The sequence below is a fragment of the Sturnira hondurensis genome, unplaced genomic scaffold, assembly GCF_014824575.4.
Source record: "Sturnira hondurensis isolate 20B ecotype Veracruz unplaced genomic scaffold, ASM1482457v3 Scaffold0012467, whole genome shotgun sequence".
Taxonomy (NCBI): Eukaryota; Metazoa; Chordata; class Mammalia; order Chiroptera; family Phyllostomidae; genus Sturnira; species Sturnira hondurensis.
The window spans coordinates 2,869,128-2,941,216 of NW_028085098.1; the positions used below are offsets into that span (position 1 = coordinate 2,869,128).

Genomic DNA, 72,089 nt, shown 5'->3' on the forward strand with positions numbered 1-72,089 from the left:
TGTCTTGAAGTCCAGTGGCACAGCCTTGTGGATCACCCAACAGGGGCACTCCAGGTGCACCCCCTGTGTGGACTGTTTACCCTCCTGTTGTAGATGAACTTTGATTTTTGTGAGCACATCAATGGGGCAAATTTACCTCCAGGCTCACTGACTTCAAGGACCAGCTGTGACCACCATGAAGGATCACTTGTGCATGAGCTTACCCCACAGAGCAGGACTTACTTCAGTAGGGCTCCGGTACCCACTGAGTTTGCCCCTTCACTACATCCCTTCTGGAAGAGGTCATGTGCTGTTTTGCATAATCTGAAGCTATCCACAGGTGTGCTGGCTCTGGAGCCCTCTAATAGGTTTAGGCCAAGGTCAGCCACCCAGCATGAGCTACAAAGCAATATTCAGATGGCTGCTATTTGTGCTGTGCTTGGAGATGCCCCAGAGAGGCCAAGCTGTGAATCAAGGCTGGCCGCCACTAGTGCCAGGCCTGGCACAACTTAGCAAGAAGTACACAGCACCACAATGCCAGATACTGCTTGAGAGATTTTAGGACATCTGAAGTATGAAACAAGACAGGCTGTTTGTATGGAAAAGCCCCTGGTAACAGCTTATGTTGAGCCTGAAACTTGGCTGGGGCGGGGTCTCAGGGTATCACCAAGGCAGGGCAAAGAGTGTTCACCAGGTTAATGGAAACTCAGATATGGTGCCAACTGGCTGGCTCTGTAGAGGGAGAGCCCAGAAAAAGAACTATAGCCTCTGTCAGTATGTGTGTCTGAGAGAAAGCTGTTCTTCCAGCTCTCACTCCATGCCAGACTACTCAGTCCCTCCCCCATTCATCCCTAGTGCCCCAAAGCTGGAACTCAGAGCAAGTGAGTCTAAGTAAGTTTGTACACAGACCATTTAAAAGGGACACTTGGGACTCAAGTAGGGCCCTGTATCAGTCACAGTCCCAGCTCATTTTTAGTCAGAAGTTATGGGGATTTCTTTTCCTGGAACTGGAACCCTGAGCTTAGGTGACTAGTGCAGGGCTGGGACCCCTTGCTTCTCTGAGGGACCTCTGCATCTGAGATATCCCTCCTGATTTTTATCTGACACATGTGTGTTTAGTGCCAGGCTCTATGGAGTCTCTGCCCTTTCTACCAGTCTCAGTGTGGCTTCCTCTTTATATCCTTAGTTGTAGGACTTCTGCTAGATTTAAGGAGGTTGTGAATGATGGTTGTTCTGTGATTTCATTGTAAGTGGCAGGATTTGAGTACTGCATTTACCTATGCTGCTATCTTGACCAAAACCCCAGAATATTTGGGTTTTCACATCAAAATCTTTTTCATTAATTTATATGAAAATTTTCTCATCTTTTTAGTGAATCACTACTTTTGGTACCATGTTAAAGTCGTTTTCTTACTATTAATTTTTGGATGCCAGGATAAATTCTATTAATTTTATCATCTCAATGAATTTTTTTCTTTTTATTTGGTAAATTAATTGAAAAATTACAATCAGATACATCAAAATCAGGAGCATGCATTTTTACTATTTTATTGAAACTTTCCCAAAAGTCTTTTACATTTTAATTTAAGTGGTTTATTTGACCTTTAACAACTTTTTGAATAAATCTGGCATGTCTTTCATATTCAAGTTTCTCTTGTGAGTCTTTGATATTTATTGTAAAGATCTTGAAATATCAGTTTGCTGATGATACAGCCTTGAACGACCTGACAATCTCATTATACTTGAAGTAATTTTTTAAAATCCATGTTAACATGTATACTTAAACAATTCCACCTGGAAACAAACTTGAAAAGAAAATGGGGAACTACTGGGAAATGCTGAATCAGTCAGCCACTTATAGAGTTACCTTTAATCTTCAATGATAAAGTGTCTTTGAGTGATTAAACATAAGCCTAAGAACCCTGAAACACCAATCCAAAAGAACTTATGCATCCCAATGTTCAGAACAGCACAATTTACAATACCCAAGAGTTGGGAGCAACCTAGGTTCTCATCAGTAAATGAATGGATCCAAAAACTATGGTACATTTACACAATGGAATTTTATGCAGCAGAAAGAAAGAAGGAGCTACTACCCTTTGCAACAGCATGGATGGAACTGGAAAGCATTATGCTGAGCAAAATAAGCCAGGCGGTGAAAGACAAATATTGTATGATCTCACCTTTAACAGGAAGCTAAACAACAAAACAAACAAGCAAGCAAAATATAAACAAACACACTGAAATACAGAACAGGCTGACAGGGACCAGAGGGGAGAGGGGAGAGAATCACAGGGGAAAAGAGAAGGATTCACAGGAACAAGTATAAAGGTCACATGCACAAAAACTAAGGGGTGTGGAAATGGGAGAGAGGTGGGGAGCACTGGGGAGGTGGGCTGAAATGGGAGTAAAAGACAGAAAACTGTACTTGAACAATAATTAAATAAAAAATAAAAATAAATAAAGATAAGCCAAGTACGGCACACACTTTGTATACTTTTAAATGTGTAGGGTGCTTCCTGCCAGAACTGGCTATACAATCTGGGCTTATTATTCAAAAGGTAAAGTTTCAAGAAAGTGACAGTAGATGATTAAAGCAATGTAGGACTCTTCTAAGTGCTGGGAAATGTGTAATCTCACTGGTCATAAGCCCATGAAGCTGGCAGCCCTTTGCTCTTACCTTCCATAACAGCAGTATTGTTATACACCTATCTGTCATTCAACATCACACAGAAGGAACTCTGAGACACATAAATACACCCCAAGTCAACATGCTGGGGCTGGTTTCCCCATCCCATCATTTCCAAGTTCTCTCTGGAAATCCTGATTTGCAGCTAAGCTTAATGGGAGTATCCTGAAGTCTAATGTCATGATAGATAATGAAGTATATCTCTATGATGCGGTAGAGTTGTTTAAGCATCTTGCAGCCTGGAATATTATCAGTGGCCCTCAGAATGAGTTAGTATAAAGTTTTATCACTTGATATTAAACCTCACTGGACAGTGGACATTGACCTGCAAAACTGATGGTTTGCCTCACAAAACATCAATCATTAATTTTATTCCCATCAAGCCTCCATCAAGTCTGATATCACAGAGACCCAGTAGGGGAGACTACTTGAAGGAGTTCTGAGAAATCCTAGCTCTCCAAACTTTACTCGCCATACCTGAATACTCCTTTATGACTTCATGACTAAAGATTGATTCATAGGTGAAAATTGTACAATTTGTTCTTTCCTGCAAATGCTCAATGGTGAAGAATCATATTCAGGGTGTATTTATCAAATCAGATAGATCTATAATACACATCTAGTATCAGCATCAAAAAGAACACTCTGTTTACAGAGCTACACTGCTAATAAGCAATTGATTTGTTTTTCAGTCTGGTGAAAATGAAACCTATTCCTGGAAGTGCTCCAATTACTCAGCTCAATCTTTTAAATGCCCTTGGCAAATGGCTTCCTCTGTAATTCTCATTTGAATAAGATCCTGATTTTTCATCCAAACGAAATACTCAATAAAGAATCCTTCTTTTAATTCACAGGAAAAAACAATAAAATCCTTAGCTACCACTTTTACAACATATAATTAACTATCTAATATGTTTCATCAAGTTATTGTGCAGTGCTAACTACAATGACTTTATTGGTTCGTAAATTGCAGGTTTCTCGTTCTTTCTGCCATTCATCATTACCCTTTGTCACCCTATTTGTTCTAGTCAATTTAACTCATTGATTTTCATTGTAAAGGCTACAATACTGCCAGCAAATTGGGACTTTTACAAGTTAGGCTAATACATGTTAACTGGTGTCACTGTCAGCTTTACAGTTGAGAATGTAAGTTACAACCTTTTTATTCTGGGTGTCTGTTAAGGAAGGGGCTACATTAAGAAACTGAAATAAGGATGAGAAAAGAAATGTTTGAGATCCACACTTTCTAAGTAAGTTGGCACTCTGGAAATGTGCTATTGTAATTAAAGAACTTGAAGACACGGATTTAATTTCAATTTTTAAACCAGCATTATAATAAAAATGTTTTAGAATCTGTAAAGAGCTAGGTCTCTTTCTCAGAAACACTTCACCATTTAGTGGTGCTTATTACTAAATATAATTTTTTAAATAAGTGTTTAGGTAGATGTATATATACAACCCATACTGCCAGTTAAATCACAAGCCACACTGAGAAACATTATATTCTTGGACACTTGTCATTAGTGCCCACACAGTGTAAAAAATCAAGATCAACCTGCTATGACATCATCTAAAACCCACCATAATGATAATGGAGTTCAAATATCTCATCCCTGTACCAGAACTTGCAATAAATAAAATTTATAGACAAACAAAAAGAAAGAAAAAAAGTACTACTGCTTTTCTTAAAATTAGTCCTTTTGTGAAAATCACTGTTTTCTTAGCAATTCTTAATAACATCTTTCTCACTATTTTTTTATTTAACATCAAACATTTCATTCTATTTTCCTGACTTATGAAAAGAGTGCTTAAAATAAAATACCTTGAAACTAACAATGGCACCTTGCTCATTCTTTTTGGAAATTATAGTAGAGGACTGTTATAAACAGTGACAAAAATATTGATTTTGTGGATTATTTATATAGAGAATTTCTCTTAGATATAAACATGATAATGGTTGTTTTCCCAGAAATGCAAATGCAAGTTTTCACATTAACAGAGAAATCCCTTGAAGTTTTTTCAAAACTCCAGGTTTTCAGAACTTTTAATAAATTCACAAAAGAAGGGGCCATATATTGTCACATTGTAATTGCCACCACTTCCTTTGTGTTGACTGATTACCACTCTGCCACATAGAAAACTCCTGAGAAGGACCACACATTAGCCAGTAAAATTTAGGAGGAATGTGTGAAATTAAAATTTAGCATGATACTATAAAACTGTTTTATTCATCAGTGTATCTCATAAAAAAATAACTACTGACACTAGGAGGAATCATCTACTACAATCTAAGCTCCTTAAGTCTCATTCATCTTTTTAAACTGATAAGAACAGATACTACACCTGATCTTAGCTAAAAGCCTGAGAAGCTGAAATTATTCATCTTTTTATTCCCAGTATTTATCACAGTATTAGGTCACATATTTCACACTCAAAAATTATAACGAACAAATTGATTTAAAAGAATTAAATGAACTTTGGAGAAAATATTTTTCTCTTATACAAGGTGATAAGAATTATTGATATGGTGAAGTTAATTAGTGAAAAATCATTGAGTGAATTTTATGAGTCTGACACAGTTGTAAGCACAAGGAACACCACAATAAACAAATTGTATGAAAACCCTTGTCATGAAGCTTACATTCTAGTGGGAAGGAGACAAAAGGTAAATGCTTCCTCTTGTCAACCTCAACAGAATTAGTAGAATCTTGTTGAATGACTGTGATTGCTTTTCTTTATTCAGTGTTTATTCATCAGCTATGTGTTTTCTGGCCAATTGTTTATTGTGCCTGCTTTGTTTGAGACACAGTACAATGTTGAAGACATTCTCATATGCAAATAGACAGACTCTACACTTACCGATATCACAAGCTGTTGAAAAAGCATGAAACACAAAAATTATTACAATAAAGCATTTTATCTGCCATAATGAAGCTATACACAAAAAGAAGAAAACTTGGGAAATCAAGGAAGATTGAAAGAGGTAGCTTGTTTTAAAGGAAGGTTTATAGAGAAGTAGAAGGAAAGTGGAACTGAGGAGTGAGTGGGGGAACCTGAACACACAGAGAATGGGGCACACGAACAGCCAGAGTCCAAAGTTGATGGGCTCTGTGAATGCAAATGAAACATAAAAGAGAATCAGAGAGGAAACGGTGAAACTTAGGCTCAAATCCTGGATGCCTACTTGTAAACTGGGCAAGTTACTACCACTCTAAAACTCAGTTTCTTCCCCTGCAAAACTGAAGTTATGATGCCCATTCACAGGACTGTTGTGAAGATTAAATAAAATACAATATTTCTAATTTTAAGCATACTACCTAAAATATGGTAAGTACTCAGCATATGTTGATTCATTTTTCTTTCCCTCATAAAACTAAAGAAATTATTGGTGCATTTTATCATAATGGCATGACATCTTATTATCCCATAGCATTTTTGAGGATGGTCTTTTAAAAAGCAGTATTTAGGAGAAGACATTTTTCATGAAAGAAAATGAATGTCTGACCTCAAAGTGAAGATGGAGAGGAAGGGATGGAGATTGCAGATGATTGAGAGGTGAAATAGCTGGACATAGTGATTAACTACATTCGGAAAATGAAAGAGTAGTGTGGTCTAAAAAGACCTCCAAGCTAGCTGATGAAAAATGTGGATTGATGAGAGAAAATGTAAGCAGTTGGTTTAGAAGGTTGACATTATGGAATCAATCATGAAAAAGCTAATTTTGAAGTGCCTGTGGGACATATATGTGGATTCAACCCAAATGTAACAAACAGATATTTGTAATACAAAAAAAGATACTTGTATTTTGTAATCGTTAGATTAAAATAAAAGTCTAAGCATAGATAGTATCATCTAGGGAAATAGATTCTGAACTTTATTTCCAACTGCCACAAGTGAAAAGATATTCTCCTTATGCCGATTATATTGAATTCCATGATCCTAGTTGGATGCACTGTAAATTGCAAGCACTTATTTAACAATATGGTTTGAATTCGTTGGTTAAAGAGAAGCTCACAGCTTACTTCAACACTTTTTTTCCTATGCATATGTCACCTCATATGAGGTGAAATGCTACTATGTAAGAACATTTTAGGAGCCTGTGTTTTGAAGGTAGAGGTCAGCAAGCATGTGGCTGGCCCTCCTACCCTTCAGATCACTGACAGTGCTGGGCAAAAAAAAAACCCCAGCTTTTGTTTTCTATGACTCCTTTCTCTTTGAGGAGAAAGATGATGCCCTTTTCTCCAATCCAGCTGATTGAGCTGAAGGTAACACCTGGAGAAAGATGTACCAAATAAGAAAGATCTGGGCTGGTGGCCAAAGCTACTCCCTTACTCAATTCTGAGCTCTCTTCTGTTCTCCATCAATGAGTACACATTTGATTAGTAGTCCTTTGCACAAACTGTTTAAGAACAAAAGTTTCAGTCTGAGCTCAGACTGAAATTAGGTAAAATATGTATTTAACTGATTTTATTCTGTTACTATGACCTATATAGCCTAAGAAAGGGAATACTTTATAGATGCCACCAGATTCTCTCAGGGTTGGATAATGCCTGGTAAATAACAACATATTTTGAATTGATTTTTCCTCTGTGGGAACTATTTGAAAGAATTCAGATAGTCCTGAGGCTATGGTCCAAGTTCATCCTATTATAACCCAAAGGCTTCCTTTCTCCGATTGAATTGTGGATTATCTGAACACAAAAGCAATCCAAATTGTCCAATCAAAACTTCTGGTATATAAAGGACACACGGACAAAAACTAAGGAGAGGTGGAAATAGAAGGGAGGTGGGGAGCACTGCGGGGGTGGGCTGGGATGGAAGTAAAAGACAGAAAACTATACTTGAACAATAATTACATTTAAATTTTTTTCTCATGTAAAATTTCAGTGGCTACTACTTTTAATTTGTATATGAGGAAGATGTATATAGTGAGACCATGACATCATTCCCCAAGTTCAAGATAAAATTAGTTTAAATGAAAGCTCAATACAGCCTACTATAATCAGATTGCTACTTTGGACTATGTCAATTATAGCAGCTTCTTCATGTTCATGTCACAAATCATTATCCTCAGCAAACTGGACCTTACCATACCAAAAGTCACTTGTCTGTACTGGACTTTTTGATACAAATCTTAGGTCTATAAGTTGGAGGAAAAGAAAGTGTTTGTAATTTGGAAGCACATTTTGGCCTTAAAATAGCAACCCCAAATAATTGAACATGGCACATATAATAAGGACTTCAGCTTCTATTATTCTTTTTAGAGTTAGAATAAACAGTCCAACTAGTGAGTAACCTACAGTTATAGGTCATGTTATTATGTCCATATTCTATTACATTTAGACTGTCAAATATTTATCTTTACTGTCCCTTCTCTTTTAAATACTGATTCTAGTCTATGGTCTGCCACCCCAAACTAATTCAACTAAAGAATTGGAAAATAATTCCAAGGCCCAAGTTTCATTGTAACCACTTAATAAATGAAAAATATTCCCCAAATTTGTATGTAGGTAAAGTATACAACTATATTAAACTTCCTCTGAGGTTTTCATTGTTATTCCCAAAATAATTAACCTCAGAAAAAATATTGACACTAATTCTAAATTTAAACTTTCATTCAATATTAGACAAATGGGTAGAAATAATGGTTGTGGCTAATTGTAAATATTTACTGAGTGCACCCATGTGCTAAGCAGTGCTCTAAGTGCCTTACATATGTTCTATCGTGGTGATTATTCTTAACAACACCATAAGTTATGTTTAAAATTAGCTAAGTGAGTAGATCTTAAAAGTGCTTATCATAAGAAAATAAATGTAACTCTGCATGATTAATTTTAACCACAGTTACTGTTATCATCTTGTAATATATACATATATCAAATTATATCATACACCTAAAATTAATATGTCAAGTATATCTCAATTAAAAATAATTTTAATTATTTTAATAATTTTTAATTATTTTAATAATTTTATGCTATCTCACATATCATTAACAACCATATCATGGTATGTGCTATCTCACATATCATTGACATAGCTGACGTTTTCATCTGCATTTCACAGGTGAGGAAGTTGAAGCATGGACAGTTTAACGTAAGGTACTGGCAGTGTGCGGGTCTTGTCATCGCTGTGGAGTCTGACATCTGAAACTACCTTCTAGTTATTTTGTTACATGTATGTTAAAATACCATAGAATTCATATAATTTTAAATCTTATTGTTTCCTTGAAAGAAAACATTCTAAACAAGTCATTTTCCTTTGTTTAAATAGTAATGAAAACCTTAGAGAGAAAACACAGAAATAATTTATCTTTTAGATCCTAAATTCAAGTAGCAGGGCATGAATTTCACTGACACAAATCAGAAATTTTCACATTTTTTGGTCTCAGATTCTTCTATATTCTTAAAAATAAATGAAGATCACAAAGTATCCACAGGTTATATCCAGAGCTATTTACATATCAGAAACTAAAACTGGGACAAGTTTCAAAACCAAGTCTACACAAGGACATGTTCTATTAGCTGTACAACAATAGTATCATCACTTCATGCATCCTCTGGAAACTGCTGTATATTCATGAATGAGAATGAAGAAGAAAAGTAACATTCTAGGGTCACTATGAAAATAGTGCTGATCTCGTGGCTCCCCTGAAAGGAAAACACTTTGAGAACTGCTTATAGAAAAGTCTTGGTCCTTATCCAGGCTATTCTCCTCAATATATACTTTAAACATTGTTTAAAAACGGAACTGATTTTAGAAGGTTCTTACAAAGATAATAAGGTTGAAGCTGATCTTCCAATTCATCTTTTGGTCATTCTTTTAAGATACAAGTGATGACCATAGTGTTAGGTCAGGGTGAAATTTTTTAGTTCACTGCCAAACTTCAGTGACTGCTCTGGCACTGGGAGCTACACTTGGTGACTATTCACAAAAGGGTTTAAGTGGTTATATGGAAGTGAGGTGAGGTGAAATAAAATAAATAATGACCTGTCTGAGCATGCTCTGTGAAGTCACCAGGACTATATTTGAGTCAGAATTGGAATCAGAGGCCCCAAAACAGGGTGTTCTTATACCCAGTTCTACCCAATAAAGTCAGGGAAGGCAAGAGCCAGGGAATGAAGCTACTGTCAATCAAATAGTGTTGAGAAGCAAATACCGTGGAAACATAAATCTAAAACTTACACATGAGAATATGTCAATTATACCTCAATTAAAAAATTTTTAAATCTAGCCCTGGCTGGTGTAGCTCAGTGGATTGGGCACAGGCTGCAAACCAGAGGGCTGCCGGTAGATTCCTAGTCAGGGCACATGCCTGGGTTGCAGTCCAGGTCCCCAGTGGGGGCGCACAAGAGGCAACCACACACTGATGTTTCTCTCCCTCTCTTTCTCCTTCCCTTCCCCTCTCTCTAAAAACAAATAAGTAAAAGTTTAAAAAATGTAAAAAAACCTTTAAATCTGAGGGCTTGGATTATTCATAAATATGGTCAGAGTAGGAAGTTTTAGACAAAGTAAGATCTAGGCTGATGGCTACAAATAAGTATGGTACTTCCTCAGATAAATTTTTGTAACCAATGGGTCCATGAACGGATGTAACAAAGACTGGCTCTCAGTAAGTGCTAGTTCTGTGATGTTGACAGTGAATATTTGGCTTGGTAGAATACTAAGGTCTCACCCTTCTATTAAACAACAAAGAGCAAACAAATAAAAAACTCTGATTCAATGAGTACTTCATAGTTTGATTAAATCACTTTACCACTGACAACAATTGAAAATAACATCAAAATAGTATTTTCACTTCTAAACCATGTACATGAATAGCTATCAAAGAACAAAAAGAGCTTTCATTTTAAAACTCTTTCCTTTTGCTTTAATCATTTCACACATCACACACATAACATGCACAGAATGAATAATGGCTAACATTCCAAAAGCTTGAAATATTTGCATCAAGGTAAATTTAATAATCAGCTTTAAAAGTTCATCATTTCTAAATCAGTTCACTTAACTATGTTCATTTGCTTTATAGTCCTATCAATTCACCTCATGAAAAGGTCGAGTACAAAATAAAAATTAAAGGAATAGAATTGATGCTTTCTGAATTTCGTTCCCAACTCCTTATCAAAGGCATGTGTTTAAATGCATCTCGCTGAAACTGTAATATTACCCTGTTCTTCCTCAAGTCCTCACCTTTTAGTGAATGAGCCTCTGCAGACAAGATTTATGTGACAACGTGACCTTTATGAAACAGCAGAGGCACTTCTGTATTAACAATCAGCAAATCCTAAAACAGCAGCAAACATGTTGATTAGATGTCTTTCATTCCCCAATAACCCATACATAGCTCCCTGGAGTTCAGAGATGAATAATCAAGCCTACACCACAATTCTACATGAAAAATTTTACTGCAGCCACCTAGAGGAAGCAATTCAGTATGTAGCAAGTTGTGCCTTCTTCTCTTGGACTTCCCTATTGACAAAATTAGACAACATATTTTGAAGAGGTCAAATGGGAAGAGATAGGCCCTTCCCACCTCAGGTCAAGTGGCAGTAATCTTTGCATCACTGCCACCTGGGACTATCTCTGACTGAGGAGACAGTGCTTCAGTGCATCAACAGAGGAAGCTGCCGCTTGTCTTTTGGATATGTAGCTGAACTTGTTCCTAAACCTGATCTCCCTGGTCGAGATAAGGAACTACATCCTCATCTATCAAAATGTGTTGAATTATGTGTCATCCAAAAACATCCAGCCAAACAACCTAAGGGATAGATAACACTCGGGCCATAAGAGGACTCTGCATTTGACAGTTCTTTGAATTCCTCATTCTAATGTGCAACTTTTTGCCTTGCTTTAACTACTAGTCCAAGTAGAAGCTTTCGAAACACCAACAAATAAAGAGAAAAAAAGCAAATTAATCTGAAAAGTTCTGAGTTCAGGGACAGTTTCACAAGACAAGATTTTTTAAAAAATATATACTACTCCAAAACCCTGTGTTGGCATGCCAATTCATAAAAGCAATAAAATATGCTTTTATGGAAGAGAATCCATAAAAAGAGAATATAAGAACAGGAGATTCTCTGGGTGTCTTTTCCTCTTCGGGCGCACCCAACAGTGCTGCTACCATTTTTGCTCTAAGGCTACCACAGAAAGAATATATGCTGGTGGTAACTTTGGCCAAGACTACCGAGAAAGGATGCCTCAGTACCATGGGCAGCTCAGGCTACCTTTGAATATACATCTTTCTTGTCACCCTTGCCATGATGTTGAGGCATTTGAAAACTGCAGAACTCCACTTGTTACCAAGGTAAAAGAATACTTTCTATTCAAGTTTGTTCCTTCCTTAATAAGGCAGTTCTGGAATGACTTGAAAAGCAGAGGCAACAACAATGTTAGGGTTCCATAAGCATCACTATAAACACCAGCAAGAGAGACAAACAAGTTAGAATTTATGCATCAAAAATATTCTATTTATGTTGCAGCTAAAATCACCAAATGACATTACAGTCTTTTTTAAAAGGTTGCTGTTTACCAAGGTCGTCTTACAACAAAGTCTGTGTTACCATTTCCCATGATTGCTCCAGATGCTCATAGCTGTGTAAAATAAAGGAGCTGTTTCAAAGTAGTTGTTCAGTGGATCATTATTGTCAGTAACCTACATTTATAATCAGCTATTGTACTGATAAAGAGATAGGAGGTAATCTATATCAATAAAAACATTTGAATACCACTCAACAGGAGTTAAATCCTATTCCTTAGATTTCTCTGTTCTTATGATATATCTCACAGTGCCTAAGTTACCTCATATTTTTAATATACCTGAATACTTTACATTAACCCCACATTCCACATCAGTTTCCATTTCATTTTGCTACATTCCTGTGCAAAAAAAATCAAAACAATCATCTACATACTCTGCCCCTTTTCTTCATTTTGCATTTACTTTTCAGTGCATAATTCCCTGGGTTGCACCCCACAACTCCATTGAAATGGTTTTTGTCAAGGTTATCAATGGTCCCAGGTTGCTAAATTGGAAACAGCATTTGGTAAAGATGGTCATTTAATCCTCCTTGGAATATTTTCCCCTCTAGTATTCTGTACCACTATGCTTCCTAGCTTTCTCCTTGCCTCTCAGGCCACTCCTTATGTTCCTTGACTGATACCTCCTTCTTACCAAAATCCCAGTGACCTTTCTCAATCTACACTCTCAGATCTCCAATCTAGACTTGTCCTTTTTAAGCCCTAGACTCATACAGGTAGACGGGCTGTTAGGTGATTGATTAACTGGTGATAAGGAGTTACATTTCCACGTAGATATCTAATAGTAATCTTAAAATAGAAAGTCTAAAGAACTAAGTCCAAATGGAACTTACACTATCCAAATCCACAAATGTGTTTTTCTCTAAATCACCGCTAATCACATGATCATTCAATATAGAAAACCTTTATCTTCTATACCTCACCAACCACATACTATATCATCTCCAAAAATTTCTTTCTATTTCTCTTGTTTTCCATAGCTACCACCCTAATCAAGTGTCTTGTACTGGTCTCAGCCTATCAATAATTAATGTTGTGGCTGGACCACTCTTGTGGTTCTTACTATGATTGCAAAACACCCTTCAGCAATTACTATCAGGAAACTCTGAGAAGTTTCAAGTTTACTACTTACAAGACCTAAAAACTACATAGTGCACCTGCTGCCACACAGTGAGGTCAAGGTCATAGGTAGAGAGAGAAAGAGAAATCATACATGCTTTATGTGCTACTTTACTGGGGTCAAGGGCAGAGACCTAGGATGGGCTTTGTAGTAGACTCACTCTTTATTGGTGAATTTAAAACATAAAAGCAGGAATTTAAAGCATGAGAAGAGAAAAAATGTAGCCCACAGAGTCAGTTATTGAGATCAACCAAGATCTCCAAAACAAAGGAGCCTTAGTGGGGGAAGCCAGCCTGGCTCTTTATCTAGTTATGTGGCTGGCAAGGTGCTAATTGGAGATAGCTGTCTTTGAAGTGGACATATCTTTGAAATGGATACCTAGGCAACAAAAGTTGAAGTTAGGCACTTGCATTATAAATAATAGTACAAAAATTAAAAATCAACATACTTAGACTGAATATGCTCAAGAGTTACCTCTGCTTCTATTTTGTACTCCCACCAAATTCTTTTTTCTATACAGAAATATAAAACCCTAAAATTGTATCACTCCTGCATCTGAAAACTTTTTATTGCTCTTTATTAAACCTAGACAAAAATCTCAACTCCTCATCACGGACCAAGACTCTGCATAGCTGAACCTCTACTTCATCTCATGCCAATTTTCCCTTGTTTCTTACCTTCCAGTCACATTAGCTTTTTTAGCCATTTTTCTTGGTTTCTATAGTATCTCCCAAGATTTCCTCTAGCTCACAGCGTTTGCATTTGATGCCATGTTTGCCTGGAATGCTCTCTATCCACCACCATTTTATAGGAAGCATTGAATGTAGTTATTTTGCCATATATTCATTTATGCATTGTAAATAGACAGAAAGCCTCAAAAATGAGTGATCATATCTCTATTGCTCTCATAGTATATACATAGTAAGTCATTAGTGCCTGGCACCGCATAGGCAGCCAGTAAATATTCACTTCATTTCTTTAATAATTTCATTCATGTATCATAATCATGAAGCATTAAGAATTTATACTCAGTTTAATGTACTTCTATTATCTTTTGCCTTCTCATATCATTGTTTTACTACCCTATATGCTGAAAGGTATATCAATACAGCTTTGTTAAGTTATATGGCCAAATCATATGATAAACACATAAAACACTGTCACAGACCCATCCATTTAAACTCCATGTGGCTTTAGAAAAATAGAACTGAGGATAAAATGGCTTAATATGATATGGATAACCAATACTGAGTCAACAATCATTAGGATGCTTACCATATATATAGGTACTTATCATGGCACTGAGTCACCTGATATACCTGATATGTCAACCTTTTCAAAATTCGGGCTAAATAAGTAAAGTCTATTCTTTGAAAAGTTCAAAATAAAAGTATACATAGTTGTATATACATACATATATGTATATATATTTATATGTAAATATATTTTTAAAATGCAAAAGCAGAATACAGCATGGGGCAAAAGTAGGTTTATAGTTGGGAGTATGTAAAACACAAAGTTTATTCTTATATTATTATTTATTCATTATTGCATTATTTTCTATATGAGCAACTATGAACCAACCTACTTTTGCCCTACCCTGTATAAAACAAATAATTGAATTAAAGGTATTTAAAATGTTTAATGAAATGGTGAATGAAGAGACTATGAAAAGAGAGTGTTAATTCTCTTCTTACTTTTTTAAAAGATACACAATTTCAGATTCTGATGATAATGAAAGAGAAAAGTTTTATTGAAATGAATAAAACATTGTAAAAATAAAATGCAGCCATTCAGAGGCTTGAGCAGAATGACTGACACTATACTTGAATAACTACTAGGAAAAAAAAACAAGAAAGGCAATACTGAAAAACAAATAATTCAGTGAGGACAAATAAAGGATGTGGGTCCAAAGGGTCAAAATTTTTCTCTGATGTATATGGCACAATAATCTATTGTGGCACAGTATAATCTATATGGCACAATAGATTATAGATTATAGATATAATCTATAATCTATATAATCTATATTCTATATAATCTATATGCCACAATAATCTAACAATTTGAAAGAGATATTTCCATCTGCCCGAGGCTCTTTCTCTCTCTGTCTCTCTCTCTTTCCCCCTCTCTCTCATATTAACATGCAATGATATTTCCTAGGTCAGGACTGTGACTCCACTCCACCAGGTTAATGCCAAATATACATATACACAAGACCTACAAATCTAATGAGAGCGTTTTCAGACCATAATTCCACACAGCTTCAATATCACTGCCCGATACTCTACTTGGAGCATGTCTTCCTGCTTCTTTTAATGTGACTTTATTCACCTGAAGTTAAAACAAAAAATAAAATAGGCAAAAAGCTTTAAGGTATCAAAAAAACAAAGAGTAAATTGGATTAGACCTGGATTACTATAAGCACTAAGTTATTATTTACCTCAGATTTTCATTTCATTGGCTATTATCATGCCATGCTCCAGTTTTGGCCAGACCTCGTATTCAATACCACAACAATAATTACATGATATTTCCAGTAGCTTTAAAACATAAACAATAACAAAAAACTCCACTGGAAAATTTTACACACTTTTTTCACTGAAGTGATAGAAATTCTAATAAATCTATGACTTGCATTGAAAATAGCAAGAAAAAATATATACATGTTTAATTAATATTGTCTCAAAGAAAGTAGTCATGATTAATACTCCTAACAGTAGAGTTGCTGGGTCAAAAGCATATTCATTTTCAGTTTTATTAGAAAATTCCATACTGTTTTCCATAATGGTTGTACCAGTCTGCAATCCCACCAACAGTGAACTAGGACCCTGAAACACCAATAAAAAAAACCTATGTACCCCAGTGTTCATAGCAGCACAATTTACAATACCCAAGAGTTGGAAGCAACCTGAGTGCCCATCAGTAAATGAATGGATCCAAAAACTATGGTAAAATTCCATTTACACAGTGGAGTTCTATGCAGCAAAAAAAAAGAAGGAGCTACCACCCTTTGTGACAACATGGATGGAACTGGAAAGCGTTATGCTGAGTGAAATAAACCAGGTGGTGAAAGACAAATACCATATGATCTCACCATTAACAGGAACCTAAACAACAAAACAAACAAGCAACCAAAGTATAACCAAAGACACCAAAATAGAAAACAGGTTGACAGGAACCAGAGGGGACAGGGGAGAGAATTTCAGGGGAAAGGGGGAAGGATTCACTGGAACAAGTATAAAGGACACATGGACAAAAACTAAGGGAGGTGGAAATGGGAGGGAGGTGGGGAGCACTGGGGGGTTGGGCTGGGATGGGAGTAAAAGACAGAAAATTGTACTTGGACAATAATTAAGTTTAAAAATGAAAAAAAGAAATAAAATAGTCATGGTTAAAAAATAAAGCTAGTTAGTGTTTTTTTAATAGCTATCATAACTATTTCATAGCTTAGGCAAATATAAATAGAATGTATCCACTCTCTTTTTTTGAATTTTATAGCCATTTTAATATCGAAGATGACAGAAGATAGGTATCATTTTTGGCATATTATTCTTTATTATTTCAAGAAAGATAAAAACACAACTGAAACACACACAAAAAAGATTTGTGCAGTATATGGAGAATGGGCTGTGACTGATCAAACATGTCAAAAATGGTTTGTGAAGTTTTATGCTGGAGATGTTCATTGGAGGATGCTTGATGGCTGGGTAGACCAGGTGAAGTTGATAGTGGTTAAATTGAGACAATAATTGGGAAATATTGATGTTATATGATGTGAGAGGCAGCCGACATACTAGAAATATCCAAAAATAAAGTTATTGGTGAAAATGAAAAATGTGTCTTATATTTTATGGAAAAAAACCTATGGACTTTTGGGCCAAAAGTCCAAGTATGCACAAGTATCAGTTCTGACAAGGGGTTATGATCCAAAATAAAAGTCTGGCAGAAATAAGGCCTACTTGACTATGGTTGGTAGGCTAGTGATATGGATGTAATAATTTATAGTTTTTAATTTGAACATTGCACCTAAAATGTCATATGGTGTGCTTGAGTGTGATATTGTTATGTTAAAGAATGGGACGCTCATAATTTTCTAATAAAAGAGTTTGCAATTAAGAAGGGGTGTTATTTGTGCCAGACCCTGCATGTAAAGAACTCACACAATTCAAAACCAAACAATCCAATTTAAACAATGGGCAGAGCACCTGAACAGCCATTTCTCCCAAGAAGACGTACAAATGGCCAACACATAGCAACCCAATTAAAAAATGGGCAAAGGACTTGAACAGACACTTCTGCAAGGAGGACATACAGAGGATCCAGAGACACATGAAAAGATGCTCCATATCGCTAGTTATCAGAGAGATGCAAATTAAAACCACAATGAGATACCACTTTACACCAGTCAGAATGGCTATCATAAACAAAGAAACAAACAACAGGTGCTGGAGAGGTTGTGGGGAAAAGGGGACCATAGTTCACTGTTGGTGGGATTACAGACTGGTACAACCACTATGGAAAACAGTATGAAATTTTCTAAGAAAACTGAAAATGAACGTGCCTTTTGACCCAGCAAGTCCACTATTAGGAGTATATCTTAAGAACCCTGAAACACCAATCCAAAAGCACCTATGCACCCCAATGTTTGTATCCATTCTCAATGAGACTACTGGTGACTAAAATTACTTCATAAAAGAAAACATAGGCTATTTTAGGAAAATGTACCATTTTGGATGGACTGGGATAGATTTTAACTATATTTCTAACATTCAAGTGAGCTTTTTTTGTCTAAGGTGGTCTAAAATCTTCAGATATCTTTTTCTTTTCTGTTATTAACTCAGCAAAGATTAAACTTTGACAAATGGTACTGTGCTAGGTGACAGGAATACAAAAATAAATAGTACTTAATCTTAAAACACTCACAGTTAAGTTTCTTTCATTATTTTTGAAAGCAGTACTTACTTATTCAAATAAATTATGTCACCTCACGTACAAAATATAATTTTTGCTTCACCAAAATGTCCATACGTTGAATGTTAGTAATGATTTTTAGAAATGATTCTATATTACCCACTGGAAGAAAATTTTAGTTCTGAGATTCCTAATAAATGTCCTTTGGGGTACTAATGCTTCAGCATGTCACTAGGTATGGTATGGCAAAGAGAAAAAAATGCTGTATTTTAAAAAGTTAAACATAGTCAAAAATTTATTGTTTATGTAATATCTCTGAAAATCTACCATGTAAATAAACATGCATTATAAATTTCTCAGCAGGAAAATATATTATCTGGCATATTTGGAGTTTTCTTCACAGTTAAATCTTATTTTATGGAAGAAACTCACAGAAATCAAGTCTAATAGAACATATTTTTGGAATTCTAAATGAGGTACAATTTAATTGATTCAGAGATGGGTCAACAAGTATTCATATCTAATTTATTCTATTAATCCACAGCTATCAATTTCTCTTAAAATTTTTTCTAGAAATCTCTAGCTTGATTTACATTTTAAAAATGATTCTTTATGCATAACTTGAGTCTGCAAGAGTATCAACATCTATTCACATAGATGTCTTTCTGCTCTCTTCTTGAAGAATCCATATGCCAGGCTCTAACCAGTCAAATAAAATAATGTGATACAGAGAAAAGGAAGGTCAGTGAATGAAATAAGAGAAATATTTTTAGCAAATGTTGACAAACACAGATGATTTTAATTTTTCAAGAAGGGAATGTAAAATACACAAGAAAGAATTAAAATATTTTCCTAAATGAATAACTTTTTCGTAAGAATAAATATCACAAGAATATCATGTGTGAAATTAAATAATGTACAGATTCTAGTGCTTATAGAATACCAAGATTGAGACCTCAGAATTTCAATGAAAATTCTGCCTCTAGAATCTCTGCTAAGTCATTTCATTTTTCTGTGTTTGTATCTCTGCATTAACATAGAAGTTAGATGGACAAGACAAAATAAAAACATTTGAAGCTTTGGGTTTTATTTTATTTCCATAGAAAATATTTGCTAAAAACCAATTGAAAAGTAAAAGCCTGCTCTTGATAAGTGGAAAATTTTACCTCTTAAGAAATCTCAATAGATATAAGCCAAATGTATTGTTCTAAAAAGTCAACTTTTATAATTACATGCTAATGCAAAATTAGTTTAGGATTTTACTGTGAACCTAGGGATAGCTCACTTACCCATATTCTGGAAAAGCTTTCCGAATAAATTTTATCCCTAACCAATATAGTAAATTCTCAGAGTGTTTAACTGGGCAAAGTATTACAATGACGCCACTCAACTACATTTTGCTTTCATTCAAACTTGACAATACCCCTTCCACATTGAGTTTTAAAAGTAGGCTGAGGATAAAAGATGGCTGTTGCTTAGATATAACCAGACAAAAAGCAGATAGAAAAGAGATATAATGCAGAACATGACAGCACATTCTTTTTAACAGTACAATTATTGAGGCATCTGTTCTTAAAGCACAGGATTCTACTGCATCTTTGTTTTACCTGATGGATAAAAAAAACAAAAAACAGGAGCAGTTTAAATCATGAGAATGACAAAGCTACAATATGTTACTTAAATGCAAGAGCTTTTAATTTAATAATGTCATGGACAGGGTTAATTAACAGTATCCTATCCTGAAGGTTATATCTATAGCCAGAAAAGTCATTCTGCCACTAAATGACTTACTTTCCCAGTTCCCAGCAGAAGGGCAGATCTGCAGAGCATCGTGATATCCCAGTCAGGAAGGGGTGAGTATTGGAGGGATGGGGGCACTGCGCAAAATTTTTCTTGAGCCCATTTCTGTTAGCCCATTTCTGTTAGTGATACAGTGATGTTTACTGGCATGACTCAGAAAGCATGTGAGTCATCTGTATAATAAATGAGACAACTTTATAACATTCAGCTTCTGCTCACTTCCTTATAGCAAGAGAAAGTAAGGACAATTTCTGTTTTCTGTCAGGTTTTCCCAAAATGATCACTCACTGATGGCTCATCTGTCCCCATCAGAACTGTATGAAACTATGAAGTCGCAGCTTGTATTGCCAGCAACCCAGGCAGGAATGTGGTTGCCAAGCACACAAGCGCCTGCAGTGCCTTACCACTTTCAAATGTTACTTTTGACAACAAATCTAAGGAGTTCGGTCTTCTCAGCAAGAAGCTTCCTGAGTTCTACCTTGTGTTGCTGCTACTTGGTCTCCACATGAAGGACCGGTCAGTTTTAGGCTTCCATTTGCCAAAGCTGACTCCTGTATTGTTGACTCTGCACTCCAGTTCCTCTTCACTTTTCCTGTTCACCTAAAAGACCCAGTCAACTTCAAAATCTGACTGAATTAACAGGGTGAGTTAACAGTTCAATTTAACCAGGAAGTGGTGGGGGAGAACAAGCTAAATGAGATATTTGTTGAATACAAATGGGAGTAAGGTGATCACCACTTCTTTGGGTATGGGGCAAGCACACAAGCACGATAGCACAGAAATTCTGTAACTTAATATGTACTATATAGGAGGGGGTGTGAAAGAATGTCACATAGCCCAGTTAGAACCAAACCATAACTTTCACATTGAGAAGATAAAATCCTATAATAATGTATTTGAGGGTTGAGTTGCTCAACAAATGAGTTGAGCAACTGTCTAATCCCCTTATCCTTGTGATGCAGAAATAGTCTTCACAATAGCTTCACAGTCTCTTTTTTCACCTGTCAGTCACTGGAAACTCACCAATTTACAAAGAAGCCCACATTTTCACAGATCAATTCTGATTACTAAAAGGTATTCCTTGCAGTGAGTAGAAATCTACCTCTCTGAAGTTTCCACACACTAATTCTCATTCTGGCCATTTAAAAGACCTGGCTGAGAGCTTAATCTAAGAAACATACTACACAGTTTATATCCCAGCCCACTTTTATTCTTGCACCTTGCATAATTCTAATCTGTTTAGGACTGTGGTCAGCATCCATCCAGCTCCGATAGTCCTGTTCTTCACTGTGCTTCTGACTCTGATCTGCTCAATCTAAGAACTGCCTAGTGAGTTCAGTCAGCTAGCCCATCAACTTGACCATAGTTGCTGTTCAGATAATAACCTTGTACAGAGATGTTGCACTCGGCTCTGTTGCCCATCTACTTTTTCTAGGCATCACTCTGCTCAGCTCTCAGTTTTCCCTTAAGGATCCTCCATTCCATGATGGCAATTGTGCATTCCAATTTAGTTCTACCTAACTGCTCTGTTTTGAAAACTCTCTCCCACATCCTTCTGACTTCCAATGTGTATAATGGATTGAAGGAAGACTATGCTCAATTCTGAGAGAGCGGTTAATAAGCAAAGATTAAAAACCCAGGCAAGAATTGATAACTACCTGAATTCAGGCAGTGGATAATAAATGATGAGTACAAAAAATACTAAAAAGTTAGCAATTACAAAATTTGGTAGCTGAATTGATGAAATTCACTGAAAGTGTGTATATGAGAAGGAAGAATGTGAAATTACAATGCAAAGAATAGTACTATTCACCAAATTAGATTATACAGAAATAAGTTGGTAAAAACTAATGATTCTTTTATCAATCTGATAGACTCGAGGTACCTTGGGGCCTTCCAAACTGAAATGTTTATTAGGTTGTAGAAATATGGATCTGGAATGCAATAAAGAGATCTTCTTGATCAGATTTTAAAATCCTCAAAATATAAAGGATATGTTGGAACAAAGACTTTCTTTAAGATTCCTGTAGGAATTAAATTTAGAGTAAAATGCTCAGATAATGATGGAGAATTTTGGAATTATGACTTTGACTTTTAAAGACTGAGCAGGAAAAGAACAGTCCTCAGAAGGAACCTAGAATAAATAGCTAATAATAGTAGAAGGAAGAAAATAAAAATTTAAATTGTGAAATTCAAAGGAAGAGATAATTCCATGAAGAAGATAGTAATTAGTAACAAATGTACTCCAGAGTTCAATGCTGTGATAAAAATTTAACTTCTTTGGAAATATAGAGGTCAATGACCCCAATAGCAGAAACTGACTAGCTGCTTAGCAAACTTCCTTTTTCTCCTGGGTACACAAACAAACCAGTTTTCAGCATCACTTGCAATTAGATGTCATCTGAGTGAGCTCTGGCCAACAGAGTGTGAGCAGATATGATAGGTGCCACGTCCTGTTTTACCCTAAAAAAAGCATTACATGTGACTGTTACTCCCCTTGTCTTCCAGTCACATTCAGAAGATACAACAGAGGGCTCTAAGATCCTGGAGAAAGAGGGGAGAGTAGGGTGTTAGGAGTCCACGGCTCTAAATCACCTTTGGAGCAGTTTACTGTCCCTTCAATCTTCTACTGTCCCCCATAGCCTCCAATTGACCTTTATGAAAACAAAAATACATTTCTGTTAAACCACTAAGATTTGGACATTATAAATTATAACTGCTAGATTACCTTTACTAATGCAAAGACCTCAAGAAAGGATTTCCAGTGCATTGGTAGGGAGTCAGGAAAAATAAAGCAGAGATGAGTATGTGCATTATAGATTTTTTGACAACTATTTTATTATTTTGATCAGTATGCAAAAGAAAAAAGAGCCACAATGATGTTCAGAATTCAGGATTTTAAATATTCAGTGGATCAGAATGAACTTGACTGGCCATAAAAATAAGACTGCCAAATCTCGTCTCCCAGCAATAGTAAGAAGTTGAACTAATGAAGAAAGGCTGCTCCCAGTGCAGCTCTGATTTCATAATCTTGGGGGAAGGAACGGTTAGAGAGTTAGAACTGCTTCATGGAAGGGAATGAAGTATGAACACTATGCATTTATTTACTCAACAGTTTTTATTGAGTGTTTATTATGTGCAGTTCTAGGCAGTGGGCACATGGTAGTAAAGGGATGAAAGTTTCTGTCTTCATATATCTTATACTGGGGTGTATTCTACATTCATTCATCATTATAAGAAAACTAAGCAAACTCAAACACAGGAGGCTCTGCTGTGGTATACATCCTGATTTCTAAATGTATTTTAATACTCAACCAATCCTATTCAAATACCCAGTGAGAACAAAGGAAGCAAACAAAAACTGAAGCTCAGTGGGGACTAAGTCATGATTCAAGAAAAATTTGTTGCTAATGATCACATCTGTACCTGCCATGTCTGTTTGAACAAAAATCCCTAGAATTAAGAGAACACTCGGCTTGAGAGCAGGGGTGAGTGGTTAGGGAGAGGGGAACTTTTCTCTAATGGCTGTTAGAGCCTCCAAAATAGCTATCACTTAGATCACTTCTCTTACTTAGTGTGTGCATATGTGTGTTGGGGGGAGGTGTTTGTTGAAAGGTTCTATCCACCAAAATGACGATAGGCTAAAAGAAATTTAAACAGTTTTTATAAATTAACTAGCTATTCTTCAACAACATCTTTCATATTTTGAAAGAGAGTATCTTTGGGATATTGTAACAGTACATTCAATTGTCTTAAAAGTATTTTAATTGTTATGCTTCTACCTTTGTATTTATAGAAATAGCAGTACATGTCACAACATTCAAAATCTCACAATACTAAGAGCAGTAATTCTCTAATACAGCTAGGTGACTCTTTTTCCTAGACAGATGAAAGATAGGTACATACATAGATAAATTTATACATAAGTATATTTACATATAAATACATGTGTATCTATTCATATATGCTTTTTTATAGAGTTGCATGTTCAGTACCCTCAGCCAAATCTCCCTAAAATCTGCCACACCCAAAAGCCTTTTATTCCTTAATGACAAATTCACAAGGGAAACAAAACAATAAATATGTCATTGTTTGATGTAACTAACTAGTCTCCAAATTACAGGGGCATGATTTTATCAAAGGAGCCACAGAATGTCACTTCTACAGCTCCCACTTCAGCTCCTGTAAATGTATTGCTTATTTGGTGATCTGGGAAAGACTGCACCCTTGGGCCAGGCAGGTGCTCAGTGGTTTCTTGTTTTAAGGCCTTAAGCCTTTGTATTACAGCACAAGGATGGCTTTTCATACAAATCCATCTGCCTATTTTCCTAATGAGAAAAACATTCAAAACTTTACCATTAAATTGTGGAATGAAGTGATTAATAAAAAATGTATTTCCCCCAATAGGGAATTAGGCCTTAATGTTGTCTAATGAGGTGGATTTTCAAATAATTACACAAAATGGAGATGCCAAGCCCAACGAACACACAATTTGGATAATAAACTAGGATTACATATAAGTTAAGTATATGGTTTTATTTAATGACTAGAGAATAGATGAGCAAATAACATAAGAGCATACACTTATAAAGTTTTATCAGTTTATGAAACCATATCTAAAATAAGAATGGTATCATATATTTCAAATTCTATACTATTTGATCACCTATTCTAAAATATTCTTAGATAAAATTAAATATTGCTGGCTTTTTCCTTTCTCTTTTCCCCCAGAACTCTACCTAATTTCAGTGAACAGAGCATTACCATCACCACAGAAGCCTTCTCATGTCACAGTCTTCCCAAAGAGAAGCAGTTTTTATTTTGACTGTTATAATTCCAGTTTGCCTTTTACTGAACTTTATGTAAATGGAATCCCAGTATGTGCTCTTTTGTTTCTGCCTTCCTTGATTTAGCATTTTATGTTAGTGTTCCATTCATTGCGTTGGATATAATTTCAGCTTGTACATTCTTATTTCTGCAAAGTATTCCCATATGTGAATAAACAGCATGTTATTCATTCTATTATTTTTGGATATTTGTGTTGTTATCATTAGGGACAATTATGAATAAAGCTGCTATCTACAGTTATATACACATAATTATTTCTGATGAGTAATTACCTGGAAGTGGAATTCTTTAGCAAGTATCATCAAATATTTCCCAATGTGATTATACTATTTGCTCACCAATTTTGCACTGTAAAAGAGTTTGGGGGGTTCCAAATCCTCTCCAACACTTGGCATTCTATGTCTTCTTTGTCTTAGTCATTCTGGTGTTTGTGTAGTCCATTGTAGTTTTAGGTTTTAATTTAAATTTTTCTGATAACTAATATTATTTTATGTACATTTTATATGTATATGAAGCATTTAGATATCTGCTTTTGTGCATTTTTCAAGTCTCTTGTACCTTCTTTTTCAGTTGTCTACTACTATTGAGTTGCAGCAGTTGTTTGCCTTTTTTGTGATTTATTGTTTTACATTCTTAATGTTATATTTGATGAACATAAGTTCTGAATCTTAAAATAGTTTAAGCTTTCATTTTTTTCCATTACGGTTAGCACATTTAGTGTTCTGTTGAAGAATTATTTGTCTACTCCTAAAGCATAAAAGTGTTTTCCAATGTCTTTTTAAAGAAATTCATTGTTTATATTTATCATTTATACCTGCAGTCTGCTTCATCAGTGTGTGCGTATGTGCTTGTGTGTGTGGTGTTACACAGGGTCGACCTTCATTCTTTTCATATAAATATTCAATTGACTCAGCACAATGTATAGAAAAGACTTATTTCCATGTTTCCTTGTGAATCAACTTTGTTGGAAACAAGATGATGTATATATCCTTGTGTCAATAACATACTTTCTCAATTACCTCAACTTTGTTGTAGGTCCTTCCATTTATAGGTGTAGGTCTCCAACTTGGTGCTTTTTATTAAGATCACCTTGGCTGTTGTTGGTCAATTACATTTCTAAGTGGCTCTTATAATCCACTCATTAATTTCAAAAACCCCCACAGGATTTGTATTGTGATGCACTGAAGCAATAAACAAGTTTGGAAAGAACAAACTTCTGTTGTAGGAAGAAGAAATGTCCACAGTATTCATTCCTACCTATAGTCATCCTTTTGCAATGAATCCTTGCAGCTCATTCTATCAAGTTCTAACACCCCCGAGTCTGAGCAAGACATATGACTTGTTTTGGATAATGAAAAGCAGTAGAAATGACATGTGTGGTATCATCATATAGCATTAAGAAGCTTTGTGCTTATTCTCTCTCCTTTGGAACCTGACAAGCCACCATATGAACAAGCTCAGGATAGCCTGCTTAATAATGAGAGACAAATGGCCCTATAACACCTGTTGCCCATGTGAAAGACACACAGCTTCCAGTATGTTGGTGAAGTTATTCCGGACCAACTAAACTCCAGTGGATCCACTCAGTGACCATAGGTACATGTGTGAGAGCAGTCAAAATCAGCTAAGCATGACCTAGGCCAGTAGACCTTTCCATATGACTGTGAGATTAATGAATAGTGATAAGTAGTTGTTATTTTAAGCCACAGAATATGGAGACATTTTGTTAAATAACTATTTTTAACTAACAAAACGTATTCATATATTGTGTCTCTCGATCTATTACTGTGGTATATGAACTTATTTTATCTTTCAAAATTTCTTTAGTTTTATAATTTGCAGTGTAGAAATGCTTTGACTTGTTTGTTTCATCATTTTAATACAATTGAAAATTATATACTTTTAAGCTCAATTGAGAATTATGTAACTTTAAATTAATTTTCTAGTTACTTATTTCTAGTTTAAATTATAAAATTGGTTTTTACATATTGAAGTTGTATTCTATGATTATGCTACCTCCAGTTTATTAATTTTAATAAGTTGTCTATAGAATCTTAGTAGTTTATTTCACAGTCCTATTTTGTTAGAATAATGAAGGTTTAGTTCCTATCTTTCCCATCTTTATTATCTTTTCTTCTTTTACTTGCTTTCTTGTACTGTGTAGAGTCTATAGTAAAATGTGGAAAAGAACTAGTAAAATGGGCATTATTATCACATTTCCAGTTTCATTTTTTATAACTCTAATACTTTATTTTTATAAATTAAGTATATTTTGTAATATTAAAAATGATCAAAATTTGTTCTAAAGTTCACAATTATCCTTTTATGCAACAAATGACTTATTTTTGCACACAGGAACATTTATTTCCATGTCATCCAGGAGCACCAAATTTATTTTTAAGCTTTTTAAAAGAATATTTTATTTTTTATGCTAGTACAGTACCAATTTTCTCCCTTTGTCTCCTTCCACCCAGCCCACCCCCTACTTCCATAGTAAATCCCCACATCATTGTCCAAAACTTAAATATAAGTCATGATACCATAAAAATCCTAGAGCAAAATATAGGCTGTAAAATTTCAGATATCAAACATAGCAATATTTTTGCCAATATATCCCCTACAGCAAGGGAAATAAAGAAAAAATAAACAAATGGGACTTCATTAAATTAAAAAACTTCTGCACAGCTAAAGAAACTGCCAGCAAAATGAAAAGAGAACTGACTGCATGGGAGAACATATTTTCCAGTGATACATTGGACAAGGGTTTTATCTTCAAAATATATAAAGAACTTACTGGTCTCAACACCAGGAAGACAAAAAATCCAATTTAAAATGGAAAAAGGACCTGAGTAGACACTTTTCTATGGAGGACATACAGAGGGCCCAGAGACATATGAAAGGATGCTCAACATCACTAGCCACCAGAGAGATGCGGATTAAAACCACAATGAGATACCACTTCACACTTGTCAGAATGGTCATCATAAACAAATCAACAAACAGGTGTTGTGAAGGATGTGGAGAAAAGGGAACTTTAGTGCACTGCTGATGGGAATGCAGACTGGTGAAAACAGTATGGAATTTCTTCAAAAAAAACTAAAAATGGAACTGCCTTTTGACCCAGCAATTCCACTACTGGGAATATACCCAAAGAATCCCAAAATACAAAATCAAAAGAATTTATGCACCCCAATGTTCACAGCAGCACTATTTACAACAGCCAAGTGTTGGAAACAGCCTAGTGCCCATCAGTAAATAAATGAATTAAAAAATAATATTGTATTGTGGTTCATCTACACAATGGAATATTATGCAGCAGAAAAAAGAAGAAATTCCTACCTCTTGTGACAGCATGGATGGAACTGGAGACTATTATGCTAAGTGAAATAAGCCAGTCAGTGAAGACAAATACCATATGATCTTACCTATAAAAGGTAAGAATATAATAAACAAAATAAACTAATGAGTAAAATAGAACTAGAGGTATAGAAGCATGGAACAGATTCAGAGCTGTAAGAATGGTCAGGGAAAGTGAGAACTGATTGAAAGAAGGTGAAGAATTTGTCAAAGAAAACATATGAAAGACCCATGGACATGTATATTTCCAATTTCAGAGAGAAATATTTCAGCATTTCACTGTGGGGGTGACTTTCCTTGCAAGTCCCCCCAGCTGCCATGGATGAGAGTAAACGTGACAGAGATATGATGTGATCTGCTTGGAGAGGAGATGTGGCCACTTTTCCAGAGGAAAAAGGCCGTGAGCAGTGACCAGTTTCTCAGGGGGGAAAGGCATTGAGCCCCCTCCTCTAGGGGCTTTTATTGAGTTGTAATACACAGGAATATAGGGCGGCAAGGATCAAACAGTAGATAACATTTCAAAGATATCTGAGGGCTTCAGAGTCTGAGTCAGTGTCTGTCAGGAAGAGAGTTGCAGAAACTTTGGGAGACATACTCATTTCCTCTCAGACCCTTATCAAATGAATGAAAGCACTCTTAGCAGAGCAGATTTCACAGGTTTATCAGCAAGTCTTGGCGATGCCAGATTTTTCCCCAGGACATGCTCTAGCAAGGCAAGGAGCTGCACCCCTCCCCAACAGGTATTCAGGCTTAAGGGGAGTAGAGCCAGGAAGCGCTTCTCCAAGAGAACATGAGGACTAGGGCTTTGACAAAGCTAGGGGGTGAGAGTCCATTGCTCTTTGTTGCAGCCCCTCCCCCCAGTCCTTCCATGAAGGCCTCCCAAGTGATCGAGTGTGGCTTAGGTTGCCCCCCGCTGTGAGGGGTCTTACCTGTCATTGACTTTCGACCAAGCTTTGGGGGCAGGAAGAGGAAACTGAGGCAGCATTTTCTACCAGAGACAAGCTTTGTCTCCTGCGGCTCCCATTCCAAAGGTCAGCCCTCACCCTTAGCCACAAGGGGTCAAGATACAATTCCTAGAACCAGGCATGGTGGTCCACACATTTCACTATTAAATACCATGTTCCTGATAACTTTTTATTAGAATAGGAAAAATTCTCTTCCATTCCTAACTTACTAAATTTTTTAAATAATTTAAAATAAGTTTTATGAATGTTTTTAAAATTTATTAGGTACAACAACTGAATCTATCAATATGATCACATAATTTTTCTTTCTTTTTTATGTTATCATGGTGAATCAGACTACAACTTTAAAAATTATAAGTCATTCTGGTATGCCTGAAATAAATTTTCTTAATTTGTTTATGATTTTTGTACTTTTGTTAATAACTGTGTTACAGTTAATATGATATCCTTATTAGACTTTGGTATCAGTGTTATGCTGGTCTCTCTTTTTCTAATCTTTCAAAGAGTTTATGTAATATTGGTGTTGAATATCCACAAATGTTTGATAGAATTTACTGTTGTATCCATTAAGTCTGGGATTTTTCCTTAAGAAAAAAGTTTTAATAAAGGACATAATTTTAATAATTACCCAACTTTTAACATTATGTATTCCTCCATCAGTTTAAGTTATACATTTAAAATTTCTGTGCTTTTTAAATTTTCTAGATTACTTGGCTTATTTTTATTTAGAATATCTTTTGTTATCTTTTTAATTCCTGTAGTATCTATAGTGATGTTCATTTTTTAATTGTTAATATTAATTACTGATATTTATTTTCTCATTTCTTGATACAATTATGCTGAGTTTAAATTTTGTTACAAAATTTCTTAGTAGCAAATTTTGACTTTGGATTTTCTGTGTTGGAAATTTTTTTCTATTCTATTAATTTATATATTTTTAATATTTTATTTATTTATTTTTAGAGGGGAAGGGAAGGAGAGAGGGAAAGAGAAATATCAATGTATGGTTGCTTCTTGTAGGTCCCCTGCTGGGAACTCGCGTGCAACCCAGGCATGTGCCCTGACTGGGAATCGAACCGCGATCCTGTGGTTCGCAGGCCCGCGCTCAGTCCACTGAGCTAAACCAGCCAGGGCTTAATTTCTATTTTTATTTTCAATTTCTTCCTCCTTTCTTCATTGTGTTTCACTTTTCTTTTTAAATTTTTAAGGTTGAACATAAGGTCATTTATTTTCCATCTTTCTTTTTTTCAAACATGTATTTAAAACTACATATGTCATTCTAATCACTGCTTTACCCACGTCTCAGGAGTTTAAAAGTATTTTCTAATTTCATTGTGATTTCTCAATTAACACATGGACTTTTTAGATGTTCTTTAATTTCCAACTACTTAAGAACTTATCTTCTTAATTAGCGACATTCAACAGAATTCCACTTTATTAGAATATACACTACCTAGTTCTTTGATATTTGTAGAGGTTTTATTTATGTTCTAGTACATACTCAATCTTGGTAAATCTTTTATTTACACTCTATTTGTTTATAGACTTAATAGAGATCTTCTCTATCATTGAAGAATTTTTGTCTGCTTTTTCTACTAGCTATTAACACAGCATGAGTATTATACATAGAAACAGGACTATAATATCTTCCTAGTAGATGTATCCTTTTAATATTATAAAAATATTCTTCATTACATGCGGTAATTCTCCTTGCTTTCAATTATACATTCTTGATATTAGAATAGCTATACCAGCTTTGTAAGTATACTCACAGCATTTTTTAAGATTTTATTTATGCATATTTTTGGAGAGAGGAAGGGAGAGAGAAAGAGAAGGAGAGACACATCAATGTGGGGTTGCCTCTTACGTGCCCCCTACTGGAGATCTGGCCCACAACCCAGGAGTGTGCCTGGACTGGGAATTTAAATGGCTACCCTTCAGTTTGCAGGCCAGTGCTCAAGCCACTGAGCAACACCATCCAGGGTGGAATTGTAAATTGCATATATAGACATTCAAATTGGTTTTATTTTTATATCTTCTATGTATATACTTGACATTTATTCTTTTTTTTTCTAGTTTTTTTAATCTATGGAACACAATTAAAATTGTTATAATATTCTTGTCAACTAATTTTATCATCTGTGTCATTGCTAGTTGAGTTTCAAGTGAGTGATTTCTCTCCTAATTATGAATTCTATTTCCCCGCTTCTTTGTCTAGCTAGTAATTTTTAATTGGATGCTAAATATTATGAATGTTAACTTGTTGGTTTTTATATATTTTTGTATGCCTATAAATATTTTTGAGCTTTGTTATGGGATAAAAGTTATTTGGAAACTGATGCTTTATGGTCTTGCAGAATTTAGTCAAAAATTAGTTTTTCCCACTACTGAAGCAAGACACTTTATACTCTACCAAATTAATGCTCAGTGAATCATCAGGTTTGCACTCTTGCTATTAAAACAAGCACACTACTCCTGGCTCTAAGTACTGTTCCCTCTAATTCCAACCTTGAGTAGTTTTGTGAAACACAGGCACCCATCAGCACTCAACTGAATGGTTGGGGTACTCTCTGAAGATTTCCAGAGTTCTCTCTCAGAGCAGCTTTTGCCCTTCATTGTTCTGCCCTAAAATTTTCCTATTCTCAGCTCTGTCCTTTCTACTTCTGCTCTGCCTGCTTTCTCACTCTTTATGAAATGACCTAGAAACTTTCTCCAGTTAGTAGCTCAGGCAATTTTAGGTCTCATCTCATTTGTTTCCTTTATCTCAGGGATCACTTGGTTGCCTGGTTTCCAATCCCAAGAGCCACTGTTTCATATATTTTGTTTCTTTTTCAATTATTTCAAGCAGAATGTAAACCTGTCCTTTACTCCATCTTTGCTAGAAGTGTAACTATGTAATTCAGTCTTTAGGGTGTAAAATTTAGTCACAAGTAAAATTGTTATTAAAAAGGGGAGGACTTAACAAAACTATGGAATTAACACAATGACTAATGGAACTTCATGTCCATCCCACTTTTGTAGATGTTGTGACCACTGTGTTTTAAAAAGAAGGATGATTGCAACTAATATGCAAAGATTAGGAGCAATTAACACGCCAAAACGATTGTAGTGCTGTTGAAATTACATGCAAAATGGAGACCAGACTTTAAATTTCATGAAAAACTAAACCATTTAAGCCATGTAAACAAAATTAAATCAAGCCTATTTCATAAACATAAGCACAATTTAGTTTATTTCTCATGCATGCCTCTGATAATCATAAAAAACAAGTCATCTTTCCTAAAATGGTATAAGGTAATCACTTTTCACCAATCATCTGTGTCTAGAAAAATCCTTTGTAATAACCAACTAGTGTAAGGATTAAACAACTTTCCCATTTTCATTTTATAATCCATCCTGTGATATCATACCCCTGACCTGCATATTAGTTTTGGATTTAAAGTTCACAGTTTGTGAACTGCCCCTATATTCACAATAAACACACTAAATAGAGCTTTACTAATCTGATAGTTTCAATTTTGCTGTTTCTGGAATTTTTAATAAAACTAAGTAACCATGGGATGTAATGTGCCAGATGGTATCTGTTTTAGTACTTAGCACCATTCCTGCCCTTCTAGTCTTATCCTCACATTTCATGTGTAAAAGACTAAGGTTCTATTGACAGGATGGTTTCTGTATAGGGTCTGCCAGCGAGGCACTTTTATGAGATTAGAAGGGAAATGTAAACTAGAACTCATTATTTTTCTTCAGACTCTAGTAGTAGCCTAGTGTGCACTTATCAGGCATGTGGCAACACCAGAGAAGAGCTGACTATAGCCAGAAGACAATTATGGGCTCTTTTGTAGCCATGTTGCCAGGATGCATGTGAAAAAAAGGCTCCAGTGGGCAAAAGAGCAGTTTCATTTCAGTGTCCGATCTTTGAGCAATACCATTTTCTTTCCACTTATTCCTCTAGTACTCCTAACAAATTTCTACCCTAATAATTTATATTAAATACTTCTCTCGTCAAAAATATCTACAGTGGTTTCTGATTACTGTCCAATCCTGAATGCTTCAGTACTCTATTAATCTGTGGTGAACTGATAAATAAATAAGTAAATTAATGAGAAATAAAAGAAGAGAGAAGAGACTGGATAGAGAGGGAGTATTACAGGAAATCCTGGAAAAAGGAGATGAAGAGACTTTTCTCATACTGTTGATTTCCAGGGTATTTTACAAGAAACTTTTCTGATAATGCCTGTTTTTGTATGGGCTGTCACATAAGGTATTGACAATTTTATAATAGTTTGATATTTTTCTTCTATTTTAAGAATATTTATTGTTTAAAGGGTTTATTTTATGATTTAATAGCCCCTTAGCATTTTACAGTCAAATTAATCATAAAAACTGCAATTTCACAAATGAAAATAAAAATGGTATTTTATTAAAGTTATCGGTATATTTTAGAACTTCCATGATATTGTAACAGGGTGCAGCCAGGGCCCCCCCCCCCTCAAAGAGGTGATTTGAAATGGGGTCCATAACTTGGGGGGTCCAGAAAAGGCAGTATATCCCCACCTCAACAAGTTTGAACTGGGAGATGAGACACATGGAGTAGGGCCATTGAGAGTTATTTTGCATATCCACAGTGGAATAGCTTCATACCTGATATGCAAAAACAGTTGTTTTACATATCACCAAGTCTAGCTAGGGAGATGAGAGTGACTTTGACACGTGATGTAACTAGCAGGCAGCTCCCCTTACAGCACCTGCGTGAGAACTTAGAGATGGTTTGCTTCACCCACAAGGCCACACCTGCCCAGACTTACTATGGCAGCCAAGAAAGGCAGAGAATACAGGAGTGCTAGCAGGTATAGCCGATTGTGGGAGGAGTTGGAAATGGGGTAGCAGAGGAAGATTTACTCCAGGGTTTAAATCCAGACGCAGCAGCCATGCTTTTACTGATCCACAGGTTGTGGGAGGTGAGAGGGGACTCCCTTGACCATGTGGCTTATGAAGCAGGAAAGCAAGATGTAGCATCCATGCAGAGCTCTCTCTTAACAGTTTGAAAGAATGCAGGAGAGACAATTTAAGACTATGCCTGAGGACAATGCAAGACCATGCAGGAAGAAAAGTGGTGAAAGAACTCTTGCTGGTGGGCCGTGAGACAGTGCCATGTGGTTTTGGATTAAGAACTAGAGATCATAAGGGTGATACAGCTGATGGTGCTGGGAACAGGAGGCCTACCAGCCAAGCATGGATTACTGGGAAGAACTAGGAGCAAACCAAACTACAAGCTTCTATTTCCTTTTCCTGAGATATGGTACCCCTGACTGTCCTGATAGGCTAAAGAGGGGAAGGAAGGACTGTGTGTGTTTCTGGGTGTTTTAAGGAACTTGGAGATTTTTAATGGTAACATTTCGCTGTTATTCTAAACCCATATAACATTTGAATAAATAGTTCCTTTCTTTTTTACCAAACTCTGGCATTGAGAGCCATAATTCCTAAGGGTGGCAGACAAAGAACCATCATACAAAAAGATCCCAGGAGAGGGGGCTTGTTTTGCTAACAAGGCTTGGGTCTCCCACCCCGAGACTTCCATTTGGTAACAATATGATAGCAGCATACGTTTTTCTTTGCTTCCTCCAATCACTCCACTGCTTTTAAAGTTATCTCCAGTATCTAACATGCAAAAATATCACAAGCACCAAAAATACCATCAGAAATATTTCTATTTGCCCTTTAAATCTGTGATTTCTTCATGCAGAGAGAGTATCTTATGACAATCACAAATGTTAGGTACAGCCAGAGCACTTTTACATTCTTTCCTGCTGGCTTGTGTTTGATGTCCTGTGTTTACTCCACTGGCCTTTACAAGCCAGAGTTTTTCATGTGATTTCAAAGAGTTTTGATTTTTACACTGTTTCCTTCATAATCAAAAGAGCTAACAATCAAACATGCAGATTTATAGATGCAATTAAAAATAAGGTTCCGGCAATAGCAATTGCCATTTTATCTAGCATGGCTTGCCTTGTTTGCCAAGGGCATTTTTAGTTTTTACTGGAGATTATTATTTGAGCTAAATTCAGGTTATCACTTCCTCTTCCTCCTTACCGTTCCCCTTCTTCTCTCCCTCTTCCCCAGCTTCCTTTATTTTGCAATACAACTTTTAAAATAAAAAATACACACATTGCAGAAAAATTTAACTTTAACTTTACAAGACAGATAGATATATAAATAGATAGATGATGGATGGATGATTAGATAGATAAATAGATAACAGGTGGATGATTGGATAGACAGATAGATTTTTTAAAAACATTTAAAGTTTTCTACTATTTTTTGCTCCTCTCCCTCTAGTGGAGATTATAGTGTACCTACCAGATCCTTTTTTGGGGACTAAGACACTCATTCCCCCAGTTGCTCGTAGTATTGAATGCTGGGGGCTCACAGCTGAATTGCTCTCCAGATATTGCCCTTAGAGAAAGAGAACTTCCTTGCCAAAAGTTAGTCCCTCCTTAAGAGTAGTGCACATACAATGACTGACTGGATGGGAGGCTATGAAAACCAAGATGTCTTATCTTAATTCAGTATTTCTGAATGGCCATCCTACCTACAGAGCTTGCTGGAAGACCATCTGAAATCTCTTTTGCATCTGCACCACAGTTTAATTTTGCCCTCTGCCTAAGTCTGCTTTACACACTTTTTTACCAATGTTGTTTACCAATAAATTGACAGCATGTAAATTTATATTTTATAATCTGTTCTCTAGGAAAGAAAACTATGGGGGTTACTGCCTAAAGTGGGCCACAGATCCAGACTCTAAACTGGAATCCCGGTATGGGTCACTTATTGGCTGACAATGAGTACACCATCATTGATGGAAAGTGAAGTCCTGAGAGCCTGGCTTTTTGAAGTAGGTTGATAAACTGAAATGACCTTCTAGTAGGTTATGTAAACCAGTGGTGAACTGAGATTGGACACTTGTAGATGGAAATGTATCTGGGAGCATATGAGATGTTAGGAGGTAGGAACTACTAATTACAAGAACTATGAAATTGGAAGCTTCTAAATGGGAGCTATTGAAATACTGTGTTAATCACTAATTTCGGCAAAATTTGAAAGCCAGAGGACCTCCTAGCCAGTATCTAAAGCCTCTCATATCCTGTAGACAGAGAGCAGAAAAAGCTGATGATAAGAATTACTTAATTACAGAGTGGAAAGGAAGATGGAATTCTCAGCTTTTATAAGTGTGCTATTTAAAGATAAGAGCCCTGGTTGGGACCTGGGTGGTATGGATATTCTGGAGGACATGTCATTGGTCTACTATGCCAATGATCTCCCAATAAGTAGACCAGCTGAATAAAAAGAAGCAAATAAGTTAAATAGTGGGAGGTAAACCATCTGTAAATGGTAACCCATTCAGCACATCTGTGAAGTTTGTAGGACTCCAGTGCCTGGAGGGTGCTGGGACTTCCTCTCTAACCTAAAGGACAAAAAAATATTGTATCATGTACTTCTTGTCAATAAAATGGAGGCTTGAACCAGTAGGCTTCATTAGGTTTTGTGAGCAACACTTTTCTCACTCAGGAATACTTTTCTGACTCATTCAAGAGTGTCAGGAAAGGCTGCCAGTTTTGAATGGGACCTTGAGCATAAAAGACCACTAAACAGGATGCAGTACAAGCAATCTTGTCATTTAGGTGACTTAATATGACAGACGTAATGATATCAGAGGTCAGTGTGGTAGAAGATGCCATGTGAAGATTATGGAAATCCCAGTAGGCCTCTCAGAATTCATAGCTTAAAGTGTATAATTGTAAGTGGGTGGGATTCCCCCCAGAAATGGGGAGAGGTGGAAAAGTGCCAATAACAGCACATGCATATGTTGCCCCAGCAACCTGAATGCCCTGTTCATGATGCAGCAAAAAGGGGCGTTGCAGGGCTGGCACCAAAACCTAGGGAGATTATTAAATGGAAGGGACATACCCTTCCATTTACTTCCACCACACAGGGAATTATGGTGTGGGGGTGGTTCTTTAAAAGCAGAGTGCATGGAAACACTGTGTACTTTTGCTCCCCCATCCCCTGGCTGGTGGGTCTGCGGCTGGGGGCTGAGGTTGCTGAGCCAAGGGGGCCTAGCCAGAATGATTGCCTGTGCCCCTGCCCAAGTGCTCCATTTCTGGCTCCAAGTGCAGCAGGTTATGGTAAGGCAGAAGGGGTGAGGCTCAAACTGGTGGGCTCAGGGGACATAGCAGCTTGGTAAGCCCTGCACCCCTTCCTCAGATGGGAAGCCATGGTCGCAGCTGCCCTCCCATGGCCCATATTTCTGACATGTCTTGGCAAGTTCTGTGCCCCTTCTTCAGATGGGAAGCTATAGTGACTGCCCACCATGGCCCATGGCAGTGCAGGCCAGTCAGGTACTGCCCCAGTGCAGCCAGGAGTACAGGTCCTGTGCCCCACCCAGAGCACTCTGGGCTGAGGAGGAGCACTGTGGCAGTAGGCTGGAAAAAAGGGGGGAGAGGGGAGAGGAGGCTGATAAGAAGAGGGCAGAGGGGAGAGTAGGTCCTGTGAGGCATCGCAGCCCAGTGGGGAGCCCCATGCCCTTCCCTACACACAAAGATCGGGAAGCTGCCACAGTGGCCACCTGCTAGCTGCCTGTGTGCTTCTCTGGTTGCACACAGAGAAGGACCCTTTATTCCTTTTTGTATATTTTCAATAAAAACATTCTCTTTTCAACAGGATTCTGTCTCCCAAGAGTTTTTTTTTTTTTTTTTTTTGCCTGTGGGCAGCAAGTGGCAGGACCTCACTGGTTGTTTGGTTAAAATAGTGGTGCCCAACATAAGGCCCTAGCTGCTTGTGACAAGTCAGTCCTCCCCTCCCTCCCACAAGTTGTGGGACTGTGGAGCTTCCCAGTTGCTGGGTATTTATCTACATATCTGCTAGGTAGAAAGCAAATGGGTCTGGGAAGGGAACAGATCCTGAGAAGGAGGAAGGACCATTTGAGTTTCAGGGCTATGAACTGGGGTCCAGATAAGAACTGGCTAAATTTGGGGAAGGCTATTGCTTGAGGATCACTGTTTGTAAGATCAATTGGCAGAAAACTCACTTCTATGCACTAGTTTAGAATAATGGAGTCAATGATAATTTTGTTTATATGTTCCCAGTTTGCCTGGCTTCTTGTGTTCATACTTATGGGTCTGTACATATGGGTCATCAGGAGCTATTATGCTTTGACTCTTGGAGGGAGCCCACTACATCAGATTTTAGAGGAATTGATTTTATTACTGCAACAGCATAAGGCCTATATATATTTAAGACTGCAGTGGAAAAGAACCCCTAAATTTTTCCCTAAATTACTATACTGTCATGCAGTTGAACTATATTGCCAACAGTTAGGCAAATGGGATGAAATCCCTTACATTAAAGTATTTATCTTGCTACATAATGAGGTTTCACGAGGGACAGGGAACAACTTGATGATGCAGAGAAGGGAAGTGACCTCAAAACCCTGCCGTGATAGTAAAACAAAGAAGTCTCAATAATGCTCTGAACCCAAAGGATACAAGATTGGTAGCAGGAAGACCTCTTCCCCAGATTCCTGTAAGGCTGTGCTGGTGGCTTATCACCATGGCTGCAGAGCTCCAGCAGGATATGCACCCAGAGCAAGTGATTGCCATAATTCAAGCAGCCAAATACTATTAAATCAGCTGAGAGAAATCAAGGGCACTCAGGACCCTTCATTCCTTCATGACTCTGAGGACCAGTAATGGCGACATCACTCTGGCCATCAGTCTTCTCACTAATAATAGACTTAAGGAGCCCAGAACTGTTGCTACAGAACCACCTGAAGTAAAGGGGAGTGCTGCCAACAACAATAAGTATTAACAAAAGTAATAGGCTTTACTCATGAAAACAAAGATGATATTCAGGCTACCATTGTTTTGAGTCTACTGAAGCTCCCGAAGTTCAGGCTGCTTGAAGAAATCTTAACAGAATGCATGATGCAACCTCTGCAGAAATTAAATGCTCAAAGAGAAAATACTGAGAAGTCTGGGGCGAAATCCCCAGTCCCAGTGACTGGAGGGGAGCTGATGGTTGACCAGTTGGGCTGAAAAATGTTGCCAGTACATGTTGGTTTAGTGTCATTATTTAGTCTGTCCTTCAATTTCCTGAACTTCAGAGACTTGTCCTCTGCTACAGGCTGACACAGAATGTATTTGGAAATTGTCCAAGTCACACAGAAAATAGAAATATCATGTTTGTGCAAGAGCTTCAATATTTGTGTGCAAATATTTATGTGATGGGACTGCATCACAAATTTTCTTACCCTTCAGCAGCCATGAATATCTTAAATAGAGCATTAAAATCAACTGAGGAATAGCAGCATGGTGTGAGTGAATTCACACACATGCTCCTGTACTGTCTAGAGGATGCATTCCAGCTAGCTGTTAATGCTAACAGCAATCTCAGGAATACATCTGAAAATCCAATGGTGCAGCTATTCTACAGTACTTTTCTCACTCAAAGGGTTTGTGAAGGAAAGCCCTTTTGTAACAGTGAGACTTTCAGCCAGCATCCCCTTCAGGTAAATATCTATTATAACTTAGAAGTATGTTTGGAAGAGGCTGTGGTGGAGGGTGATATTGAGCTGCTTCCTCTCAATTGTTCAGTGAAATATGGACAGGAGTGTAAGTTTTACAAAACTACCTCCAGTGTTGACCTTTGGACCCTTAAGATTTGCTACAATAAATCCCTTGATCAGCCAGAAAAAAATCCACAATAATCTGGAATTTCCTCAGATCATTTATATGGACTGGTACACGTACAGAAACAAAGAGCTTGTTTGAAGTAGAACAATGTACTCTAAGTTGAAGGAGCAAGTAAAAGTCCTACAGCAAAAAACTGGAAAGGTATGTGAAGTATGACTTGGGAACAGCTCAGTTTCAACTCCAGACATGTTAACATCTCAGAGTGATACAGACATGACATTGCCACTTTCTTCAGTGATAAGTAAAGAAAGTTCTTCTCAGGATACTTAAAATATCTTTTCTGAAGATTGTCTACATGAGTCTATGACAATAAATAAGCCCCTCACATCTTTATGGTCTTCTATGGAAATGTCTGCACATCCAGGTCTTCAAACAGCAATAGATGAGGAGATCAACTTTGTTAAGACCTATCTTCAGAGGCAGAGGAGTGAGATTGAAAAAGATACACAAGATTTAACAATTTGTGTTGCAAGCACTACCCAGGTTATTAAGCAAATGAACTGTGATGCTTTTCTTAGTCAGGTGCTTTGTCACTTGCACAGTTTTTGTTCATGAAGGACAAGCAAATGCTTGACACTTCTGGACCTATTTCTATAATCAACCCTGACAGGTCTGCCTCAAGTAAAATGACATCTCTGTTAGCAAATCTTCCTGGGAACAACTTGAAAGAGATTCTATGGAGGCGTGAGAAATGTTGGTGCTTACTGTCTGGTGTACATTAACAACAAGCTACGTCACTTCGGTGCAGAGTCAGCCCCAAGTGAACCAGATCAGGTGCTAGAAAAATTGGAAACCTTATCTGTTGAACTTAAGCATTCTATTCAGGAAGATAACTGGATATGTGAACAAGAAGTAGAAGAGTGGGAAGAAGAGCAGTCTTATAAGATTCCTCAAATGGAATCCTTTACGAACTCAACATCACGGGATTTCTCAATATCACAAGAGCCTTTATGGGGTTCACTGCTTGTCAAGGAGCAGATTGCCCAGGACACAGCAAACACAACATGGTCCTGTGAGATGAATGGTGTGGAAGCAGTCTAGAGTGAGGCATTCCATGAGAATATTCCAGGCTCTATAGCAAGGATTAGCCCAAAGAGCCCACATTTTAACAAGTTAAAGACAGCCCTGGCTGGCGAGGCTCAGTGGATTGAGGGCTGGCCTGTGAAACAAAGGGTCACTGGTTTGATTTCCAGTCAGGACACATGCCTGGGTTACTGGCCAGGTTCCCAGTAGAGGGCACATGAGAAGCAACCACATATTGATGTTTCTCTCACGCTCTTTCTCTCTTCCCCTCTCTCTAAAAATAAATAAATAAAATCTTTTTAAAAGATTTTATTCATTTATCTTTAGAGGGAAAGGGAGGAAGAGAAGGAGAGAAATATCAATGTGCAGTTGCCTCTCCTGGGTCCCCTGCTGGGAACTGGCCTGCAACCCAGGCATGTGCCCTGACTGGGAATCGAACCACGATCCTGTGGTTCGCAGGCCTGCACTCAATCCACTGAGCTACACCAGCCAGGGCACAAAAATAAATAAATAAAATCTTTTTAAAAATAGTTAAAGACATTGTGGGAATTTTCAAAGAATTTGTGTATAGTCCTGGCTGGTGTAGCTCAGTGGATTGAGCATGGGCCTACAAACCAAACAACCGCAGTTTGATTCCCAGTCAGGGCACATGCCTGGGTTGCAGGCCAGTTCCCAGCAGGGGACACAGAGACGTAATCATACATTGATATTTCTCTCCCTCTCTCCTTCCCTTCCCCTCTAAAGATAAATAAATAAAATCTTTTAAAAAAAGATTTTGTGTATAAGTTTTATGTGTTAGTATATTTATGTTACTCCTTTAACAGTATTTCTTATCCACCCACTTCCTTACTTGAATCAGAGAAATGGAAGCATGTTGTCTCATGTTGATTTGTTTTCTATACTATTTCAAATTGTAAACAAGTTTAAATGTGTGTGTGGCCAAAAAGTAAAGTTTATGTAAGGGAACGTGTTTGCAAATTTGGGGACTTTTAGGTGCCAGATACTGAGTTTGAATGTGGTCCTTTCCATCATTAAAAAGAACAAGGATCAAAAGTGAGTTATGGTTATCCCTAAGTGAGTAAGAATGTCTATGAAGGTTTCAGAATGTGTGTAGAAAATTGTAAGGCATATAAAAAGCTTAGAAAAAATGTTTGTGCAAGTTGTAGAGGACATAGAAGGCTGTGAAATTTTTTTTGAAAGGAAAGAAACCTCATTGCTTGAGTTGAGTTACTCTTTGCTTTAGGTTTTGTTTTGTTTCTTGCTTTCTGATCTTTGGAGACTAGTGGAACTTTGCTATTTTGTGTATATCAAGGATCCTCTATCTCTGCCATTTGGGGTTTCATGGCATTTGGATCTTTTAAAGATCATTTGCAGTACCAACTGGTGTGAAAACATGTCTCTGCCATTAGGGGCTTTGTGCCATTTGGACCTAAGAAAGGTCATCTTGTGCTGGTTAGAGCTAACTGGGGTGAAGAGCATATCTCTGTCCTGAGACCAGTTGGCAAGAGGTCATGTCTCTGTCAGGGTATGAGTGGATACACTGGTAGGCAACAGAATGCCTCTACCACTGGGTTTTGTGCCATCAGTGCTGGGTAGAATTCGGCTGAGGTGAAAACTTATCTCTGCCATTTGGGGCTCCGTGCCATTGGGACATAGGAAAGGTCATCCAGCACCAGTTAGAGCCAGCTGAGGCAAGAGAATGTCTCAGGGCTTCATGCCATTTGGGACCTGGGAAAGGTTGTCTGTGTGACCAGTTTGTGTGACTAGTTGGTGGGAAACAAGATTCTAAGGCTTGTTTTTGTCCCCTCTTTTCTTTTTTGGAACTCTGTCTTTGCTTTGGATTTTTGTTTTGTTTCTGTTTTAAAAAGAAAATGAGGTTACTAGGGGTTAAACTGCACGTTCAGTTAGGAAGTAAAGTGATGAAAGATATAAGACATGGAAATGCAATTTTGGTAGGTATTGAAGGGACAAGGATATTCCTTTTCGCTTTGTACTTTTCTCCCTACCTAATCCCTCTTAAGAGTGAGTAATGACATAAAATTTTCTTTGCATGAAACCAATAAGACTGGTTTCAAATTATTGTTTTAATAACCAATACTTTGACTAGAATATCATGCCTGCAGGTGGCCTGCCTGGGCTCTGGTTGTTACCAGAAAGCCTTGATAAACTAAAACTGACTTTGCAAGCTAATGAAAGCCTACTGGAGAAATGGCCTGATAACTTCCAGGGTCATGTGGTTCATGGCAGTCTTTCCAGGAAAGGAATGGAGGTTGCTTTCCCGAAAGATGCCAAGAAGGAACTTTAAGACATGCTGGGAAACTTGAGGACTTGAAAAATACAGGTGCTGCAGGAAAAGCTGGATGGCAGGTGTGTGGCTTTGCTTGCATGCCCAGAAGCACTGCCTAAGGGTCACTCTGAAGGTTCCTTGTGGAAGTTCCAGCAAAGAAGACTTAAAAAGCCTATGTGTTCAGTGCTGCTCTTGTTTTTATGCAAACAATGAGGCAAAATTGAAAACCTACAGTCTTTTTGAGACCCATATAGTTGCTCTTAGGGAGGGGAATTAGATTAAGGAAAACCACAATGCTCAAGTCATGAACATCGGACTTGAGTACAGCTGTCTTCGAAGTTTATTTCCACTTGAGAGTTTCACCTAATGATATCAAATTGTCCCTGATTAGTATCATTCCAGCAAAGGCCTTGCAACTGAAAGTCTTCTAAAGAGACAGTCTTGTGGACTCAGAAATGGTGTAGGGCCACTTGAGAAGCCCACTTGCATTGCCGGTTGGGCTGGACTAAATGATTGAGTAGGTGAAGTGTGAGGCGGCCTATCAGCTTTGCTTTAAAACTGCTTTCCTTTTGTGCCTTAATAATTTGGGTAGAAAGGGCCCAGAAGTATTAAAGGGAAGAATCTCCAGATATTCCCCTCAGCCTAATTTGAGTATGGTTGGCAATAGGGCTTCAGAAAGGTGTGAAATGCCTTGCAAACCTTCCTCTGAGGAAGCCACTTTTTCTTAGGGACAACACTGTAGAATTAGTCCCTATCTCTGTCATTTAGTTGTTATGGTTCTGATTGCATCTTCTAACCCTCTTGCCAAATTTGTTACCTCCCGAATACAACAAGGACGCCAACTCATCCAATAGTGCCATCCTTTGGACAGAGCACATGCTACTTTCCTGGCTGGCAGCACAGCAGATTCCAGTAAGAGGGCAGGGGGGAGGCTCAGGCTGAGGAGGTCAGGGAGTGTGGCCTCTGGCAACTTCCCTGTGCCTTCCCCAGGCAGGAAGCGGTGGCAGCTGCTACCCACCTGTGGCCCATGCCTCCAACTCAGGCCCAGCAACCCCTTGCCCCTCCTCCAGGTGGGAAGCCATGGCTGCTGCCACCCACCCACAGCCCATGCTTCCTATGCAGGCCAGACAAGCTCCACATCCCTTCCCTAGATGGGAAGCCACAGCAGCTGCTGCCCACACATGGCCAACACTGGTATGGGTTTGTCTACTACAGCTCCAGCACAGCCAGGAGCCAGGCCCTATGCCCCTCCCCAAGCCCTCCAGGCCTGACCAGGAGCACTACAGGTGCAAGACTGGTAAGAAGAAGGTAGTGGCAGGAGGGGGGAGGTGGCATGGCCAGATAACAAGTTCTGTGCCCTTCTCCTATGCACAAAGCCATGAGAAGCCACCACAGCAGCCTCCTGCTAGCTGTATGTGGTCCTCTGGTGAGGGGGAGGGATCATCAAGAAACCTGCTGTGTATATTTTAAATTTAAAAATGTCTTTTTTCTGCCCTGGCTGGTGTAGCTCAGTGGATCAAGCTCGGGCCTGCGAACCACACGATCTCGGTTCAATTCCCAGTCAGGGCACACGCCTGGGTTGCAGGCCAGTTCCCAGCAGGGAATGCATGAGAGGCAACCATACATTGAGATTTCTCCCCTTCCCTTCCTCTTGAAAGATAAATAAATAAAGTCTAAATAAAAAGTCTTTTTTCTTTCCACTGGACTCTGCCTCCAGAGTTTCTTTGCCTATGGGCAACAAGTGGTAGGACTCCACTGGTTGTTTGATTACATTCTTGGTAAGTCTGCAACACAGATTCACAGTAGTGAAAATACTAAGTCAATCTGATATGGTTTATAACTTTAAATAGCTACTATGAAATATTTAATAATATTAAAAATATAAAGTATATTATATAAAGTATAACAAACCCTGAACCCACCCCTACCTAAAAAGCTTTCTGAATAACACTTTCCAAGTGCATTCCCTTTTCTAAAAAGAGAAAAAAATCTGTTTATGGTATTTTTCATTCCATTGTACTTTTATGTACTTTAATATTACTAAAATAGTATTTTTATATTTTATATAAGTGTCAGATGGCAATGATTCTATTTTTGTGCATAATTATGCTTTGTGAGATTCATATATGTTGATCTGCAGCCCTATTTTTTAATTCTTACCATTTTGTAATATTCTACTGTATTAAAATGTCTCAATTTATGCATTCTTTTATTGATGGAAATATGAGCACTTACATATTTTTTCTGTTACCTAAAATGCTTTTATGAGTATTCTTAATGTTGGCATATCTTCATCTCTTATAAGCACTATCATATCACATTGTCCTCCAAAGTCATACAAATTTATACTCCTTCTGGCAACACAGAAGCCTTTTTACAGTTCCATACTTTCACACTTAATGTTATACAAATTTTAGTCTTGACTGACATATTTAACTGTTCCCCTCTGAAAGCTTCCCTTGCTTTTGTCAGTCTTCAGTTATGTTTAAAATTTTAATATGCATAGTTACCAAAATAAAGTATTAAATTAACACCAAATCTCTAAACTTCTTGAATTATAACTTAGCAGGGTATACTACACTAGGTCAAACTCTTATTCTCCTCAAGACTTTAAGGGCAATTGCTTCATCCTTCAGGCTCCTACTATTGTTCAGAAATCTGGGCATTTTCTAGTTTTCTCTCTGGCTGTTTTTAAGTCTTCTCTTTGACTTTGAGGTTTCTGAGTGTTACTACAATGTATTTAAAGCAAATTTTATTTTATTTTTCTGTTTCTATTACTTTTTCAAATACTTCTGCTTTATTCTTTAAATTCTCTTCCTGTGAAATGCAAATTGTGGTAAATTAGATATTATTCTAACCTCCATGTTGTCTAGCTTCTCAGATCATCCATTCCTTTATCCCTCTGTATTACATTTCGTGTAGTTGTTCTTAAATCTGTGCTTCAGTTTACAAATTTTCTTCAATTTCACTTGTTTTGCTAGTTAACATTTTTGAGCATTTATAGCAATGTTCATATTCTTTATATTTAGAAACTATATTTAGTTCTTATCAAGTCTTTATTTAAAACTATCTCATTTTATGTTCATGTTTTTAATTCTCTGTTTTTAAACATATTAAGAAAATTTATTTTATCTATTATTTTATTCAATAATTTTTATATCTAGTGCCTTTGGAAGTCTAAATCTGCTGTTTTGTATTTCTTCTGACTGTCACTTATAGTTTGTGTCTGGTCATTTAGATTAAAAGATCAAGTTCAAGTGAGATTCACAGGTAGGAGTATGTGTGTGTGTGTGCGCACCTCTGTTTGAGAGAGATATTCTTTTGCTATAGCCAGGCACTCAAAGGTGCTATCAAACAGAAGCCACTTTAAGATAAATTCTCAGATTGGGATTTTTCTAGATCACCAAACCACTACAAATTTGTATCCCAACCTAGGAAAACACTGAAACACTGGCTCGTCAATACAAATTTTTAGTGGAGAATTTTTTGTTTTGTTTTGTTTTGTTTTGATTGAAACCCCAGAAAAAGACTGTCAAGTTCCTTTTTTTTTTTTTGCTTGTCCATGGTACTTTACTTGTCTGCTCTCTTACCAACATTACAGATCTTCATAGGTTTCAGTTTAAGCAGATGCTTTAATCCCCGCTTGCTTCATGACTCCTTCATGGCCACCAAACCCAAAGCTCTAGGGCAGGGGTTCCCTACCCCCACAGTACCAGTTTGTGGCCTATTAGGAACTGGGCCATACAGCAGGAGGTGGGCAGTGGGCAAGTGAGCAAGGCTTTATCTCCATACACTCTGGATTAAAGTCAAGGTGGAATATTCTGAGATTGCCACAAAAGCATCAAAAACCCTGGTTCCATTTCCAACATCCTATCTTCACAAAGCAGTAACAGCAACCAAAATTAGATTATGGAGTAGACCGGACATAAGCAACACACTTCTGGTGTCACTGTCTCCCATCACCCCCAGAGGGACCATCTAGTTGCAGGAAAATAAACTAAGGGCTCCCACTGATTCTACGTTATGGTCAGTTATATAATTATTTTGTTATATATTACAGTATAATAATAATAGAAATAAATTGCACAATACATGCAATGTGCTCGAGTCACCCTGAAACTATCCTCCACTCCCAGTCTGTGGAAAAACCGTCTTCCATGAAACTGGTTCCTGGTGCCAAAAAGGTTGGTGACCCCTGCTGTGGGGTACTGAGATTGTCAGATACCCTCAGGACCGTCTTCACTTCCACACTTGCCTGCCACACCATTTCTGCTCCCTCTTCATGTATGCTCCCTCAGCATGCCCATTTCATTTTTCTGATCCCAGCTGTGCATTTTAAAGAATATTCACTATAGTCTATTATTTTTATTGAGGTATAATTGACATATAACATTGTATGAGTCTTAGGTATACAACATAGTGATTTGGTATATATATACAAGGTCCAGCAGAAGTAATCCCTGCTTGAGTGAGGTAGGGTATGTGACTGTCTCACACAAGGTGGACAACAATTTGAACACTTGCACCTAAGTGTCCTTGAGTGTGATATTGTTGTGTTACAGAATTACATGCTTTACAATATTTTGTAATAAAAAGGGACATTATGCCAGACGATAGATAGATAGATAGATAGATAGATAGATAGATAGAAAATAGATAGATACATAGAAATAAATAGATATCACCACAGTAAGTCTAGTTAACATTCATCACCATACGTAGTTACATTTTTGTCTTGTGATAAGAACTTTTACGATTTTAAGATTTACTCCCTTATTCAGCATTTCTAATGCTTTGCAGTGAGACAAAAGAAATCAGGAAACAAAGGGAAAATAATTGGAGGAGATCCAAACACCAAAGGGAAAAAGTGGGGGTAAGAGAACTAGAAAACTGAGAAGGGGAAAGTGACAGACTGTGTAGGGGAAAAACGTGTTGAAAATATGGACACAGATTTTTAACACTTTTATATAATTCTCTCTAGTCTATGTGTTTCACCTTTGTTTATAGATAAATGTAAACAAAGAAGTGGCTTGTAAGCAGTATCTTTAAGAAAAAAATATTATAAGATAGTTCTTTTAAAGTATTTAAGTTATACCATATGATTTCACTTATAAGTGGAACCTAATCAACAAAACAAACAAGCAAGAAAAATATAACCAGAGACATTGAAATAAAGAACAAACTGACAGTAACCAGAGGGGTGATGAGAGAGGATAATGGAGGAAAAATGGGGTAGGGTCACCAGGGAAAGTGTATAAAGGACACGTGGACAAAGCCAAAGAGGGGTAGGATCAAGGGTGGGAAGTACGGACAGCTGGGGTGGGTGGGAGTGGTGGTGGGGGAAATAGAGACAACTGTACTTGAACGACAATAAAAAAAGAGAGAGAGAAAAAGTATTTAAGTTATAGCAAATAAATACTAGTTGCTTTTGGTTTTGCTTGACCATACAAACATCATTTTATGGTAAAAAGAATGTTTTACTCACTTTAACTCCTGAGAACTACAGAGCAGTTTTCTTTCTTTACAAAAAAAAAAAATGTTAACTTTAAGCTTTAAAAGTACATAATTTTCATTTAGCTTTGCACTGCTCTGATAAATAAAACAGCAATCTGTTTTTTTCTATGAACTGCCTATTCAAATTCTTTTCATGTTTTATTCAGTGACAGATGAGGGGAAGAATGTGTTGGAGGTATGTTTCTAACATGTGAAAGTAGATGTTAAAATAATTCATAAGAAACATGGACACTCTTTGTTAAATTTATGGTGAAAGATTTGTTCTGCTCCAACAAATATCTTTTATTGAGAAGAACTGTGAAGAAAGGCACAACCCAGTTGCCTCGGCACTGCCTAGATATGCTTATTCCATGAGGAAGGTGTGTGTAGATTAGCAAAATAAGCTATAAATCTTTTTTTAAAGATTTTATTTATTTATTTATTTTTAGAGGGGAAGGAGAGAGGGAGAGAAACATCAATGTATGCTTGCCTTTTTGTGCATCCCCTGCTGGTAGTTAGCCTGCAAGGAACCGGTTTGCAACCCAGGCATGTGCCCTGACTGGGAATCGAACCGCGATCGTCTGGTTCGCAAGCCTGCGCTCAATCCACTGAGCTACGCCAGCCAGGGCTTAAGCTATAAATCTTTTAAAATAAGTCCCATTTCTTCATAAACTTCATAAAAGGCAATAGAAGTAATTCTGTTCAAGCAGGTATAAGGAATCTAACTTCTAATTTGGTGTGGCACATAGAAGCAGGGATATTTTGCCTCATTGCCTTCATTATGAGTTTTAAACCATATGCCCCTGGCTTTAGTTCACAATATTTACACCAGTGGTGAAATGATAAAATCTGAGCACAGTATGTCCTATTCAGACTTCATCCATAGCATATTTTTATTTCAGAATATATCCATCACACTAAGTCATATGATTTAAGCAAACTTTTCTAAAAATCTGGCAGAAATACCATTCAGAGCTAAGATCATAGAAACACTTCCCCTTCTATTTGTGTAAAATTGAATTAAAATTATAGTGTCAAGAATAGAAGCAACATTTATGTATTAATATATTTTTGTCTTTCCTAGTGTAGGATTTGAATACATTTCTTATTCTGGGCTCTGGCATCAGAATTATTTTAGGTTCTGGCATCAGAATTATTTCCTCTCCTACGAATTTTCATATCCCACACACATCCTCTAGCCCTCCTGTCCCACCTAATTGGAAGGCAGAATGCGTGCAAACCAAATGATATTTTGTGAAGTTGGATGTTGTGTTCCTCAACTCCCAGCTTCAGGAAGAGACACAGATGCCTGACAGCAGTTTGGTCCAGAGCCTTCTCCATTCATCCACTGCAATATGGTGGATGAGCAACTGCTGTTTCAGATTACAAAAACTGCATTATCTTGCAATTAATGAGTGGAATAACTTCCAACAGCACTAATTTTTTTACCCATTACCTAAATTGAAAACTTTTAAAGACCTAAGCCTATAGATGAATTTAGTCAACAACAACATGAAAACTACTATTTCAATCTCTTCACTAATGTCTGTCTTTTAAAAACCTGAAGTGACTGCATGCATAGTATAATTTGATTTTTTTAATATCATTGCAGACTGTATAGGAAATCATAATGGTCTCTCTGAGATGCTCTAAATCAGTGATTTTCAACCTTTTTAATCTCATGGCACACGTAATTACTAAATTCTGTGGCACACCAAAAAATACATAACATGGGTTTTTTTGCTGGTCTGACAAAAATACATACAATTTTGATTCATTCTCACCAGATAATTGTATTGGCTCTTGCCATTTTTTTTTACTTTACAATCTCAAGGAAAAGAGGTCAGTGCCCCTGACTAAATAGTCAGATATTGCATGTTTTAAAAATTCTAGCGACATACCTGTTGAAAATCACTGCTTTACTGTAAATGAACTAGTAGTATTCCAAAGTCAGGAAATTTTAGATTGGAGATGGAATTAAACTTACAAGTTTTGAAAATCATATTTCAAAAGAAAACTTTGCTGCCAGGCTAGTTGTAGCTGAAATGAATTCAAATCTAAGACTCCCAATTCTTGTTCCAGCACACTATCCCTTCCACCACATGGCCTTCTTCAAGACCATATAGAAGGCAAACCACATGCAATGTGAATCATTCTGCTTGTTAATTTTATTTGATTCAATATTAGTAGGGTAGGTTTTTTTAAAAATCAGGTTAAATTCTAATAAATAGTTGTAGTTTTCTTACTAGTTAGTAACTTCATATTCTGTATCATATTTAAAGCTTTCATATAATTTGTCAGGCTTCTGACCAAGCAGTTCTCATCATTACTCTATATTTGGAAGTCAATGACAGCAATAAAAAAGAAAAAAATGGAGAATATGAAGATAAAAAATTAAGAGTTGAGGATAGTTGGGGAGACCATATGATAGTATTAGTCATTAAAATCATAAATTTTCCAGGCCTAATGAAATCTGTATTCTAGTCCTGGTTCCCCTATTGACTAGTTGCACCAACTTAGCCAAGTTCAACATCTCTGAACCTCAGTTTACTCATCTCTGATTGGTGGCAACTATAGTATCTACCTCATAGACTTGTGAATACTAAGTAAAAAATGGAAAAAAAGTATACCATACTTATAATTTCTGGCATTTAATGAATACTTGAGAAAAGCTGGCCAAATTTGAATATCTCCATAGGGGATTTTAAATAATCCCACCATTCAGGTGTGTGTCCCAGAACAAGTCTTTTGTGTAATAGGCATAAGGAGCTGTATAGGGAGTCTTCATTAGTCATCCATTCCAGAGGTCATCGGCTCCGAGTGAATGAATCACCTCTCTGCTTGGTTCTATGGAGAAGAACGTTGGAAAAAGTGCTCAATCTGGTTAAGCTTATTTACTGATTTATCCCTAAACAGCTGTGCTTATATTAAAATTTTATATATATGCAATGCACATACAAATGCACACAGAGAGAATGAGTGTGTGACAGCACATGCATACACACATAGGCTTGCCAACTTTTTGAAAGACAATGAAGGAAATTTATATACCCCTAGATAAAACAGAAGTACTCTTTAATTTGGGGAATTTATTTTCAGGTTTGGGGAGAAATATTTACTTTCCAAATTATGTTTTGTTTCCATAAATATTTACTTTCCCCAGGCACACAACTAACAAACCAGTAAAATTATGCTAGATAGCAGGAAGGAGACAATTTAAATTAAACATTTAAAATGGACTCTGAACTCTAGAATGACTGAAAAAACTATTGTCACTGCTGTATCTATCCCCTATACCTCACGCAGGCACAGGTACATATGCCACTATTAAACATTTCAGTAAATGAACATTGAAGGATAAATACCCATGTGTACCTGAATATACATTAATTTTGAGCAAGAAAAATACTATTATCTCCACTTCCCTGAGTCAATATTAAAAATTATTTTCTGTCTCACTTACTTCACTTAGCTTAATGCCCTTCATGTCTTATTCATATTGTCACAAATGGCAAGATGTCCTTTTTATATAGCTGATAGTCTATTGTAAATATATTCAACATAAATAATATATTATACTGCCCATATAATATATAGTATATATAATAGATATACTCACATATTCTTTACCCACTCATCTATAGACAGACACTTAGGTTGCTTTCATATTTTGGCTATTGTGAATAATGCTGCAATGAACAGGAAAGTACAAATATCTTTTCAAGATACAATTTCATTTCCTTTGTAAATATGCCCAGAAGTAAGATTGCTGGATCATAGGGTGGTTTTCTTTTTAATTTTTTGAGGAACCTCCATACTGCTTTCACAATGGTTGTACCAATTTACATTCCCAAGAATAGTATGCAGGGTTCCCTTTCTGCACATCCTCATCAACACTAGTTCTGTTGTCTTTTTTATAATAGACACTGTAATCGGTGTGAAGTGATAACATTGTGGGTTTTGGTTTCCATTCCCCTGAAGATTAGTGATGTTGAGTATCTTTTCATATAATCTGTTGGCCATTTGTATGTTTTCTTTGGAAAAATGTCTATTCAGGTCCTTTGTCCTTGTTTTTCCCTATTAAGTTGTATGAATCCCTTATATATTTTGGATTCAACTCCTTATAAATCATATGCTTTGCAAAAAATTTCTTCCTTCTTTAGGTTGCATTGTCATTTTGTTGATGATTTCTTTTGTTATGCAGAATCTTTTTAGTTTGATATAGTCTCACTTGTTTATTTTGCTTTTATTGTCTGTCAGTTGGTGTCATATCCAAAAAAATGATTGCCAACCTCAATGTCAAGGAACTTTTTTTCCCCTGTGTTTTCATCCAGAAGTTATAAAATGTCAGGTCTTATACTTTAGTTTTCATCCCTTTTGAGTTAATTTTTATGTATGGTGTAAAATAAGGCTCCAATTTCATTCTTTGGTGAAAATAAAAAAAACCAAACTTTTTTCTGTCCTGAAAATATTAAGGAACTTTATTTATTCTTACTGGTTACCTACATACTATATGTGAGAGTTACTGAGCGTTCAGACAGAGCAATATAGAACCAACACATGTTAAGATATCTGAACTAGAGAAAGGGGAATTTTCTTTAAATCACATAAATGGGTAACCTGATTTCAAATAGCAATGAATGCTATGACAAAAATAAAACTATACAGAGGGAAAGTGTTCAATGAGGAGAGACTAAAGTGCTACAGTGAGCACTGAGGGCCTCTCTGGGAATTGGTATTTTATCAAAAGCTTAATTGATGAAGTAAAGACACAAAATTGCAGTTTAGAAAAGGCCAATAAGGCTAGAGTTTTGTGAATAAAGGAAAAGTGATATCAGAGTTATGGGTCATGATAAGGAGTTTGGGTTTCATTTTAAGTATATAGGAAACCACTAAAGGCTTTTAAGAGGAGTTCCATGATCATGCAACAGGGTACAGCCAAGGAGCCCCCCAAAGAGGGATTTTTAATGGGGTCCAGAACTCAGGGTATCCAGGATATATTAAAAATATGGGATGTCCTCACCCCCACAAGTCTGAACTGGGGGATAGGACACATGGAGCAGAGCTATCAACTTTGCATACCAACAGTTTTGCAAATAACCTCCAGAATGGTCATTTAACATATCTATAACTGTAAACTGGTTTCATGGACATGTTAAATAGCTGTGGCCATGCTTTGAGTCACCCCCATGGAGATGGGGGTGACTTTAACCTATGATGTACCTGTGAGGCAATTCCCCTTGGTTACAGCCTCTGTGTGAGAGCTTGGAGATGATTCACTTCACGCCAGGAGGCCATACCTGCCAGGACTTACTATGGCAGCCCAGAAAAGCTAGAAAAAATAGAGAATACTGACAGGTGTGGCCGATTGTGAGAGGAGTCGGAAATGGGGGGTGCAGAGGAAGACTGTCACTGCAATTTAAACCCAGGCAGGGCAGCCTTGCGAGTTGGAACCATGCAACTTTGGGTGCCCCCTTTGCCACATGGCTTAGGAAGGGGGAGAGATCTTGCAGGGAAGGAAAGGGGGTGAAAGAATTCTTGCTGGTGGGCCAGAAGAAGGTGCCACATGGGTTTGAGTTAAGTAAGAACTGGAGATTGTGCAGTGACACAGCTGATGGTGTTGAGAACCGAAGGAGGCCTGCTAGCCCAGCACAGATTAATTAGAAGAACCAGAGGCTGCCTGAGCCATGGACTTCTATTTGTTTCCTAAGATATGGTACCTCTGACTGGCCAGCCTGGGCAAAGGGGCTGTGTTGCAACCGATCAAGACTGGGTAGATCAACTCTTGCCTCTGGTAGATGGAAGAAGATTCATGGAGCATGTGGGGATGCTTGACATGTCTTTATTGGCAGGTGGGCAACCACCCATGCCACAAGCTGCACGCCTGCCTAGTGGGAAGCCCCTACCTGTTTAAGTGGGAAGCCTCTCCTGTTTAAGGAGAACAAAGCCAGAAAACTGCCAAAACCTTACATAACATAATACAGTTCCATGCATGCAAGCTCACTTTATTATGGGAACAGTTTATCGGACCCAATCTCAAGGCTATAAGAACACTGGTTATCAGACCCCTCCCAAGGCTATGGGAATGCTGCTCCTCTTAGTTACCCAGACACCTGGTCGAGGAATCCAGACTGCCTTCACTTACCCTATGGGGGGAAGGAAGGACTGTGGGGGAGGGGTGTTTTGAAGGACTTTGGGATTTTAATGAAGACATTAAGTCATTACTCTAAGTCTGTATAACTTTTGAAAAAATAATTCCTTTCCTTTTCACCAAATTCTAGAATCGAGAACTGTAATTCCCTGGTGGCAGGCAAGGCAAACCTAGTATGGGGGGACCCCAGGAGAAGAGGGGTCTGTTCAGTAATAGCATATAGCTGCCCCCCAGGTCTGTTCTGTAATAATCGGAATCATGCTCTGAAAATATCTCTTAATATTCTTCAGACTAAACATGACTAGGGAAAAACTTACGATATTTTTGGATGATGAGATGCACCTCGTTTTAGAGAAAAATAGAAAAAATTTTTGAAGTAAAAATGTGGTAAAATATTTAATAACATAATATTTAACCTATGTAAATGTAAACAGAACTCAACAGCAGCATTAACAACCATTATTTCTCCCAAATTTGCGGGGGGGGGGGGGAGTAAATCTTACAGTCCAAAAAATACAGTACAATCACGTTACGGTTTCCATTTTAAATTTACAACCATAAACTTAATAATGCTCACCAATCACACAATATTTTCTTGATCAATTATCACTCTACTTTTTAAATATAACTTTCTCTTTGGCTACCAGATTAGTATTCCTGCCTCATTCCCTCTCAGTTGAAGATCTTTCTATTTCATCCATAGAAAGGAAAGAAATCAAGAAAACTGAAGCCTTCAAAATAATACTTCCACACACTTTCTTAACCCAATCTACTCTTCTCTCAGCGGCTATAACCTATCCACTATCTTTCTTTTCCTATCTTCATGGAGGAACTGCCCATATACCTTCATAAAATTAATTCTTTACTTATTTCCTAGAACCCAATTTCTTTCATCTACTCATAGATGTCACATAAGCAAGTCTATATTTTTATAGTATTCTCAATTTTTCCTTTCTCTGCTAGAACATTCCATTAGCATATGAATATGCTATAAACATTCCTAGCTTTAAAATTCCCTTATTTCACTTCCCTACCATCACCACCCCATTTCTCAGCTTCCTTTTGCAGCATAGTCCCCCCAGACATTTACCTTAAAATACTGGCTTCCTCTAATACCCCTTCTGTCACTCTTAAATCCATTCTAATCAGATATTCATTTTCCCACCACCACTGCTTTGAGACCACCCTTTTTAAGATGATCTCTGATGTTCACATCTATAAATGTAGTGTCGTTTCTCAGTTTTCATCTTATTTACCCAATCAGCTACATCTGACACAATTGTTTGCTACTCCATAATACTCTTTCTTTCTTTAGCCTCAAGGATACCACTCTTGGCTTTCTTCCTTCCTCACTGGCCATTCCTTAGTCTTTGTAGTTTCTCCTCTTCCTTCTCACATCTTAATGTTAGAATATTTCAAGGCTCTGTATTTGGCTATCACTTCTTCTCTTCAGTGGTGTAATCCAGTCTCACAACTTTAGATTCATCACCATGTCAACCTATGCAAATTTTTATCATCAAGAGGAAGCTGAGACCTTCCTCCTGAACTCCAGATTCAGATCTTGTCCAGCTTCTCACTTGATATTTCTACTGCACTGTCTAAGAAACATCACAAATTGAAATGTCTAAAACTGAATTTCTGATATACGATAAAAATCTGCACCCTTGCAGTCTTCCCATATGAGCTGACAATCATCTCATCTTCCCAGTTGTTCAGCCAAAATTTTTTAGATTCATCTTTGACTTCTGATTTATTACCCAATATGCAATTTGTCACCAAAAAGATATACAAATCCATCTCTTCTCATCATCTCCAGTGCTATCACCCTAACCAACCATAATTATTTTTATGAAATTTTACTGCAACAGCTTCCAAATCAGTTTTGTTTTATTTCACTTCCATGCTTGCCAACTTTGTGGCAAGTAGATTGGTGTTTTTTAAATGGTAAGTCAGATCACATTCCTTCTTTATTCAATATCCTACAGTGATTTTCCATTCCCCTTGAGGAAAAAAGTGCAATCCTTAAAGCTCTCTAAAAGATTCTACATATTTGGCCCCATGACCTCTCTGATTCATCTTCTACCAGCTTTAATCTTCACTCACTCCACTTTCATTAACCTAGCCTACTTGCTGTTCCTCAGACATGCCAGACATGTGAGAACCTTGGAGATTTTGCAGTTGGCTGTTGTCTCTTCTCCAGTTACCTACATGGCTAAGCTCTCCAACTTACTCAGTCTTTGTTTGCATTTCTTTCTTAGGGTCGCCTACTCTGACCACTCTACTTAAAATTATAGTACTCACCTCTAAGCCTTATTGTTTCCCCCTCTTCTGCTATATTTTTACCATATTAACTTTAAGTAATTTGCTAAATTACTTACTTATTATGTTTATTTACCATATTCTCCCACTTGAAAATGAGTTTAATGAAGGCAGGAATTTTTGTCTGTTTCATTCATTGTTGATTCCTGCCACCTGGCACACAATTGGCTCAACAAATCTTTTTTGAACGGTTGAATAAAAGTAAAATTAAATATATAGATGAATATTAAAAACAATGTTATACTCAAAAAACAAGTCAGAAGAATACCTATGTTATTGTTTAATTTATATAAATATCAGGAATAAAAAATGTAAAAATATTTAGAGAGATATTTGTGATAAAATCTTTTTTTAAAGGAATGCTTTTTATCTGAAAGCAACTAAGGTGCATATGATTGGAGACTTCAAATTACTGTCTCTTAAGACTGGTAGTAAGGACATAGGCAGTAGTTTTATTATTATGTAAACCATAGGTAGACATAGTGTATCCTGTTTTATAGATATAACACTTTCACAATAAAAATTAAAAACAAAACAAGTTATACTTTTGTGCACTTGAATTTGGGGGCAATTTATACCTATTTACTGCTTTTTATATAAATAAACATTACTTTTATAACCTTAATTAAGTCTCAAAAACTTATTTTGACTGCAGAGATGAGAATTGAGGGCTCAAGAGTAAAATAACTTCTCAAGTCACAAGACAAATCACTGGGAGAGTTAGAAGACCTGAATCTTCTGATTCAGAGATTTGGATTGAAAAGTACAGTGATGTTAACGCTGAGTTTACATAGGGTATATAGTTAATTTAGTGACTTTGAAAAAATGTTCAGAGCAACTTGATTAAAGATAAGGAGAGAATCTTAAAAGCAGCAAAAGAAAAGGAGACAGTTCCCTACAAAGGAGTTCCCTGAAGACTGATTTCTCAAAAGAAATCTTACAGGCAAGAAGGGACTGGAAAGAGGTATTCAAAGTCATGAAAGGAGTACTTCTTTCCAGCCCCTTCTTGCTTGTAATTTCTCTTTTGAGAAATCAGCTGACAGTCTGGTGGGGTCTCCAAGTCAGGAAATTCAAAGACCTACATCCAAGATTGCTCTATCCAGCAAAGCTTTCATTCAGAATGGAAGGGCAGATAAAGTGCTTCTCAGATAAGGTCAAATTCAAGGAGTTCATCATCACCAAGCCCTTATTATACAAAATGTTAAAGGGACTTATCTAAGAAAAAGAAGATAAAAAAATAAACAGTGAAAGGACAGCAAACTCACAATTATTAACAACCACACCCAAAACAAAAGCAAACTAAGAGGACAGGTAGATCATGAGTGGAACCATAGAAATGGAGATCACATGGAGGGTTAGCAACAGGGGAGTGGGAGGAGGAGAAGGAGGGAGAAGGTACAGAAAATAAGTAGCATAGATGGTAGGTAGAAAATAGACCGGGGGGAAGGCAAGAACAGTAGGGTAAATATAGAACCTAAAGAATTTGAGACACGTGGACATAAACTAAAGTGGAGGGAATGGTGGGGGAGGGGGTGTGCAGGGTGGAGGGGAATGAAGGGAGGGAATTAGAACAACTGTAGTGGCATAATCAATAAAATATATTAAAAAGAAAAAAAGTCACTAAAGGCAAGGACCTACATTCAAGATTATTCTATCCGGCAAAGCTATCATTTAGAATGAAAAGGTAGGTAAAGTGCTTCCCAGATAATGTAAAGTTAAAGGAGTTCATCATCACCAAACCCTTATATGAAATGTTAAAGGGACTTAGCTAAGAAATAGAAGATGATCAAATATATGAACAGTAAAATGACAACAAACTTACAGCTATCAATAACTGAACCTAAAAACAAAAACAAAGACAAACTAAGCAAACAACTGGAACAGGAACAGAATCACAAAAATAGAGAACACGTGGAGGGTTATCAGTGGGAAGAGGGAGAGGAGAGTGGGGAAAAGGTACAGAGAATAAGAAGCATAAATGGTAGACACAAAATAGACAGGAGGAGGTTAAGAACAGTGTGAGAAATGGAGAAACCAAAGAACTTATATGTAGGACCCATGGACATGAACTAAGGTGGGTGAATGATGGTGAGAGGGATGTACATGGTAGAGGGAAATAAAGGGGAGAAAAAATGGAACAACTGTAATTGCATAATCAATAAAATATATTTAAAAATATTAGAATTTACTTGACAAAATACAGTCTGTCCTATGTGTATTTTATGCACAACTGAACATCAAACAATGCTACTGTATTTTCCTTCAATGTGTACTGAATTAAATCTAGTAATGTACTCAAAGAAATAGCAAATAAATACTTAATGGATTCCATAGACATGTACTATTCTTAATCAGTTTCCCTTAACTTCTTCAAGTTAAATTTAAAAGATAATCTCCTGATATAGTTTTTTCCCATGTAAATAACATGGCACTCAATGTTATCATAATCATTATTTTACTATTATTGATAACACTTTATTTCTGAGGGTAAGAAATCCAAACAAAGATGTTTTCTAATGGTAAGAAAATCAGCATCTCATTTACTTGTTCATGTAGACTAGGCACAGATGAGAGTGTAGGGACCAACGGGTGCTCCTAATTTAATGCTTCATTTGTTACACAGTATTCCAGGTGAACTGCTGTTTCTGAGACAGCCAAGAGGTTGTGAATCAAATCTGGTAATCTCATTCTTTGCATGTACAGGCACGTTTTAGTAACAGGAGAGTCAGTGTAAATGAATCTATTGATCTTTTCAAAATTCGACTACAAACCAATTTAGAATCAGATATATTAGATGTCAAGTGCAGCAGTTGTAGCAAGATCAGTGACATAATTAAGAACACTGCTGAATAGTAGAAGGAAAATGAGAGGGTATTTTTTTCTCATTAAACAGTAAGAAATGCTAGTTGAATACCAATGATTTGGTTGCCTTTGAAAATACAAGCCACATTAATATGTAAGTCACTTAATGATGTTTAAATTCTGCCTATTTGGCACTGAGACACTCTGACAGGTTACATAATAAAATGCTCCCAAGGAAACGTTCCTTAAAAACTTTTTATTTGGAAACGGCACTCACACTCTCTTCCATAATATGTCACGCTGATTTTTCACTATCTTTCTAAATAAAATCTCATGTTAAACATTTCCTCTGGGAGATCATACAAAGTACAAGAAAGCAGTATCCTGCTAAACTGATATTTATGAAACCACCTCATTAAGGGAAAAATGGTAGTTGCTTACATGACCAGATTAAACACAAATGACACAGCCTTCCTTTTCTGCTTTTACCCACCCAGCAGTCAGCTTGGCACACAGATATAGAAATGTCTTCAATTATTTGTATTCTAGCCATTCACTATTTTATCTATCACAGTGCACTATAAGCTATCGTTCAATTTAAAACAAAAAATCCAACTATTTGAATATTTATGCTTTTGCTTACCAGTTAGTCTCTATTTTTTTCTAAATGTATTGATTATCTTTTCTAGGCAGATTGCACTAATTGTCAACAAAAAACTAAAATCTACCATACAAATTCTTTCATTTTGTGTGTTCTCCAATCCCCTACTTTCCCTTGTTAGCCAACCCTCTGGAAAGAGAAGTACATGCTGGCCATCTTTATTTTCTCATTTATCTATTATTACCTTTTACCTCTCCCTTAAAATTGCTGTAATGATGGTCACTCTTTGCACTTTGGACTATACAGAGAACACTTTGCTGTCTTTGCTATATTATGCATACATAGTTGACCTCTCTTAAAATATTCACTCACTTGGCTTCCATGTCCCTGATCTTGAGCTCTCATCATTATTCCAGGTCAGTTATTGCTTCCTTTCATAGATTCTTCTTCAGGTGCTCACCAAAGGAAAATTGGTTATGATACCACCCAGAACATCCTTAAAAGAAGGAAAGAGAATTCTCATCCTCACTCCCTCCCACTAGACAGAACGGAGATGTGATATCTGGAGGTGAAGGAACTCTGTTGGCCTTGAGGTTAATTCATGTATTGAGGATAGAGGATTAACAAGATAGCAATCATTAATAATAATGTAGCTGCTCTACTAGCCCTTTTACTTCATGTTATTTATTTTAGGATGTTTGATATCTTAGGAGACCTTGCTGGCTGAAGAGACTGCTCCTTCAGGGGCTAGTTAATTCTTTTTGTTTTAAATCATCACCCAAGGATATACTCAGTGATATTAGAAAAAGAGGAAGGAAGAGAGAGAGACATGAACTGGTTGCCTCCAGCAGGCACCAGGGACTGAACCTGCAACCTAGACATGTGCCCTGACTGGGAATTGAATACAGAATCCTCTGGTGTACGAGAGGACACTCCAACCACTGAGCCTTACCAGACAGAATGGGGTTAGCTAATCTTAAAGACAATAAGCAACTTGCCTGCTAACATCCATTCCATATGAAAACCAATCAATACTTAGTCCACATCCCAAACCACCACCTTAATTAACGCTCACACACCAAGCCAATATTTCCCCTGCTCCAAATCAACCCAGCACCAGATACAAAGCAAGTAAGGACATCTCTTTTGCTCCAAAGCCCACCAGTGTTATGCAAACTAAGCAGTTGTAAACTGTGACCCCAGCCCTGCCTTGCCATTCCCATAGAAAACCCAATGAATCTGTGACCTTATTTTTTCCCTTGCTTTTGCTTCTGCCTTCTGAGCAATTCTGGGGATTCCCCCACGTGGCCCTGCATGGCATGCCATGCCTTTCATTTCTAGAGGAACTATAAGTAACAATAAATTTGTTATTAAAGGACATTGACCCCTACACATTGTCCTTTGATCACCTTTATAAATTAAGAGCCGGGCACAAGTCAGCCCTAGATTACTTTATTTCTAAACTTCATTGATATGAGAAATGTATATCCTCTATCTTGTTTAAATTACTGTGTTTTTTCAGTTAAATATTTACATATTTATATTTATAGTCAAATATTCTAACATACACATGTATCAGTGGTATATTCCATTGGAATACAACATGTTCAAATCTTGCTCATTTTACTGTCTCGCTGAAACCTGTTCTTACTCCTATTCTTTCTTTACCAGATGATATTACCATGACATAACCACAGTCATTCAAACTGGAAACCCAAGAATTATCCGATAATCCTTTTCTGCCTTCTTGGCTCACATTCAACAAATATCTAGTTTTTACATTTTACACATTTAAATATTTCTTGCTATATTTTTAACCTCCTTTGTATGTCAACTGTCTCTGCTTGCACTTCTGTCCTATACTAATAAATAACACTTAAAATAATATACACATTGTCTATTATGATCTAAGAGCCTTATGCTTCATCATATTCTTCTACCTTTACAACTTTACCTTTTTCCATATTTTCTTCCCTTCCTACCCTCCAAGCGAAATGCTCTCCTTTCTGTCTCTTAAAGTATTGATTTTACTTCCATCTCAAAGTCTGCACTTGTTGTTCACTCTGCTTGAAGGACTAACCCTTTCTCCAGGCCCTTCACATCAACCATCACAGCCAATACAAGGCAGGACAGTTTCAAGGACTTCAACTATCATATTTGGGTTACTCCAATAGACAGAATAAATCAATAAAAGCACAAAAGCAGGACATGAAACCAAGCAAGTAGAGACTTTAAGAAAGGAGTGAGGAGTCAACAGTGTATAATGTAGCAGAAAAGGCCCTTTGTATGATAATGGTCATTATTCCATAAACAGATGTATACAAGTCAGAAGTTCCTGCCAGTTGTTAATTGTATCTATTCTAATTATACTTTCAAAATATGAGGGAAAAACTGTAAATAAGCCTAAAGACCAGTAGAATATGATTTGAAATAAATTTGGGCCAAGACTTCAGTCTACCTGAAGGATCATGATGATGCTTTAGGACCCCTAACAACACTATCAGTTAAGACTCCAATCCTGTTTACTTAACAAAAAGTCAATCTTCAAAGAGCATCAGGTTTTTTAATGAAAGAATAAAAAAGTGTTTATTTGATATACTTTATTGGCATTGCAGTATTCAAGAGGTCCCCAGCCCACCTACAGTCAATGGGCTGAGGGACTGTGAACTTAGATCTAAAAATTGAATGAAAGGTCACAGTTTTTCCATTGCAATAGTTCACACCAAATTTCTATTTGTCAGCTTTATGTTTATAATTATGTAAGAGAGAAACACCCTAGTTATCTCTATTGTTTAATTGTTTAATAAGTACAGAATTTCAGTTTCGTTTAACAAAAATGTTTTGGAGATGGATGGTATAGTTGCACAACCATCTTAAATGACACAGAACTATACACTTAAACATAATTAAAATGCTAAATTCTGTATTATACATATTTTGCCACAATAAAAAAGCAATTCGGAACTATAATCCTGATAATTATCATCACCCCCAATCCAATTATGTACAATAATTATGTGACATCAAGTGTACTTTTCCTGACCTCAGAGAGCATAATTGTAATAACTGCTTTAAAATGTCTGATACTCACAACACTGAGTCATCTAGTGGTTGGTGTGTGCATATACATGTGGGTGTGCATGCACTTTTCTCCTGGGAATTGGTCACATTTTCCTGATTCTTTTCATTTTGAGTAATTTTGGGTTGTATTCTAAGATTATGAATGTCATGCTGCATAAGTGATAGGCCTGTTATAATACTATAGAGAATGTTGATGTTTCTATTTTAGGAGGCATCCAACCAGATTAGGTTTACAACTTAAGGATTGTTTGCCTTCTGTAGGGCTAGTTCAAATTTCCAGTTAGTTTCTTTAAATTTCTGCTGCATTAGTTTGAGTCTCATGCATGCAGTACTCAACTTGCTCAGGTGATTCAAATTTCAGTTAAGCTCCCTAGGCTTTAGCTACATTTCAGTGGTTGTGTTCCATGCATACACAGATGCATAGTGCAGGGGTTAGTCTGAGACCAGTTCAGGTTAATACACAGAATTGGGAGGACCTTCTTTGTCTCTGTCTCTGTCTCTTTCTTTCTCTCTGTTCTTCTCTATTGATTTCCCCCAAATATCTGGTCAACTAAGGCTCTCTTCTCTGATTCCTCTGTTCACAAAGATAGAATTTATACCCATTATATCTGTAAGTGCCACTGTACATGTACAACCCCATGCTGGGTCCTGCCTGTGAGGAAAACAAAAGGAAAAAAGAAATAGTATGCCCACCCCCTCAAACATTTGATTTCTCCAAGTCATTGTCCTCCCCCAAAATCTGTGCTCTATGTTATTTTTCAGAATCTTCATGTTGTTGTTTATTTTGTTCTGAGTTTCTAAATGTCATTATCAGGTGGATCTGGCTGGAGCGGGGTTACACCATCTACCAGAAGGGGAAGCTCCTCCCACCTTTCTGTTTCTTTGTTTCTTTTGGGGGGGATTTGTCAACAAAGTCCAGACAGGAAATAAGAACCACTCTGGTTTTCAAATGTAAGGACTTTAAATATAAATGGGTTAGTTTCAATTCAATTCAAAAAGTAAGACAAAATAAAATAAGGAGCATGAAAAAATAATAAAATAATTAATGGATTGGTTTCACAGATGACAGAAAGACTGAGAAGTTTAAAAGGAGATCTGAAATCAACACAGAAAGGAATAACAGGCAACAAACCCTAGTGTTGGAAGGACAATGGAAAGAGATGTTATCAGAGCCCAGATGCCAGGGATCCCTACGTCAGAAGATTCACTTCTGGAACCACACTGGGAGTTGCTCAGTTAGGCTAGGAGCTATAGGGAGATCATTCACAGCCAGAGAAGAGTGATTTAGAGTGGCCTACTCTGGCTTCTCTCACCCTTCCTGCCTTCAAATCTTCTACCAGTATCCCCAATTGACCAAAACTCCCTGGAATCCAAAGTGGAAGAGAGGCAGAGACATGTATTTTCTTGACAGAGAGAAAATCAGAGGATGGTAGAAAAACAGATTTGAATGAAACAAGATTTTGCCAGCTTCCTGAAATATTCTAAAGCAAATCTCAGATATCTATTGATACTTTGCTTACAAACACTGCACTTGAAAATTTTAAAGTGCATTTAAAAGTCGAAACCTAGATAAAAGAACAAGTGATATTATGTGTCTAAAAGCTTGGTGTTTTTCAGGAATGCAGGCATGGCTGTCATTTAAAATTATTATTTCTCATGATGTAATTCATGTCAGATGAGTCTAATTACTCATATGAGAGACCAAAGAACTAGCCATTGTTCTGTGCAGAGATTAAAAGGCACAAATCAGAGCCAGGAATCAGGGATCAAAGTTAAAGAAACCTAGAATTTTACATGAATGACATACTGAGTAAGATGAAGAACAATTTTTTCCTAATTGAAAACTCAGAAAACCCCTGAAAATCTAGGAGATACAGTTCTCAGGAAATTAGCTGATACTGCTCCAACATATCAACACCAATTTCTGGCAGTGTTTTTTAATCCATAGATCTTTCATAACAACACATTTTAGGAGAGCTGTCAATATGTGCCCTCTAGCATGCTTCAGATCTTTCTCTCTAAAGTAGAATATGCCTTGAATTATTACAATATAATCTAAAATAAAGTTGCCAATAAAAATTCTAAATACTTTTGAAGTGATATTCAACCTAGAATATTTTGTGATTCTATTTTCAGAAGATACTGAAATTCCCCTATTTATATTTTTTACTGAAAACTTTTTTATTTTTAATTTTTAAAAATTTTATGTGTTTTAGTTTTAGTTTTGATTACTTATGATACAACCAATTTGTTTACAAAGCCATTTGTAAAAATCAGTTTTATACAGGTAATTTCAAATGGGAAACAATTATCCTGAACAAAGTAATAAAAATGGAAAATGTTATGGAAGTTTTTATTTTCATTCTTTTCACATTCCCTTCATATTATTGAATTTAAGTGTTATAAATCAGCCCACAAGTGGTATCCTAACTCAACATTTTGTATCTTCAAGCTAAGAACCAAATACTTTAACTCATTTATCTATACATTTTTCATATAAAGTAAAACAGTAGAGAACCACTATAATTTGTTATAGAGGATGAGAATGAGCTTGACTCATAAAAAAGTTGTTTAATATATTTCTCTTGAGATGGAATTAGGTGTAATTTTTAGACCAGTTAACTGCTGCATAATTAAAGTTTCCAAATGTGCCATTGGTCCTCAAACTCCCCCAGCCCCAACAGTGGTGACTAAGCTTTCCATGTGGAGCAAGCCATCCCATCAGCAGCCCCTGAATTGGCTTCACAGCTATAGCACAACCCTGGATGAGGAGTACCTAAGTTTCTACTTAAAGAATATATTTCCCTCAAACTCCCCCAAAGTTATAATGATCAAACTGAAAACAATGCATATATCTCTTCTCACATTTTCTATGGCATGAATGCATGCAGGTAAGCATAAATAGCTTCAGAGAGCACTCAGAGCTGACATTTAACATTCCCAGGAAAATGCATGAACTTGGTTTAGTGCCTTCACAGAAATAGTACAGCCTACACAGTGCTTTGCATAGGTGTAATTTGCCAGTTGTATCATTCATGGGAAACAGTACTGTCTACCACAAAACACTCCCTTTGGATAAAAAACTAACCAAAAATAGTGTGTTAATCGCAGCTGAGAAAAGTTAAGAGAAGGTCAATAGTTAAATGCAGTTGCTCCAATCGATTTTCCCCAACCACACTGGGGAGAAGGAGAAAAGAAGAAAACTTTGAAGGGGAGGAGCTGCAGGGGAGATGGAAGGGAAAGAGGGGGAAGAAAACTGAAACCAGGTATTCCTTTCCCTCAAAATCTCAGTTCTATTTTATTCTGATAAGTCCTACAGGTAGTTACATTACCTAGATTTCCTTGGATCTGATGTAGAAAATACACAAGACTTTACAACAGAATGTGTTTATAAAGGAATCACCAAGTATACTTTTTGCATTGATTATATTATTCAAACATGACAACACAAAAGAATTAGTGTTTAATCTTCCCCAGATGCATTACAATTTAAAGTCATTAAGCATCTGTAAAATTTGATATGCACCTACTTGATTGATGGAACTTTAGGTTTATCTTTTCTCCTTGTCACTTTTTATAGAAATTTCTCATACCTTGGAGTAACAACTCTACCTAGAAGGCAAATCAAGCCAAAATCATGTCTCACCAAGCTATGGACCCAGGGTAACTTGGTTTGAATCCTGCACAAAATATTTGAATAGAAACTTTACTAAAAAAGTTATATGAATGACTAATTGGCATATTAAAATATACTCAATAACATTAGCTTTGAGGGAAACAAAATTAAGATTATAATAAGATACCACTTCACAAGCCCTAGAATGGCTAGAATCAAAATAACTGACTATACCAAGGACTAACAGTACTGAGAGAACATGGAGCAGACGGAGCTTTCATACATTAATGGTAGGGGAAAAGGAGTATGGCCACTTCATTGTTAATACAATGTGGACGATTTGCATGACGTCCATATAACCTGGCAGCCAAAGAGAGTGGAATGGAATGAGTGTGCATGAATAATAACAACTACACTGAATTAGTCAGTGGGGGCAGTAGACGCCATTGAGTAAGCATGGATAATATGTGGCCGTCACATTCAAAATGAGCAAGTAGAGTAATGAATCTGCATCACATTTTGCATTAAACTTGAACAATGCTCCACAGAAAACTATCTGGATAATTCAGAAGGCTTTTAGGGACAGTGCAATGAGTGCAGCACAAATAAAAGTGCAGCAAAAATGCTTCAAAGATGATTGAGAATCTGTTGAAAGTGATTCATGTTCTGAAGGCCTGCAACAAGTAGAACACCTGAGAATGTTGAATAGGTATGAACTTCAATCAGTAGAGATCAGCAACTGACAGTGCAAAAACTAGAAGCTGATCTGGGGATACCCAAACTACAGTGTATGAGATTTTGACACAAGATATATGAATGTGTCATGGCAAATTTTGTTCTGCAGCTTCTGCTACCAGAGCAGAAGGAACATAGTACAGCAGCTGCTAATGATTTGTTTGAAACCATTACCAACAAACCAGATTTCCTCAAGAAAGTCATAACTTTGAAAGGGATTGAGGCACCATTGTCTTATTTATAATGTCTCTTATATCTTATATCTTCTTCAGTAAATATCTCTATTTTTCATATTACAGGGCTGGATATTATATAACTAAAATGACCATTAAGATTTAATTGGAGCAAATAATAGCTAGTGGTGGGCAGAGTTTAAGGGGTCAAGGGATTGAGCAAAAAGAAAAAGGACTTACAGGTGTGGACAAAGTGTAGCGATTGCTGGTGGGAGGGGGATATAAGAGGACTAAATAGTAATGGGAAAAAATACAATACGGATTAAATTTTTTTAAAAATAAATAATGCTGGGAAAAAGAGAGGACAGCAAGAAAGGATCGAACATAAGATGGACTAACTCCATAAAAAGCCACAGGCATAAGTCTTCAAGAGTTGAGCAGGGTCACCAGGAGTTGGAGCCGACTCAACAGCACATAACACAAATATTTATAAAAGGGAATACTAGTTGTCAATAAAAGACAACAAACAATTCATACACAAATGAGTCACAAAAGCATTAGGCTGAGTGAGAAAAGCCAGATGCAGAAGAGTCTATAGTGTATGATTCCACTTATATGAAGCTCTAAAAAAGGTTAACATAAACTAGCATCAGAAAGCAATCACCCAGTACCAAAGACAAGAAAAGTGTTGGGAAACTAACTTCAAAAGAGCTTAAGGGAAATTTGGGGATGATGAATATGTTTATCTTAGTTGGATTTTTGGTTGAATGTATACATTTTTCCAAACTCATCAAAACTGTGGGTTTATTTTATTATATGGAAATTATGGCATCTTCAAAAGATGATATTTAAGAATCATATATTGTATTTTTCTTTAATAATTTTGACTATTTGCTACCATTTTGTGTGCACATTTTACATATATCATTTATGTAACTCCTATAAAACATACCCAGATAGATACTATTAGTTGTCATCTCAAAGATGAGAAAATGGGAGAGGGGAGAGAATCATAGGGGAAAAGGGGATGGACTCACATGAACAAGTAAGTATAAAGGACACATGGACAATAACTAAGAGTGGGGGGCGGAAATGGGAGGGAGGCGGGGAGCATGGGGTGGGGGGCAGGCAGGGTTGGAAATATAAGACAGAAAGCTGTACTTGAACAAGAATTAAATAAAAATTTGTTAAAAATAAATTTTAAAAAAGAAACAATGCAAATGAATTCAAAGTAAAAAAATAGGGAAAACGATATGAAATAATTTAAATGAAAATGAATAAACATTTACTAAAAAATTTAAAAATTTTAAAAATTAAAAAAGAAAATGGGACTCAAAAATATTAATAGACTAGTCTTAGATAATATAGTAAGTTCTTGCTGTATGATTGAACTTAATTCTCTCAGAACCACTATTCCATACTATCTCCCTGTAGTACCTTAGGCTTTATTTTAACCATAATCTACAACATAACACTAGTTTCTTTTTCACATTACTATACTGGTATTTTATTTTATAAGTTGACATAAAATTTATCCATGACTTCTTTTGAAGCAGAAGGATTTATTGCAATTATCTTCTCCCTGACTTTCTTATTAGCTCTGTATTATCTCCTAATTTTTGTTTCTAAACTAAACATTTATAACTAATAAGTTACAATGTAGGTTAAATTACTTTAATTCTCCATCAACTATCTGAAAAGAAGATGCCTTTTGATTTTGTACCACCTTTAATTATCCATGTTCTCTAAATAATAGTTGGTGTTGATTGTTACACTGATTTAAGAAATTATGAAGTTTCTTCTGTTCCCTCAGTGATGAATTATTTTATTATTTATGCTTATAATATTAAAAATACCCTTTCACCAACACACAGAAAGACTTATTTGATGATGATAAGATTGTATTGTCAGTTTTGCGCATGGCTCCCATTAAGTTTTTGGTTTAGCTCTTCTAATCACTCATTTTTAACTTTTTGGTCCACCTTACTATAGTGAATATCTGCTGATACCTAACTAACTGAAGGCTCTATAAAGCACCATATTTTATCAGCTATGTTTTGTTCTAACAAGGACAAAGTTATTGATATTTTACTCTTTATGAAAAAAAAACTTTATATAGCCAAAACTCCTATAAAATTTTCAAATAGTAAGCCAGCAAGTTGCAGCAACTTTTAAAAGAGTGTCAAATTAGGAGTCATGTTAAGTGGCAATACTTGCTGTCTGAAATTGTTTAATTGTTTAATCAAATTGTTTAATTATAAAAGTGGTTCTCTTCCATTTTCTTTTTAACAAACTTAGTTCTTTCTAAGTATTTTTACATCCAGTGTATCACATCACAAATAAGTAATGGATAGTTGGTTTATTTCAACAAATAAATTTGGAATTCTCACCTCAGGCAAGTGTAATACCAGTAATAGGAAGTTTTCTATGTCATCAAAGTACAAATATTATACATTACTGCTCCTCTTCTTCTTAGTCCCTCTCACTGAGGTCCAGATGAATGAGTCCTCTCAGCATCTTCTCATCTGTCACATGTTTAACCCTTAACTGCATCCTGACTTTCCCTGTCCTGTAACTACCTCCTGTGTATGTGGCCTCTCACTGCACCCTGACTATAAGCTCATGGACAATAGGGACCTTGTCACACATATGTTTTCAATGAATGTTAGATAAATTAATACATAAAGACAAGATGCCAGAGAACTACAACTACCTAAAGTTATTTTTTAACAAAATTATGTAATTAAACCTTGCTTACAATAATACTTAAAGAAGAGTTTACTGTTTTAGAGTAACTGGGTATTTGGGCTGTCCTGTCTTCTACCTGAGTCTAGAATCAACTATAATATCAACCTGGCAAATTAAGAGCCTAGTCCAGTATGCAGCATGTCCATGAATCAAAACAAGACTCATTAGAGATGGTTTTTCCTTATACATCAGTTTAAATAGCTGGGTCTTTATTACCATCCTATGTTAGGCAGCAATTTTACATTGTAAAGCAGCATGTTTTGAAGATATTATTACAATGATCTTACACATCTATTTTTACAGCCCCTCAGAAAATTTCAAGTTCTGCTGCCTTCCTCTTAACATGGGCACCCAACAAATACATGCACTTATTCTCATCTCAAACTACTCATGGGAGAACACTAGGAATAATTGTGAACATATTATGGAGTCACAACTGACTTTAAAATGTAGAAATAAGGTAGAACAGAGAATTGGCAGACAACTTCCTTTGCACTGCCCTCAAAACATTTTCTGAGATGCAGAATGCCACACTGTATTCAAAGGTATGACAACTCTTGGTTGTATGGGACAATTCAATGAATCCATGAATTGTTTTAAATATTTAGGAGCTTTTTGATTTCCTGGGTGGCTGAAGTCAAGTGACTAGAGCCAGGTGAAGCTATCAAAATTGGTGCAGAGAGGAAGGCATAGGGTCTCAATTACTTAGGCCTTCCTCCCTTTAAGGAAAATTAGCATATGTGTAACATTCAGATTATGTATTACCATACATATGCATATATATTATTACCCAGGTTATATATTACCCAGTCCAGCTGCCAGAGCTGACAAGACAACAAGAATTCAGAAAAGAGGTTCTACTTTGGGTGAAGATGGAGGAGTAGGTAAATGCCATGCTCACTTCCTCCCACAACTACATCAAAATTACAAATAAATTATAGAAAAATCATCCTTGAGAACTACCTGAAGACTAGTTAAATGGAACTCTTATAACGAAGGATATAAATAAGAAGCCATGTCAAAACTGGTAGGAGTGGGCAGGGATGCAAAACAGTCTGGTCCCACACCTACACATGACAGTTAAGAGTGGATAGGGAGAT

General features: G+C 36.7%; 1 non-coding gene and 1 pseudogene across 1 annotated transcript; one reads left to right on the forward strand and one right to left on the reverse strand.

Annotated features, from left to right (window-relative positions):
• Positions 1 to 4,846: 4,846 nt before the first annotated feature.
• On the reverse strand, positions 4,847 to 5,041 carry LOC118997094 (U2 spliceosomal RNA). Its single transcript, XR_005068605.1, has one exon. It is a non-coding gene; the product is annotated as a U2 spliceosomal RNA (small nuclear RNA).
• A 33,777-nt stretch (positions 5,042 to 38,818) lies between these two features.
• Positions 38,819 to 40,124, forward strand: LOC118997053 (ubiquitin carboxyl-terminal hydrolase 28-like; annotated as a pseudogene).
• Positions 40,125 to 72,089: the final 31,965 nt, after the last annotated feature.